Source organism: Mixophyes fleayi, chromosome 7 (genome assembly GCF_038048845.1).
Source record: "Mixophyes fleayi isolate aMixFle1 chromosome 7, aMixFle1.hap1, whole genome shotgun sequence".
Classification (NCBI taxonomy): Eukaryota; Metazoa; Chordata; class Amphibia; order Anura; family Limnodynastidae; genus Mixophyes; species Mixophyes fleayi.
The window spans coordinates 144,350,593-144,422,681 of NC_134408.1; the positions used below are offsets into that span (position 1 = coordinate 144,350,593).

Here is a 72,089-nt window from a genome sequence, read left to right on the forward strand (position 1 = left end):
ATAAAAAAATGTTGGTGAGTATGCAGTACTACCCCCCGCTGCGCTCTGTAGTGCCCCCCTGTAATACTGCCAACCTGGTCAACATGGGGTTGGGGCAAAAATCCCAAAAAAGAGTGGGATTCCTATTTCTTCAAAAGTACCAACCCTGCACTGATAAGAGCTGAGGCTCTTCCCGGCACCTCTTGCCATAGTGGTAATCAGCACCGGCTTCCTTCCCCCCCTTAGTGGTGTGCACTGTGCTCAGTGACATTACTTAGTTACTTCTGCACCATATTCTTATCGTAAACATCAAAGCAAAAAGTAAGAAAAAGACGTTGCAAGACAGGAAGTGAAAGCAGGAAGTGGAGCAGCGATTAAGAAGGTAACAAGGTGACTTATATGGAATGTAGTAGAGGACACATGTTGCCTGGCTAGAAAACACTATATATCAGGAGGAACCAGCTATTCAGCTGACAGTCTGCAGATTAAGGCTGCAGACAGGATTACACACATGTATAGCAGTGCACCTAGGCTCAGAGCAGGGCTGGTCTTATAGTGGTCTACCTTGGGCTGGGTCACTGGGCCCTTCCAATTTTTTTTCCCTTTAAAATGTTCGTAATAGGCTACTGAGTTGAATCTTGCCACCTGGACTAAAATTTGCCAGCCCTCCCCTGGTTCAGAAGCATACAGATGTAAGACATGTGTAACAAAGAGGCCTATATTGACACACCTCCTGCATAGGAACAGGAGAGATCCCAAGGGTTTACAGGTACAGGCTGCAGACAGGGTTAATTCCCACACAGTCTTTCCCATAACACACAAACTCACAGGTGCATCATATGGGTGTTATTGATTTGTTGTCTGTGAATGGTTTGCAGTGTTTGGGTGGAGGATAAAAGACTGTATTGTGCACTTGGGCATTGTGACCTATGCCAGTTAGTGGCCGGTGACCAGAGAGGGAAGCTGGGACAAGCCATGCTTAGGTTGCCTAGTGCCATCCTGACGGAAAGTGTATGCTGTGTTATTGTGATGGAACAGTAAAGAACTGTTTTCAGCAAGAAGTTGCTCGTATGTGCATCACCAAGAGGATGCCCGTATCATAATATATATATCTTTGAAAAGTGTTACTAACTTTTAAGAAACTGGCAATTTTACCTAGTCATGAACACATAAAAAACACATTCATGTAAGCAGCAATGATCAGGGCTCTATATACCATAGAGCATAGGTAGGCAGCCTAAGGATCTCCAGTAGTTGTAAAAGTACTAAGCTTACTATACAGAACTGTAATCATCACAGAGCAGTTCTACTATGGCAAGCTACATAGAGCAGGGTGACCAGTTTGAGTTGTTTGCCCCAGGTGTGGAAATGCCCCCAGAAACCTACTTTAGATTTGGAGGGGCTCCTCCATTTCTGATATACAGCCCCAATGAAAGCTGGGCTTGAGGCCACTTAACATCCATGCTTGTGGCTTCCTATGGTCTGCACATACACACATCTCGTTCCACCATGCTCAGTCCTATCTGTTGTCAAGACTGGGTAAGAGAAATGGGGGGGGCTTCAGGAAAATCTGCACGGAGCAGGTGCCAGGGCTCAAATGAGGGGGGGGGGAGGGCTTGGTTATGCTGCCTTAAAAAATATGGTGAACTCAGTAGATAAAACTAAAGCAATGTGTTTTTCTGAATGAGGGGAAACAACAATATATGTGACGAAATGGGAGGGGAAGATCAATGGGATTCTTCAGTGACCCCTAATAGATAACGATGTTTATGGTAAATGGCGCTCCCTCGGGGTAAGGTTGGAGCATTCCGCCTCCACATAATAGCCTCTGTTGTACACTGACCCACCTCAGCCTGAGGTGGGTCAGTGTACAACAGAGCCCAATCCCAATGTACAACAGAGCCCAATCCCTGGCCACCAGGGATTGGGCTCTGTTGTACATTGGACCAAAAGGAAAAGGAGTTTATTGTACAATGACCACCAAGGAATTAGCTTTTTATATAGTAGTATACATAGAATATATATTACATCAGTATATCAGTAACACCGCAAGTGCTGCAGTATATAATATTATACACAGGATACAGTATCTTTGTATGTGTATATAGATATGTAATTGTGACAGGATGGACCGCCTATGCCACCCTGTCTGTTGTTGCTGGGAACCGGCTGGGCTTACTTTGCCACCGTTCCCTTTTGTTATCCCAAATGCGCCCTCTTGCTGCAGTAGGAGGGGCTTATAATGGTGCCATCACTGAGCTCCTTTATGGCGCTCAGAACCACGTTCCTTCTGGGTAACTGTCACTGCTAGTGTACTCCTGTGCTGGTACACTTGGGCTGGTAACTCTGGACCTCTTACTATGGATCTGGGTTGCTGTGGATGGATCCCCCCTGGCCTATTCATTACACTGACCAGAGCTGCAGGTAGCAGGCAGAGCGGGGGTACTGGAAAAGCTTGGGTCCAAACCTCAGACAGCCAGCGAACGGATTCGATTTTAGGGTCTAATCGGCAGGTCACAAGATTACAGCAATATTGAAGAAGTTGTCAAGCAGGTCTTTAAAGCAGAGTAATGTTTATTGCTCAAGTGTCCTGAGAAGGACAGTCCCACTGATTTAAGGTATCAGTAGTCAGGTCAGATGGAACATCAGAATGATACATTACATGCTCACACAGCTCATCTTTTATACAGTTCCGAAATAATCTATTTTTAGAATCAGGATGTACTCTATTTACACAAACATGGATTTACATTCATTGCAAAGCCACTAATATTTATACTATAGCTATGAAATTCTTAAAAACCTTGCTGTGATATCCTGCATCTTTGTTTGAGACGCAGCACGTTTTAAAGTAAACCTTCCTGTCTCCAAGTTAAACCTCACACATCAAAAGGCCTGATTAGCATTACACCTTTTTGTTCCAACAGTTGCAGAATATACATCCTAAAAACAGGTTTAAACTTCTAACAAGTCATTTTCCCACATCACAATACACAGCAGACTTTCTAAACAAAGGCTCATTGTATCAGCTATATACATCAGAAATAAGGTGTTTGCTTTTGAAAGGTTACAGCAGGAAAACCAAATTTTCTACCCTGGTCTCAGAAATAATGATTTCCTATCTCACAATATACTCAATATCAAAAAGAAGTGCACGTGCAATTACATAAATAAGTGCCCTGCGCTATTTTTTTTTTTTAATGTAATAGTGATCCAGTCACAGTAATATATAAGTAGTGATATATATATAGTTTTATATATATATATACATATATATATATATATATATATATATATATGTGTGTGTGTGTGTGTAAAATATATATATATATATACATATATATATATATATATATATATATATATATATATGTGTGTGTGTGTGTGTAAAATATATATATATACATATATATATATATATATATATATATATACATACATACATATAAATAAATAAATAAATAATGATGGACCTAATAGTAGTTTGGGTAACCTAGTAACGCCGGTCACATGACCTCCTCTGGCTGGAGGCGCCTTTCCATGATGTCATCACGCGGCGCCGCCAGCTGATCGCTCTCGGCCATGATGGTTCCGGGATGAGCCGGGAGCTGCTGTGTTGGCATCACCGGGTCCCGGGTAGGATCGGGGCCAGAGGCTCTCTGTGACCGGCTGGAGCGCTGAGGACGCCGGTAATCCCCCGTTACCCCCCAGTCCCCGGCCACACTGAGCTGTATTATACTATAGGGACAATGACTGGATCACTTGGGAGATCCAACAGATCCACTGACAGCAATAGGCCCAGTATATAGGGGGATGTAGGCAGTGACGTCCCCTTATAGGGGGGAATTAGTGCAGAGTAACATGATGAATGTAGTCTTTTGTATTGATCATATTAATAAATCCATTTATGGTGCTGCATGTTAACAACTCTTCATTATGCTGCAATGATGCCCTGTTCAGTGGGTTGTGCAAATGCATAAATGTCTCATTGCATGTACTGTGCTTTGTCTGTAAAATGCAAAGTGCATATATATATATATATATATATATATATATATATATATATATATATATATATATACTGTATTTCCCCATGTATAAGACCCATCTTTTTCCCAAAATTTTTGTGTCTAAAACCTGTGCGCGTCTTATACAGGGGTAGCGTTACAGTGGCAGTGGGGGGGGGGATCGAGGGCTAGCGGGGCAGCTTTACAGTGGCAGTAGGGGGGGATCGAGGGCTAGCGGGGCGGCGTTACAGTGGCGGGAGGAGGGGGACAGAGGCACACTGGCAGCGGGTATCCAGGAGGAGGGGGACAGAGGCACACTAGCAGCAGGTATCCAGGTGGAGGGGGACAGAGGCACACTGGCAGTGGGTATCCAGGAGGAGGGGGACAGAGGCACACTGGCAGCGGGTATCCAGGAGGAGGGGGACAGGCACAGTGGCAATGGGGATCCAGGAGGAGAGCAGAGGTACAGTGTCAGCGGGCGGGGGGCCGATTGCAGGGAGAGTGTGCTGCCCGGCAACTCTGATCACAATCAGAGCAGCCGGCCATTACACTCTCCCTGCCTTTTTTGTCAGCTACCGTAATTTTTTTTTTTTTTTAAATTCCGGGGCCAAAATTAAGGTGCGACTTATACATGGGGAAATACGGTGTGTGTGTATATATATATATATATATATATATATATATATATATATATATATATGTGTGTGTATATTCCTTCTGTGTGTAAGATATTAGTGTGAATTTGGCATTTTGTATGTATTTAGTATAGATACGGCTTCTCCCCTCTTTTCTGTTTCTGTGTTTCCTTTTCAACGCACAATCCGATCCTGGATAACTGTAGCTGTACTTTTTTGTTTGCACTATTTTCCTTTCTCCTGGCACCCATTCAGTGTTTTGTTATCACTTGCTTTTATGTAACTAATAACCTTTATCTCCAGCTATTGTCTCTTAAAACAGGGAAAGGGACCTCAGCAGCCAATAGGATGATGAATTTTCATTGTCCATATGAGCTGACATCTGAAAAAGAGAGAGGGCCCCCCCCCACCCTATGCCAAAGGACGTGCTAAACAAAGAGTCATACCACGTTTAGAGGCAGCACCAATGTCAAAATGCTGTATTATATGTAGTAATATTAAACTATTCCTTTAGGGATGAAACATTTCCCTTAAAGTATAAAACTAGTCGAGGATTTTTGAAAACGAAACAATAGCTTAAGGAAATGGATCCGCATTGCGCTCTGACTATTGTCATTTTATGGAATGTTACTTTGTATTTCTAAAACAAGTTGTGCTATGTATTCACTGTTCTATGATTTATTGGCCTTTATTTCCCATTCCAGAGTCTGAAGCATGTATGAGGGGCGATGGGTGCTACTCTCTGTATCTGCTCTCGAGGGGTCATAACCATTGAAAACAAGCGTTACCTGTTTGTGCAGAAGCTGGGTGAGGGGTGAGTAAGCGTCATCTGTCATCCAAGGACATGGAATGTTTCAGTGCAGTGTCGGTACCAACAGAATTGGTGAATGTGACTATACCCAGAGATGTTCGCTGACCCCTGTGTTCTGGTTTTGGATGTGGATTAACTTCGTGTTTTGGTTTAGGTTTTGGCAAAACCACCCGTGCGTGTTTTGGTTTTGGATCCTGATCCCCCAAGCCAACCCCCTATAAATCCCGTTTTATTTTTTGTTGTTGTTGCTAAAATCACATATTTTTGCGCGTTTTTTCCACTCTACATTATTATTAACCTCGATAACACTAATCAAGTCATTTGCAGTCAATTTTGACCACCTCACAGGTCACAATATTATTTTCATACACTTTCAAACAAAGACTGCAGATTTAGAAGACCAAGCCTGCCAGTCCGATTATTTGTATTTCAGCAATGGCAATTAGCAATAGAGCTCTCCTGAAAGTCACTGTAGACTATGATGAACACTGCTACCCCTCCTCTTTCTTTTCTACCTATGACGCTGCCCAACTGCACTAGAGACTGCCAAGCACCGTGCTACCCCTTCTGTGTACCGCCTTCCACGGCTGGATCGCTGTGGAAGGCGGTACTTATAGAATCCGAAGCTCGCGAGATCCGATGACGTAACAATGACATTTTGCCTTGTTTTCAATTCCGAGGGTACGCAGCCGGCTCGGTACTCGGATCTGCTAAGTTCAGGTGTGTTCGGTTCTCGGGGAACCGAGCCTGAGCATCTCTAGTTATCCCTCATATTGCCTAGTATCAGGTTAAAGGGAGCTTTAATGTGGTGACAATGATACTGGTTGATGAAGTACTGGTGTCAGGTGGGCTGTGGGTTTTGGCTGTGGCACTTAACAAAGATAGTTCTTGCACATCTAATGTTGCCCACACATACTTTGTTATGGCCAGTTGGCACCACTGCCAAGTAATGGAGTTACTAAGGTTTGGCTATGGCCACGTGTTGGCCACAAATTCGAATTGTGTTGTTATTTAATTGCCACTTGCACTTTTGGTAAAACGAACGCACAACATGAGTGATTTAAGGGTCGTCGTTCATTCTAGTTTGCTGCCAACAGGATCAGATTTTGCCAGTACAAAGCCACACACAGTTCAGTGATTGGCCAACTTTCTCAACCAACTACTATATGTGGGCAGCTTAGGGGTACCATAAATTAGGTGAGAGGAACAAATATCTGCTTTATTAAGCGGTGACCTTATTGGTGGCCAGTTGGGGTTAATGAAAGATTGGCGGTTAAATGCAACCAATCGTAGTGCCCATGGTCATGGGCACCTGCAATGATTCCGCTCTCGCCGTCGGGAACTACAAATACCATAAGTAGGCTAAATAGTTTTTTTTTTTTATTATTTTTTGTATTCAACATTAGTAATACATTGGGGGCGATATAATCCAAATACAATTAAGGTGTTATGTAAATTTTATATGAGAAATGACTGAATAAAATGTTACCTTCTCTATACACAGAAGCATCTTTGCAGGACCTGTTTAAGCTGTGCTTTGTATATATTTATGAAACCGGGAAACATTGTTAAAATAATGGGTACATAATCTTGTTTTTAGCATTGTTATAATAGTACAATGGTGCTTAACGTTTGAATCTTGTGATCCATCAGCCACCTGACACGACACATCAATATTAAAGCATCATAGCAAATAAAAGTGTCAGGGGTTGTATACGTTTACTCCCGATGTGAGGAACTGCTTAGATTGGGGCATTGCTGATTGTGCGCTGGGTTAATCCATGCATCTTTTTTTATTTAATCGGACATCAAATGATTCTTACCATGGGGTGCCTATTGCACCATCTGGACAAATTGATGTTGTTTTATATTTTTCTGGGGGGAAAACAATAGCAATAGTTACTTTCTTAGCACTATTTGTAAATCTAAATTCACATTTCTACTTTAAGAACATGGAATGTGTTGTGTATAAGTTGGTTTGCTCATAACATTGTATTTAGTATATTTATTAAATGTAAAAGTAGTTTATTCAGATAGTAATTACACATTGAACTCATTTTTACTTTAAACTGTTTTTAATATTTGTTCAAATGGCGCTACAAATTGCTCAATAAAACAAAATCAATGTTGTGAAATAGGTTTATTATGTAAATATCTGAAAAGTTTGAGAAATATCTCATGGGATGAAATACTCACCGTATCATGAAACTTTGTCTCGTCAGCCTAGTATTCTGAGCTATCGCTATCAGCTGTTTCTTCATTCTCACCATCATCATGAACTTTAGAAGATTGAATGGTTGAGACGAGCTCAATAGATTTAACTCGTATTTCTTAATTCGGGGCACGTTCTGTATTCTGCAAAGTAGCTTTCCAAACACCAAGATCTTGCGTGTATTGTAGTAAAGGTTAATGCAGGAGCAATGCTATGAATCTTGCAACCGGGAGATTTGCAGCAGCATGAATGGAATGACCTCAAAATCCTTCTTGGTTTTCTTGTGGACGTGGCAGAGCCTCCTGGTGACAGAATTAATCCTACACCTGCCATCACGATTGTTGATTGTCTCCCATATCATCATCATTTATTTATATAGAGCCACTAATTCCGCAGCGCTGTACAGAGAACTCACTCACATCAGTCCCTGCCCCATTGGGGCTTACAGTCTAAATTCCCTCACACACACACACAGACTAGGGTCAATTTGTTAGCAGCCAATTAACCTACCAGTATGTTTTTGGAGTGTGGGAGGAAACCCACGCAAACACGGGGAGAACATACAAACTCCTCACAGATAAGGCCATGGTCGGGAATTGAACTCATGACCCCGGTGCTGTAAGGCAGAAGTGCTAACCACTGAGCCACCGTGCTGTCCATAAAAGTGCTTCTATTATATAGTTATTACTTAGATTGAATTAAATGGAGTTAGGATGTGAGGAGGACGAAGTATGAGGTAAATAGCAGAAAAATGTTCTCCAGCGCTTAGAAAAAAACAATATATAAAAATCACTGTGTCACAATATACTTAAAGGAGAATTTATTGGGGTTAAGCTCACCTGCCATTGTCAAGGCATCTCCTGTAGGTGAGTCCCTAAGCTAGTGATACAAATTTACATTCAGGGTGTCTCATTTAGAACCTTCCCCTGAACCTCCATCTTATAAAGCCTGCAGCATCCGTAGACAGTGGTCAACTCCCGAAAAACAAACTAGAAAATAATAAAAGCGAAAAAGACGCGCTTCTTCAAATTAAGGAAATGTGTACAAGTGAATAAAATAATTTGAGACGGCAGCCAAGGACAAATAAAACCAAATAAAAGTAAAATGTTGTCCGGCGCTCAGAAACAAACAATATCTAAAAAAAAAAATTGGTAAATAGCTTGAAATCTGCAGTTTCTTGACAATACAGAGATTTAATTTTAAAAAGGTTACAAACCCTTTGCTAGCACTGAACTGAAGAGCTTACAATCTACGTAGTACAGACAGGATGGATAAGGTAGGCGTATATAGGGGAGTGTAGGAACTGCTGTTATTCACCTCTTCGTGTCACTTCTATGATTGTTTGTGCAGGTTGTGTGAAGTGATGGTTATACAGGATATATATATAAGTTTAATAACCGTCATTGGTAAGTGTGACCTCAGGTTTATCACTGCTTTCATCTGCCTGTGTAATAATCAGCCCGTTTTCAACAACATAATGAAGGGCGTAATATAGGAAAATAGTACAGACGCATCCTATAATGACAGAAGAGCGGAGAGCCTCGTGTGAATTTGTGTTATTTATCGTTTGTCCTGAGGGCTTTATACTCTTCATAGAGCTGGACACAACGAATTGCAGTTCTATGTTGTTCTTGTAGAGAAGGAAAAGACCAGAGAACCTCACATACATTTATTTAATATGAAATATCTTGTAACGCTCAGAAACATATATGAAAACGTTCTTATAACATTACCTGTTGAAATGTTACACATTGTATGAAGCAACTAATATATAATATATTCTTGTACAACTATATGAGATGGGTTGTGTTTTCCTCCGTTCCAGAGGGTTCAGCTATGTCGATCTGTTTGAAGGGGTCCACGACGGCAGGTTCTACGCCGTGAAACGCATATTATGCCATGACCGGGAGGACCGGAAGGAAGCTCTGCACGAGGTGGAGATGCACCGGTTATTTAATCACCCGAACATCTTACGTCTGGAGGCTCACGCAATGATCGAGAAGGGGCCCAAATGGGAAGCCTGGCTCCTGCTTCCCTTCGTCCAGGTAACGGCAGCCCCCAGAACCCGCAGGTCCGCCCGTGGCCAAAAAATGGAATCCAAAACGTTGTTCAGTGGAGGTTTTCTGACGCTAATATAACAGAGCTGACACAACAACACATGTCTCTTCCCACGCCTGTCCTCCGGGGTGTGGTGCTGTGTCTTTGTTTAGCGGCGTGTACATTGGCATAGTTGTGTGACAACACGAAAATAAACACCTGGCCACGTTTCCTAACTTCTAGGAACGCAGAAGTAAAACCAGATTGCAGACATAACTCTCTATGGTGATCCATCATTACAACAGCGCCACTAGCTGGGTATAACAAGAAACTGCAAAGCACCCCTGAATATGCTCGCTGCTAATCTAACACTGCACGGGCAGTTAAACGTGAGAATGCAGCCTAGACGTTCTCAAGCAACTAGTGAGATCGCCGTGTTTAGGCGAATAGTGCACCTTACTGCGCCCTCGGATTCCTTTCTGCAGCCATGCACTGCATACCCAATGTTCAGTCACAGCCCCAATGTATTTATCAAAAGAAATTTCTTACTGAACAGGAAGACAAAACAAAAATGACATATATGAAGCACTTGCACCTACCTGCATGAATTAGTTCCCCTTTTTGTTTCTCTTTGTGCTGCACTAATATGTAAATTAGTTAGAAGACACTGTGGGGTAGATTTATCAAATCTTCTAACAAAGGAAAAATTGCGGTGTTGCCCATAGCAACCAATCAGATTCTAGCAATCGTGTATCTAGTGCAAACTAGACAGTGATAGCTAGAATGTGGTTGCTATGGGCAACACCTTCACATTTCCTTTTTTGGTAAGTGTATTAAATTTACCCCTCAGTATACAACTAATGTAGTTATTATTGCAGCACAAACTAGGAACTAATTAATGCAGGTAGGTGTGTGTGTGTGTGTGTGTGTATATATATATATATATATATATATATATATATATAATACAGTGTCTGACATATATCCGCATTTCTCTATATTCAGCGGGGGACGTTGTGGAACGAGGTGGAGGCTCTGCGGGATAAGAACACATTCCTGTCTGAAGAGAAGATTCTGTACATTCTACATGGGATCTGTTTGGGTCTGAAAGCCGTCCATGACCAGGGTTACGCTCACAGGTACCACCTATCAGCCGACATGAACTTGAAAAAAATAAAACTTATTTTAAAACTCCATGTATGAAGTATCGAGAGATAAATTGGTGTTTTATTCGCACCAGATCTCCGCTATGGTCGGCCGCCGTGATGATTTCTCCATGTCCGATACACTTTATGGTATACACAGAATAATGGAAATGTGCTGAATACACCACGTTCAATCTATAAACAAAGATGTAAGAAAGTATCTGCTACAGCATACATGCTTGATAACAGGGCTCTTTAATTGTCAATTTAAATGATTGACTAAAGGTGTGCTGACCTTTCCCAGAAATATAGCAACGTGCAGTAAACAACTTCTGTTTAGCTTTCTAACTAACCAGCACTACTTTGGCATTCAAAACAATGCTCTAATATACACAGTACTGCCTCAGTCCACTTAAACCTGAAGAAAGTAAAAGACCAAATTTATATATTGTCTTCTAGCCATACACACAAGGAGATGTTTGTGAAAACTGGTGCACAGGAATATGGTACTATAACCCCGGCAATCAATCAGATTTTCCCTGATCTGTTAGTGTTCAGAAAATAAAAACACAACTTCTTAGCTTTCATATTATTATTTTTTTAAAATAGATATAAATCCTCTATAATCTTTGCGGATTATCCAGATAACCTTTCGTGTTTTTTGTAATTGTAACCGGTGTTTTCTTTAGAGATTTGAAACCCACCAATGTGCTGCTGGAGGAGAATGACCGACCTCTCCTAATGGATCTGGGATCTATGAACCATGCGCGTATTGATGTGACAAGTTCCCGACAGGCGCTGGCGGTGCAGGTATTACAAGCTGCCAGCCCTAGGTGGCTGTGTCAGCGTTATTCTGTATTATTCTTACCCTGTAATATCTGTATTCCTGCTCTGTGAAATGTGATCTTTTATTCCTGGGCAGTGTAGTTACATGTGGTCCTTTTTGTCATAAAATCATCTCTACGTCATTGTTACATAGTCTGTCAGCAAATCAATATTTCTTTTCTGGAGTCTTTACTGGTATAAATATATTTAGAGAGTCTTTCTCTTGCCTCTCCCACATGAGTACGTAAGTGGTTTGTTAAAAGGAATATGCAAGAATTCATCCAGCGTAGCTTGTACGGGCAATCAGACAACAATCTGGTCTGATAAAACCGTTTGTGCATCAAATGGACAGGATAGAATTTGTGGGAAGCTGATGATGAATATTGCAGCTTGTATAACTCCAAAAACATACATACTGGTAGGTTAATTGGCTGCTAACAAGTTGAACCTATTCTGTGTGTCTGTATGTTAGGGAATTTAGACTGTAAGCCCCAATGGGGGCAGGGACTGATGTGAATGAGTTCTCTGTCCAGTGCTGCGGAATTAGTGGCGCTATATAAATTGATAATGATGATGATGGTGTAGCATCATCATGCGAGGTAAACTAAGAAGGTCCAAAAACATACTAGTAGGTTAATTGGGTGCTATCAAAATTGACCCTAGTCTCTCTCTCTCTCTGTCTGTGTGTATGTTAGGGAATTTAGAGTGTAAGCTTCAATGGGGCAGGGACTGATATCAGTGAGTTCTCTGTACAGCGCTGTGGATTCAGTGGCGCTATATAAATAAATGATGATGATGATGATGAAGGTCCATGTAAAATGTGTCACATCTGGTCGTTTCGTCTGATCATGGAAGAACCAGAGTTCTGGCCGATTTAATCTTCAAACATGAGGACAAATCGGCCAAATATCTGATAGTCCGGTGATTCGGACAAACCACGAGATGAGATTGTGTCCAAAGCAGAGGATCTCTCTGTGCTCAGTGTATATAAAGTGTTTGTACCGTTCACAGCATCTCTCCCTCTGTTCTGTGTCCTAGGATTGGGCGGCCCAGAGATGTACTATTTCCTACCGGGCACCGGAGCTGTTCAATGTCAACAGTAACTGTGTGATCGATGAGAGGACAGATATCTGGGTAGGTAATATCCTAAATCCTTGTACTTTCCTATACTACTACTACGTAGGAGAATAGGTGACCTTTATTAATCCCGCTCGTTGTCTCCCCAGTCTCTAGGCTGCGTGCTGTATTCCATGATGTTTGGGGAGGGCCCCTACGACATGATATTCCAGAAAGGTGACAGCGTGGCTCTGGCTGTCCAAAATAATCTCTCCATCCCTGAAAACGACAGGTAATATGACTGCTGGTGTTGGACACGTGAATCCTATAACATACGTCTTATACCTACGTAACCGATTCCGCTGCCTCTTCTAGCAGCGTCTTCTGCTCTGAGCAGTGCATTATGGGATGCTGAACTGTAAAGCGAATGTATCACCTTTTTCCAAGATATCAAATAATATAAAACAAAACAATTGAACATGCAGCATTTTACAAAGCGCAGTCGTAGCTGTTTATTGCTGTTGTTTGTATTTTTCTTTTGTTTTTCCTTTCAATGCTATTCTAAAAACTGACATTGTTTCATTGGCTATCCCAAGTTTTTCCTAATACGTGGCAGTGCTGGCTGTTATGTTGATACTTCCCTTGGTTCTCTGTCTCGCAGGTACTCCCAGGAATTACAGTTACTGCTTTCCTCCATGATGGTGGTTAATCATGTGGATAGGCCACATATCTCCACGATACTCACCCAACTGGAGGCCATGCATTCCATGGTGGATGGACAAGCCACCACCAGGATATGACGTAACAGGAAGTGACCTCACGTATGTGCTGGACAAGCCGAAATTAGGATATGACGTAACAGGAAGTGACCTCACTCAAGTGCTGCTTCGATCTGACTACAAAGCACCACCCCCGTCGGACCACTGTCATACTGTGGAGTAACGCGTATGACACCAGGGGGAGGTGATCTGGTAGTAAGACTTCGGGTCTCCGATTTCTATCAATACCGAACCCTTTTTGTTGCTTTTTAGGAATAATGTTTTTATTTCCGATATTCTTTTAAGAACATTTTATAACGCCGTAGCGCGAGATGATCAGCTCATCTCTATTCGGCATCACCTGGGCTGTTGCGTTTCGCCTTCAGCTGTAGACAAGTGCTGAGACCGTGGTTCTGTCTCTAGAGGCTGCTAATCTCAGGCCAGTGTCCCGTCTCTGTCCTCTGGAGCATGTTACCTGTGTGCTGTGTCCGTCCCTTCATGTTTTATGTGATAACCTATTCCTTTCAAGGGGACTCGTGATTAAAACTGTTTGGATTGTACATTTTATTCCTTGGTGGAAATGTGCTGACCTGTCCTCTTGCCAGCGGCACGCAGCGTACATTACTTGCATACAATATAACATAGCGATAGATTATTGTATAAATTGTGTAATTTATAACCATTCTTACAATTCGTCACGTTGTGAATATTAGAGGGAGTTTACCAAATGCCAAAGTCTTGACGGCTGTCATATGAAACACAGTTGGGAGTCACAGTACAGAAATCGTCAAACCTGGACTATTGTAGCAAAATAATATCTACGAGTTCTGTTTATTGATGATAAAATGGTGTCTGCATACATTAGCAAGGTTGAATTTTTCATGTGTTACCAATGAGCAGAAATTTTAGATTTCTCCTACATTAGGCCAGAGTAAAGATTGAGAGCCTGGTGCATAGATGGACGTAACGTAGTCTCAAAAAAGCTGCCCACAAACGTGGCGTATTTATGCCAATAGGCTGTCAGCGGCATCTTGAGCTGCAGCGGTAGAATATGCCACACGTTTACATAGACCCCCGTACACACAACCAGGGCATGAGTACAAGTAAAATTCGTTAACCTTTGTTTTGCTAGTGAAAAACAAATCCGCTATTAGGCTAGATATAATAGTCCTTGTATACAAGTGGAAGCAACAAAAATATTTTTCAAATACAGCCACACAATCCTATAACAAGACAAGGTCAATGCAAAAAGCACCTATCGGCTGCAGCCGTGAATTTGCAATCGGCCAATCAGAAGCTGCAAGCTAGTGCTGGCCCCTGTCATAAACGGCGTACATTGGCGCTAAAGCCAGCATCCGCATTTAATGCTGCTACGACAAGTGTATCTGCTTGCAGTTACGTGGAGATGCCCTTATTGTACACGGCCTACGACAGGCACTGTTCCGCCTCGCCAGGCGCAAGTGTGGGTGCAACTATGTCTACGCACGTATGGGTGGGGGCGGTTTCTGTTGGCGTGCTCAGTGCGCTGCGCAGACAGGAGTAACCCCAACTCCGCACCAGGACCTGACTGTCTCTCTTCTGTAGGAACGTGCCAGCTTTGAATCAGGGTGTTGAATGACATTGAACACACGTTTACTGGGAAGGTCTTTTCTGCTTTATGACTGTAATTTAAACGATTTACTGCGGCTTAGTTTATTAGTGAGCCAACTCGGGTAATTAACATCATATAATGAGCATTGCCACCCACCAGCAAACAGGACTCATCTAATCATTTACAATCTGACGTTTAATTTCCTGTGATCACATCATGTAACACATTTAGCTCCTTCAAACTGTTAGGATGAAACGTTTTAGTAAATTTATGTACAAGTGCTACACAGTCACAATATTTATTTAATAGTAGCTGCCGTCAGCTCCGCTTTGCAACAGAGCAAGTTCAGTCCTTGCAATCCTAAGAAAGTCATCATATATAGCGATCAACTAACGCCACTATCCGTCTGGAACTGTATTTGCTTTAGTTTTATTAATCTAGATTTTTGTTTTATACTATATAGATAAAATTGGCATAATGTGGGTCCATTTTGCTTTTAATAATATACTTCATTTTATATTGCAAACTACCAATTTAGGGAGAATTAGCAGATGAACCAAGAAAAACCACAGCCCCAAAAGTTATTTTCAGCCAAAAAAAAACAAGTGGTTGTCTATAACAATCGAAACATAATTCACCACTGTTATTACGTCTTCTGATGACTTATTTAGTTACCAGCATAAACCCTCCTGCAGCCTTTACTAGGTCATATATTTTTACCAGCAGGCAGAGCTGGTCTTTTTTTTATTATTTGCTCTGGGATAGAACAGAAATTGGCTCTTTGTATCCAATCTGGGCTGTGTCGTATCTCGGGTCTATGAAAATAAACTTTGCCCGGTGATATATATCCCATACTGAAGAGCCCAGAAGGGGCCTTGAAAGATAAAGGAATATATTTAGTATAAGTCCTATTTTAAATTCTTAGCAGTAAAATGGACAATGCAGCAACGGTTTCAATTGAAACACTGCAAGGGTCCACTGCTGCATAGTGAAAACTGGATTTATTAGATGAAGGCCCCACATTCAAGCTGAGTGTGCTTCCTGGTGCAGAAGTAGGTATCTGAAACGGAATCACGCCATACCCCACCCACTTGTCCTTCAGGGCTGCTATTCACAGTGCGGCCAGAGGTGTCGCTGTTGTCTCCCCCTGCAATGCACAGCGAAAAGCAAAAATAGTTTTCGCAGCTTGTGTCTGCAAATAGAAACTATCCCCTGCCACAGAAAACCTACTTCCCAGAGAGAAAGGTGCAGCTGTTCTATGCTAAGTATAAACCCTAAAATATGTCTCCCCTCTCACAGAAGCGGGCTTGTTGCAGAAGAAGAGTCAAACACAGAAACAGCAGCCTTTTACCAGAACCACTTAGTTTAACCTGCTCTACATCCTGCCACACAAGGCTGTCTGTGGATAGCTCTAGAAGGTGCATTTATATAAAGACAGTGAAAGCATTCTAGACATATAACCATCAAATACTCCATATAATTCCACTTTTACTCCATTATCATGAATGCATTTTGATCTGCAGCTTCAGTAAGATCTAGTTCACCAGGTTGAAATATGAGTAGGCGACCATTGTAGACCCTCCAGAAAAGATTGATGCTTTTTCAGCAGACCTGGGATATTTATTATGTTGGCATTTGATTCAATTAAAAATGTCAGTAATTTTTAAGATGCATTTGACCAGGGTCTGAGCCCCTTAGTTATTTACTCTTGATCTCTTGCTCATTAATGGGGCCCCAGTTTTGAAGTGGGCAGGAAGAGAACAACCTTTAGCCAATCAGATGATCTGAGGGTTCCATGCAGCAGGAGATGAGCTCACTGATCCACTTGTGATGACAGGGGCAGTGACATGATGTGAGGAGGGGAATGGAGGCAGCAGGAAGCCACAGACTGAGAGTTATATAGTGGAAGGAGCAGGGTCCCCAGCAGCACAGAGTATATCAGGAGATGAGTGATGTGTCAGTGAGGACAGGGCTGCATGTGACAGGGGCAGTGACATGATGTGAGAAGGGGAATGGAGGCAGCAGGAAGCCACAGACTAAGAGTTATATAGTGGAAGGAGTAGAGTCCCCCATAGCATTATAGTGATGTGAAGCTACGATCATACTTATGCACATGAAGATTATAATGTCAAACACTGCATTACATCATCATCATTTATAAAACGAGTTACAAATTCATAGTTCTACCTTGAGGAACAGCAATGTAGTGTTTTCAATCAAAAAGTTGAACCCCTTATTTCCTTGCCAATTTCTTTAAGGGAAATAATTTAAGATACACACTTTTTTTTTTCCTCTAGTCACTGAGGAGTATGTTTAGGTAGAAGCTGTAATTATTGTGGCATCAAAGCAGAGAATCTGAAAATTGTATTTTCAGATTGCAACAGGCCGGTGCCTTCAGCAAGATCACGCCCAATAATCTGCCCTCATGAAAACAATGATCTGCTTATATTCCTTTTTAAAGATACAGTAACAATATTTTTTTTCCTCAGTTAGTACAATGGCCAACAGCAGGCAGGGGGACAGGCAATGGACAGACATATATATATATATATATATATTATATAAATAAACTCTGACAGCGGCGCACGGAGGATTGCCAGCGCTGTCCTATACAGCAGCCGCGGCGCTGCGTAAGAAGCGTCTGCAGCGGTGCTGTATACAATACAGCACCGCCGCAGACGCTTCTTTGACAGCGCCGCGGCTGCTGTATAGGACAGTGGCCACTTAGTTAGCGCAGGGGGGGTTTCTAGAGACTCAGAAACCCCCCCCCTGTGTGCACCACTGTCTGATGTACAGTCTGTGGATATTGGAAATCACTGAGGAGTTCTGTGACCACATGGTGACTAATACCTGTTATTTTTTTTTATAGTATACATGTTCTCCTAATAACCACTGAAATTATATCAACACACATTATAAAATATATTCAGCATTACAAGTGTGTTCTACTGGGAGGAGACAGAAGAGAGCCCCGCTGGACTGTTTGCAAAGACGGTCGGTCGTACTCCACAATTCCTGCAGTGATTTCTTTGGGATCAGAACTGTATAAAAAGCACCAGTCAAACCACAATTACATGGCTTTGAAAAGTAGCTTCAAATATGATTTAAAAACAAACAAAACACACACCTATCATAAAATCTGTATTAATATATTTTTTAGTTTAGAACAGAAAATGGTTTTGACGGGTGTCCCCTTGCGCCAGATCCCCCTCCAAACTAGCAGTAATGGTCGAGGGAATAATATAAATATATAAATATATATAGATATATATATATATATATATATATATATATATATATATATATATATAAATATTTTTTTTATTTTTTAAAATCAAGTCGGCTCTAATATCTTGTGGTCCATTCTGAGTAAACATTGTCATCAGTGTCTGTATTTATAGAAATATTCCCAAACATTTACAAGGTTCTATTCGTCCACACCAGCCTCAAAACCCCTTTTATTGTTTTCAGGAGAAGAACCATTTCGGACGGTGACTCCGCAAAATCTCAACATGTATATCAAAGCCCATATGGGGATTTAAAAACTGCACTACCACCAAGTCTTTACCAAGGCCCCCCTAGGAGACCAGTGCAGCCCTCAGTGGCTCCGGCTAGGTGGTAGAGCAGCTTTAAACAGTTTCCCTTATTGTATCCTCACACCTATGGAAGCCCCTTGTGTGTTCACACAGGAGGGGAAGAGGAATGGCACATGGGAAGAAATAAAAGCCGACACCAGACTGAATTTGCCTTGTCCGATTGGGAGCTGGCTGACATTTCTACCCGTTCATCCGAACCCTCCCCCATCCTCTGGGGGTTCATGCATCATAGCACAGTGGCCTAGTGGTTAGCACTTCTGCCTCACAGCACTGGGGTCATGAGTTGGATTCCCAAACATGGCCTTATCTGTGTGGAGTTTGTATGTTCTCCCCGTGTTTGCGTGGGTTTCCTCCCACACTCCAAAAACATACTGGTAGGTTAATTGGTGTCTATTAAATTGCCCTAAGTCTCTCTCAGTCTGTTGTGGAACGGAGACTGTAAGGTCCAATGGGAGCAGGGACTGATGCAAGTTCTCTGTACAGCGCTGCGGAATTAGTGGCGCTATATAAATAGATGTTAAGTGAATTCCTCCAACAGAGGTCACCACTAATAAGTATGGAACCTGGTTGTGTTGAAACCATTCCTAATCTCTCAATCTTGTACATTCTGCGGTCTGAACCTGTTCCCATGCCCCTTAGTGCACTCCCAGCATATAGTGTGTCCGAGTCTGTCCCAATGCAGTTATGACTCTACATTACTGGAATTTGTCATTGTGTATCTTCCTCTATTGTTACAGTATATTTATATTGCTCTGAGATATGTGATCACTACCCCCCCCCATATCTGAACCTCCTCTGTATCCGTATCTCCTTCTCCATCTTTCAAACGCTCCAATCATAAGCTTCAATTGCTGCGCTTATCTGTACTTGGTTTCCATCGGTCACCTGAAGTCAATCTTTACTCTGCGCCCCCCCCCCGTCTTTTCGAAAAAGAAGTGAACTCGAAATGCTGGGTGAGGTCAAGAAGGTTGAGAAAAAGATTATTGGCCAAGTGGGAGATTGTTACAGTTAAAGTTCTTCAAATGCCGGCAGCACACTGTAGTGTTCTCACCATATTATGCATTTCGTTAGACTGCACACAATGACCTTGGCCACAAATACCTTTGTAGACATCACAAGGGATGTTAAAAAGTCAACTGAGAATCACAATATAAAATTTTCAAATTTTTTACTTTATTGTTTAAAAGGCCATGACATTTGCATCCTCAAACTTTTGCAACATAAAATTATGGAACAGGACAGTTTTTACTCCTCTCCTTCATCTTCCTCTTCATAAGAGTCCAAACCAACCTCTTCATAATCCTTCTCCAGGGCGGCCATATCCTCCCGGGCCTCAGAGAACTCTCCCTCCTCCATACCCTCCCCCACGTACCAGTGCACAAAGGCACGCTTGGCGTACATCAGGTCAAACTTGTGGTCCAGGCGAGCCCAGGCCTCGGCAATGGCGGTGGTGTTACTCAACATGCACACGGCACGCTGCACCTTGGCCAGGTCACCACCGGGAACCGCAGTTGGTGGTTGGTAATTGATACCAACCTTAAACCCTGTTGGGCACCAGTCCACAAACTGGATGGTACGCTTGGTCTTGATGGCGCCAATAGCAGCATTGACGTCCTTGGGCACCACATCACCACGGTACAGAAGACAGCAAGCCATGTATTTACCGTGCCTGGGGTCACATTTCACCATCTGATTGGCTGGCTCAAAGCAGGCATTGGTGATCTCAGACACAGAGAGCTGCTCATGGTAAGCTTTCTCTGCAGAGATAACTGGGGCATAGGTGGCCAGGGGGAAGTGGATACGGGGGTAGGGCACCAGGTTGGTCTGGAACTCCGTCAAGTCCACATTCAGAGCTCCATCAAACCTGAGGGAGGCGGTGATTGAGGATACAATCTGACTAATAAGTCGGTTAAGATTGGTGTACGATGGGCGCTCAATGTCCAGGTTCCTGCGGCAGATGTCATAAATGGCTTCGTTGTCCACCATGAAGGCGCAGTCTGAGTGCTCCAGTGTGGTGTGGGTGGTGAGGATGGCGTTGTATGGTTCAACCACAGCTGTGGAGATCTGAGGAGCTGGGTAGATGGAGAACTCCAGCTTGGACTTCTTGCCATAGTCAACGGAGAGACGTTCCATCAAGAGGGAGGTGAAACCTGACCCAGTGCCACCACCGAAACTGTGGAAGACTAAAAATCCCTGCAAACCTGAGCATTGATCAGACTGGAAGAGAAAAGAGAAAAGAAAACACGGAATTAACCACAAATAAATAGCTTGTGAAGCCAACTCATTACCTCGTAACTACCAAGACTACTCATCTGATCTTCACGTAAGTAGACGTTTACAGAGCTATTATTAAACCTTCATCTTTGAGTCCAACAATTCCCATTTTATTGGTGGAGGTGAATAATATCTTGATGAAATAAGCATTGAATGGTAAGTTCAGGTTGGGCGACTTTTAAATGGCTGATCCTGAAGGACAATCATTGTGAATGGTTCAGGTTACAATGGTCAGGAAATGTACAATGAAAAATACGATCACCTACCAGCTTGCGGATTCTGTCCAGGACAGAGTCGATGATCTCCTTGCCAATGGTATAATGGCCTCGGGCATAGTTATTGGCGGCGTCTTCCTTGCCACTGATGAGCTGTTCCGGGTGGAAGAGCTGCCGGTAAATACCGGTCCGCACCTCGTCTAGAACACAGAGCAGCACAGGGGGGTGTCAGCCGTTAGTACACCGTGAAATACAACAGAAATCAAAACTTAAAAACCCGCCTGTCAATCTGATCATTATTTGTACACAGTCCGTATAGCGGGACAAGATTATTTTTTTTTAATGAAGAAAACATTCAGATTAAAAGTAGAGAAGTGGGTTTGTTATTGATAATTTAAAACCACAATCCCCCATCAGTTAGCAGCTTTGGAGAGAATGTTTATGAATGGAACTGGTGCGATAAGGATTTTACTCTCTGCTGTCTTATTCCCACGATACTCACCGATCACAGTAGGTTCCAGGTCCACGAACACAGCCCGGGGAACGTGTTTGCCAGCCCCAGTTATGCTAAAAAACGTAGTGAAGGAATCGTCTCCTCCACCGATGGTTTTTTCACTGGGCATCTGTCCGTCCGGCTGTATCCCATGTTCCAGACAGTACAGCTCCCAGCAGGAGTTCCCCATCTGGACTCCAGCTTGGCCCACGTGTATGGAGATGCATTCCCTCTGTGGAAGAAGGAGCGCCACAAATGTAACAGCTTTACAAAGGCGTCTAACCTCGTCCCGTTCCAAGAAACGGACTAGATCTAAGTATTACACCCGGCCATTTCAGCAGCGTTCGTGTACAATGCAGTCGTAGTGTTTATACAGAAAAGACAACAAGATATTTGCATGCAAAGCCCCTTACTGCCACTATGCCCAACACAGTGCTGCACACTGTCCGAGAGATCAAAATAAAGATAAGCAAACACCAACAGCTTGTGTCATTAGAAAAGCATGAACTCATGACTCTAAAATAATGGTGCTCAACTTATTTTTAAGTTGGGGCCCCATGCACAAGAGATCCACCACCCTGGGGCCCAAACAGATTCAGTTTCCATTAGAATGTACAGAATATTGTAAAAACAGGGATCCGAACAAGTCTAAAATAATATAAATATTATATATAATTTTTTGGGGTATTTATGAATCACTAAGGCTTATAGCAACCCATAGGAATATGCAATGAGGTAGGGGACAGACAGCGTCATACAATGTCATCATTTATTCATATAGCACCACTAATTCCGCAGTGCTGTACAGAGAACTCGCTCATATCAGTCCCTGCCCCATTGGAGCTTACAGTCCGAATTCCATATAACATACAGACACCGACTAAGGTCATTTTAATAGCAACCAATTAACCTACCAGTATGTTTTTGGAGTGTGGGGGGAACCCACGCAAACACGGGGAGAACATACAAACTCCACTCAGATAAGGCCATGGTCGGGAATCGAACTCATGACCCCAGTGCTGAGAGGCAGAAGTGATAACCACTGAGCCACTGTGCTGCCCCTATGCCCAACACGGAGAGTACCCATTAACGTTTGCTGAACTAAGATTCATGAAATTGCAGCTGGTCGACTATGAACTTGAAACATCACTGAGGCGCGAGGCTTGGATGCAACTTAGCGAATTAATAATATGCGTTACATTTTACATTGGTTCAATCAACGCTTACGCCTGTCATGATATGGGAATTTAAACATAAATTAGCTAAAGGAATAGGCATTTTAAATGGGAACACCAATCACTGCACAAAACATTTAAAAAACTGCGATGCTACATAGCAAAACATGGGAATTAAATCACTAACAGTCACAGCGCTACTGATGCACCGCAAGGCTGGATGGAGAATAGCAATGGAAAGAAACAGAAGGCCAGCAAATGTGTGACAGTAATGTACAGATGACTTAGCTAGTTATACACATTGTTATCTGCACTGTCTGGTGATCTCAAGCACTGGTATTGACAAATGAACGCCCCCAGCTCAAACCTGCATAACAGGACTCTACACCCTCTCCTAAGGCCAAGTGCAATAATTGTACGCGCCATCCAACGCCTCGCCCTAGAGTTCTAAAAGAGGCACCACTGTCAGACAAAACAAACTGGTGTTTCTTACACAAGTTACAATGTATCAACGATACCGAAAGCAGGTCAATGTCAGCGTAAAAACAAACTAAACCCAGTCTATCAATATTTTTTTTTTTTTTTGAAAACTATTTTGCTACTTGTAAAAATAAAATATTTTTCCAAGTTATTTTCTTAATGGTCAATTTAAAAATAAAGTATATAACGTACAGTAACTTTTCTTGCTTACAACAAGGAAGCAGACTTTTCGGATTTAACAAAACAGAAATAGATCTTTGCATTTTGGCGCCAGTAAACCTGCGGCCGTGTAGACGGATGACACTGCAGATCAGTCAGGGATTATGTAACTGGCTGAATTGGGTTAGTCACAGCAGAGAACACAGCCGTGGACTTGGAACTTTTAATAACCTCCCTTTCGAATGCAGGATTAGAAGGTGTAATCTCTAGGTGTGGAATGCAGGGCAGTACAGGCAATTAGACCCTTAGTTCATCCCACTTGTATAATAGCACAGAGCAGACTAAGTGGATGAAGTGGTCCGACAATGATCTGCGTCTGGACCAAAAATTTCTCATTCATTATTAAATCCGATATGAAACGGAAGCATATCTTCATAATTACCTACAAAACCTAACTTTCAAAGGTCATTTGAAAACGGCTTTCCATGAAATACAAGTGTGCGTTGAGAAAATGTTCATTTTTCTCTGCAAAAGGATAAAAATGTTCAGTAAAACACGAACAAGTCACTCAAAGACATGTAATTCTCTGCATACTGGAATTTATTAAAGGTAAAAAACTAAATATCCGTAAAAGATCAGAACAGTTCCACTTTGTGGTCAGCAAGATAAATAGAACGTTTGGCAGGATTTGCAAAGTGTTCATTCAGACAGAGTAATCATTTAAACAAAAAGAATTCAATCCTAGAGTACATCCTGCCCCAAATTTGATCCCCATTCTGTCTCCACATGGTTAAAAAAAGGAATATTGTTCCTAGCGTACTTCGGGCCCCTCCTGGGCTTAGCCATATTTGCAGAGGTTAAAAACAGATATTGCATTTCCGATACTGGAGCGTTTCGATACTTCCAGCTGCGGCAGCGCTATAACAAGAATTCAAGGGACATGCTCTCCCCCCCCCCCCCCCCCCCCCAACGTCCCCCGCTGGAATCTCTATGTCGGCAGCAAGACGCTGCTAAAGGTTTACCATACACTATATATAGACGCCTACTCTCTCCCTACCACACACACACAAGGGTTCATTGTCAGAAGCCAACGGACATACCAGTTTGTTTTTGGAAACCCGACTACAGAGAGGTGACCCATGCAAACTCGGGGAGAACATACAAACTCCACGCAGATAGGGCCTTCTTTGGTTAGCATTGCTAACCAATGTGGTTTGATTCCAATGTGCCACCGCGCTTCCCGGAGAAACATATATTGGACTCATGGAACTCATCACATATCCAATGGACCGAACAATCGGCATTTACTAAAAGTACCATGAGCACTGACCAAGTGTTATTCCATAGGGAACCTGAAACACGATTGTCACCCCATGGGATCAGACATGTGACACTGGAGAGGACAGTGATCCTACGTACTATTAATAAACAGTGACACCAGCAAGCCGTCACCCTATAATAATCTCATACACCGGTGTACGAGAATGGGTGCGTTTATCCGTCTGCTTCTGCCATCATTGAGCTGGTCCATCACGATTAACTTGCACCAGCTCACACCAACAGGAACACTACTGCAATCAGTGAAAGCAATAAACAGAAGTGTACATAGAGGGATTGTGTGTGTGTAGATTACACACTGAAATGATTCACATAAGAACTCAGTGGGCAAGGAGCCAATTTACTGAAGGATATAATAAATTAACCCCATATAGTGCATTCTGACGCTACAAACTGACAAGCTGACAACAGTCTGCATTGACTACATAGTGGGGCATTTGGCTTTCAGATGCAATATCAGACCGGCCAACTGGAACCAGGACAAAAGTAATTCTTAAATGAAGTATAGCACACCGGCTACATTTTATATTAGCATGCTATTACAGCATTAATGAATATTATCGAAACAGAATTAAATATGGAACCAACATGCTTGGCTCTGAAGCGCGCACCTTATATAATATGTAATTTTACATAATAACGATGTACGCCGAAAGTATAAATACCCAATGTGCATAGTATGTCAAAATAAATACTATCATGTACAACTGTCTCTATAAAGCCACACACACCACCGCAGAGCCAGTATCCCTCCATATAACCACACACACCACCGCAGAGCCAGTATCCCTCCATATAGCCACACACCACCGCAGAGCCAGTATCCCTCCATATAGCCACACACACCACCGCAAAGCCAGTATCCCTCCATATAGCCACACACACCTCCGCAGAGCCAGTATCCCTCCATATAGCCACACACACCTCCGCAGAGCCAGTATCCCTCCATATAGCCACACACACCACCGCAGAGCCAGTATCCCTCCATATAGCCACACACACCTCCGCAGAGCCAGTATCCCTCCATATAACCACACACACCACCGCAGAGCCAGTATCCCTTCATATAGCCACACACACCACCGCAGAGCCAGTATCCCTCCATATAGCCACACACACCTCCGCAGAGCCAGTATCCCTCCATATAGCCACACACACCTCCGCAGAGCCAGTATCCCTCCATATAGCCACACACACCTCCGCAGAGCCAGTATCCCTCCATATAGCCACACACACCTCCGCAGAGCCAGTATCCCTCCATATAGCCACACACACCACCGCAGTGCCAGTATCCCTCCATATAGCCACACACCACCTCAGAGCCAGTATCCCCCCATATAGCCACACACACACCACCGCAGAGCCAGTATCCCTCCATATAGCCACACACACCACCGCAGAGCCAGTATCCCCCCATATAGCCACACACACCACCGCAGTGCCAGTATCCCTCCATATAGCCACACACCACCGCAGAGCCAGTATCCCCCCCATATAGCCACACACACACACCACCGCAGAGCCAGTATCCCCCCATATAGCCACACACACCACCGCAGAGCCAGTATACCTCCATATAGCCACACACACCACCGCAGAGCCAGTATACCTCCATATTGCCACACACACACACACCACCGCAGAGCCAGTATCCCTCCATATAGCCACACACACACCACCGCAATGCCAGTATCCCTCCATATAGCCACACATACCACCGCAGAGCCAGTATCCCTCCATATAGCCACACACACCACCGCAGAGCCAGTATACCTCCATATAGCCACACACCACCGCAGAGCCAGTATCCCCCCATATAGCCACACACACCACCGCAGAGCCAGTATCCCTCCATATAGCCACACACACCTCCGCAGAGCCAGTATCCCTCCATATTGCCACACACACACACACCACCGCAGAGCCAGTATCCCTCCATATAGCCACACACACCACCGCAGAGCCAGTATCCCTCCATATAGCCACACACACCACCGCAGAGCCAGTATACCTCCATATAGCCACACACACGCAGCAAGGGCCTGTACACTCTATAGCCCGTCCCCTATCTGGTCCTTGGGATCAGAGACTGTGGTAATCATCGTTCTGTACAGCTTTGGGATGTAGCCAACTATGTCACTGGAGAATCTGCTTGGCCAACTGCGGTGTGAAACGCACTGATCCCCATCGAGGTTTGGTCCTAACCCACCAGAGCTGACAGGTATGTAATACCACAAAGTGCAACTATAAGTCAAAACGAGGCTCTTGGGGCTTATTTCATAAAGTGGTCAAAGTTAAACTGCAACTCACAGCAACCAACGTAACTGCTGCGTAGGCCGCAGAGTAGGACGCGTTATACCCGCCCCACCACCGTTTCATTGGAACGTTTCGGTGTACCAACGTTATGGCACAATACCACCGTGGTCACTATTCGAGCTCAAATTTTCTCATCGCTACGTTTGGCGAGCAGAGATGCTTCAATGAGTCCCAGCATGTCTAGATCCAGTACATGCTGGAGAATCACAGACACCTACCTCTGGCCTATATAAAGACAGATCTTTACTTTTGTAAGTCAATATATAGAGACACAAATGAGTGATCAGAGATAACAGAGCAATTAAAGCACAGTCGAGATATCTCAAGATCTTATCAACAAGCATAAAAAGTAAAAAGTCTACAGTACATGAGACGCAGGTGGGTTAAGACTGTAGTTCAACAATAGCAGCCTGACCCAGAAAGGGGCGCAGTCTGTCTGAAAGTGGGTGTGTCACATGGTTTCATTGGGCGGGGCTTAATTTTGGTCACAGACAATTAATGGACAGGATAAAACAGCTTTTACATCAATAAATCCCTCCAGCAGTTTTGACATTAGCACAAGGTGAAACCACATGGAGATATAATAAAGCTCTGCGGTGTTCTTCATTCTCATTACAAGAGCAGGCGGGATAGTCTGGCATAGCCCATCTACCATTATTGCCTGGGTGAATACAAGAACACTATGGTTCAGCGATTCTAATCTCATTTTCATTCAAATGAGAACCAAGGGCTGCTGGCCTACAGCAATTACAAATCTAGACAAGAATGACCTTATATTGCAAGGGATATATAATCTAGCTGGGGGAAATTAAAGGGCTATGTATCTGCAAATCAATGTCCTGGCATTAAAACACCATTAATCAATGCAACGGTCCCCCCACACGTCCCCGGCCCCCCCTCCACATTTGTGTTACTTGTTCTGTAATATGTCTGATTTGTAACCGACTGTCCAGCACTGCAGAATTTTTGCATAACAGCAAAAATGTTCATAATTGTCCTCTCTCCCGAAATGTTCGTAAAACTCCCAGATTATAGAGACACCTCCCGGACTCCACAGAGGGCAGTCAATACTCCTTGCAGGGTGCATACCTGCTTTCAGGGACTTACTGCATTGACACAAGTCAAGCCCCGCCCACCTCAGTGCACTCACCTAGAGTAGGCCTGGTTGCATCGTGATGATGCAACCAGCGTCATCACTCACTTTGGCCCTCCCATGATGTCATAAGGCCACACCCACCACTTTTCAGAGTGTAGGCAAGTATGTGGAAAATACACGTTACAATCACATGTATGAATAGATTCCTCCTACATGTAGACCCACAACAATACTGTCATTCCTCTGACCCTAGAGCGTGTTGCAATGCTGAATACTGCCTGCAGCAGAGGCATGACGTCTCCCCAGGACTCCACGTTGCAGCCTGACGCCTTTACTCTACCCTGCAGTTTCTCCATGTGCTCACACACTGAGATCTCTGCGTAAATATAGGATGTGTGTCAGGCAGGTGCTGGCAATTCTCCATGTGACAAGCCAAAGATAAACAGGCCCCCATGAAGAATCATCCTGCACCAACCATAGGCAGGGTGCAATTACCTAGTTAGGAAAGGACCCTGCGCAGGCAGCTGTACTCCTAAGGGGAGGGGGGGGGGGGGGGCTGCGTCAGAGAAAGCTCTAAAGTGACAGGTGATTTCACATGTCACTCAGTACCCTCACTGCGAGAATCCTGCGTGTCCTGGGGGACTTCTCCTATAGAATGTGGACTGAGGGGGGTTTTAACTGATTGAGAGCCAGTAGGATGTGGGGAACCAGGTTTGTACAGCTTTGACACTGTGTAAATAATAATTATGTAGCGCACAAACACCTACCGCTGCGTAAAACGTCAGATGGCACATCTAGGACCTGCTGTTTAACAATTGATCAGCGAGACTGCATACAAATTACATTTACACTCCTACACTGCTGAAATCACAGTGGGCAAATACAGCAGTACATCTATAGAAGGCGGACCTGCCAGAAGTCTTTATTAAGAGACTTATGGTTCCTTCTTATACTACATATCCAACATCACAATGAATCTGGCTTTGTGAATATTTATGTCTTAAGATGTGTTCAAAACTCAAAAGTACAAACTTAAGCAATATTCTGCAGATCTCTAGCGTTAATAATCTGCAATAATAAATCTTTATAAAGGACTAATTACAGGTTTCAAGTGTACTATGTTGTATTTTGCAATATAAATAAGATAATCCATAATCTGCATGATGAGGTCATCATATATACAGAACTTGTCAGTTCCTCATGACGCATCTAAATGCAAGTGGGACTCTGTCCTATAACTGCTTTTATTTTTCAGAACACTGTGCCAAAAATAAACTCATTAATGAAAATAGACTAGAATACAACGTAATACATATTGCATGTTCTATGCTGCTTATTACAGAGGATTCCTGGAGGGGAGCAACAGAAAGTGTATCCATACTGCAGCCTTGTGACATATTATTATGAAATACTGCAATGAATGAGCGCTGCATAAACTTGCACAACCAGAACCCCAGGCAGCTGCTACATTCCCAATCTGCTATGTCACTGGGTGCAATACCCAAGGCAACCAGAGACCCCAAAAACGTACCAACTTGTCACTGATACTAACAACGCCCCATACATCCCACTGTCATAGGGCTGAATGAATACGCAGCTCCAAATACTACCATCACCTCTAACAATGCAGAATACAAACTGGGTGCAATGCACCCCCTATTCTAAAGGGGGTGGGCACATAGGAGATTTACCAGTCTGGTGTCACAAGCAAATAGGCTAATTGCAAAAAAATAAAAATAAAATCATAATATAAGGCCCTCAGGCTGCAGACAAGGGTGCTAAGGATTATAAGTGGGGCACATGTTCCCCCAATCATCCCCCTTTAGCTATTAAAGGGCAGCAGAGAACGCCAGCGCCCCTCCCCCCAGCCCGGGACCACTCTCTGCATAAAGCCGCATCGCTCCTTGAGCTCAGCTCACCATGTTGTCTGCTGTGTCGGTTGTCGGCGGAGAGGTTGCGAGCGGGGTAGATGGATCTCACCGGAGCCTGCGTGACGGATCTCTGTGAGAAGTGACTGGGGCGCAGCAGCGGTCAACAACCTTATTAATGGGGGAGGGGTCCGGCTGCCTGGGCCACACCCCCAGGCCACGCCTCCGTCATAACCCGTGTTCTGCTGGTACGTGCGGCCACATGGTGGGTGCGGGAGGGGGAGGGGTCCGGTTGCCTGGGCCACGCCCCTAGGCCACGCCTCCGTCATAACCAGTGTTCTGCTGGTACGTGCGGCCACATGGTGGATGCGGGTGGGGGAGGGGCCGTAGTATTGGGAGGGGGAGGGGCCGTAGTACTGCGGCCCCGCCCACCGGGTATATCAGAGCTCTGAGTCCTTTCTCTCCAGCAGTATATACCAGGATTACTACAGGCAGGGTAATAATACAGCTCCAGCCTCCAGCCTCCAGCCTCCAGCCTCCAGCCTCCAGCCTCCAGCCTCCAGCCTCCAGCCTCCAGCCTCCAGCCTCCAGCCTCCAGCCTATGGTGTAGCCGGAGTGCAAGAGATAATGAACTCCCTATTAACATTAAATAAACACTAAATGTGGCCAGTCACGTGTGTGATGCTGGAAGGACATATGAATGCAGATTATATATAATTTGGGCAGCACGGTGGCTCAGTGGTTAGCACTTCTGATTTACAGCACTGGGGTCATGAGTTTAATTCCCAACCATGGCTTTATCTGTGAGGAGTTTGTATGTTCTCCCCGTGTTTGCGTGGGTTTCCTCCCACACTCCAAAAACATACTGGTAAGTTAATTGGCTGCTATCAAAATTGACTCTAGTCTCTCTCTCTGTGTATGTGTGTGTGTGTATATTAGAGAATTTAGACTGTAAGCTCCAATGGGGCAGGGACTGATGTGAGTGCGTTCTCTGTACAGCGCTGCGGAATTAGTGGCGCTATATAAATAAATGATGATGGTGATGAATTACAATCAGGGGCTGGCTGGGAGCATCATCCAATATCGGCTGCTTTGGTCCTGGTCACTGAGCCACCTGCATTTTTTTTCCATTAAAATAGGCTGCCGAGTCCAGTCTTGCCCCACGGGCTAAAATTTGCCAGCCCTCCCCTGACTGCAGGGCTGAGTCTCTGTCCCCTCCCAATGCTCAACTTTACCATCCAAAACATAATAAAATAAGTTCATCTAGATCCACCTTTTAAAAAAAATCAAGATGTGCTGGTCTGAAGGAATGAACTATCCCCCCAGCGAGGTGGTACCTGTCCATTACCTCATACATGGGAATCAGATTATATATATATATGGAAATATCACCCAAATGGTGATGATACCAATCCTGGTGAGAAAGGCATGCAACCCATTTATAGATCCAAACAGTGACTCTACCTCCTGTACAGTGTGACTGCCCCTGTGAGTGTTACTGAGTATAACACATGCTCCCCTCCTCTTCCCTCCTCCCTCCCCTTCACATCTCTCTCCCCGCCCCCTCGCTCCTCTCTCCTCCCCCTCCTCCTCCTGTACAGTATGACTGCCCCTATTAGTGCCAGTGATACTGAGTATAAAGCATACTCCGTTCCCCCTCCCTCCTCTCTCTCTAACCCCTCCCTACTCTCTTCTTTCCCCTTCCTCTCTCCCCTCCCCCTCATGCACAGTGTGACTGCCCCTATAAATGCCAATGTTACTTAGTACCAAGGGGAATAAAGCATACTCCATTCCCCCTCTCTCCCTCCCATTCCACTTCCCTCCTTTCTCCCTTCCCCCTCATGCACAGTATAACTGCCATATTAATACCAGTGTTACTGAGCACTATGGGGGATGAAACATACTCTGTTCTGCACAGTATAACTGTCTGTATGAGTAGTAGTGTTACTGAGTACCATGGGGTATAATCCATACTCCCTGCTGCACAGTATAACTGTCTGTATGAGTACTAGTGTTACTAAATACCATGGGGGTAATCCATACTCCCTGCTGCACAGTATAACTGTCTGTATGAGTACTAGTGTTACTGAGTACCATGGGGGGGGGGGGGGGGGTAATCCATACTCCCTGCTGCACAGTATAACTGTCTGTATGAGTACTAGTGTTACTGAGTACTATGGGGTATAATCCATACTCCCTGCTGTACAGTATAACTGCCTGTATGAGTACTAGTGTTATTGAGTACCATGGGGGGTAATCCATACTCCCTGCTGCACAGTATAACTGTCTGTATGAGTACTAGTGATACTGAGTACCATGGGGGGTAATCCATACTCCCTGCTGCACAGTATAACTGTCTGTATGAGTACTAGTGTTACTGAGTACCATGGGTATAATCCATACTCCCTGCTGCACAGTATAACTGTCTGTATGAGTACTAGTGTTACCGAGTACCATGGGGGGTAATCCATACTCCCTGCTGCACAGTATAACTACCTGTATGAGTACTAGTGTTACTGAGTACCATGGGGGTAATCTATACTCCCTGCTGCACAGTATACCTGCCTGTATGAGTACTAGTGTTACTGAGTACCATGGGGGGTAATCCATACTGCCTGCTGCACAGTATAACTGTATGAGTACTAGTGTTACTGAGTACCATGGGGGTAATCCATACTCCGTGCTGCACAGTATAACTGTCTGTATGAGTACTACTGTCACTGAGTACTAGGGGGGGGGATCCATACTCCCTGCTGCACAGTATAACTCTCTGTATGAGTACTAGTGATACTGAGTACCATGGGGGGTAATCCATACTCCCTGCTGCACAGTATAACTGTCTGTATGAGTACTAGTGTTACTGAGTACCATGGGGGTAATCCATACTCAGTGCTGCACAGTATAACTGTCTGTATGAGTACTACTGTCACTGAGTACCAGGGGGGGGGGGGATCCATACTCCCTGCTGCACAGTATAACTCTCTGTATGAGTACTAGTGATACTGAGTATCATGGGGGGTAATCCATACTCCCTGCTGCACAGTATAACTGCCTGTATGAGTACTAGTGTTACTGAGTACCATGGGGGTAATCCATACTCCCTGCTGCACAGTATAACTGCCTGTATGAGTACTAGTGTTACTGAGTACCATGGGGGGTAATCCATACTCCTTGCTGCACAGTATGACTATTTGTATGAGTACTAGTGTTACTGAGTACTATGGGGTATAATCCATACTCCCTGCTGTACAGTATAACTGTCTGTATGAGTACTAGTGATACTGAGTACCATGGGGGGTAATCCATACTCCCTGCTGCACAGTATAACTGCCTGTATGAGTACTAGTGTTACTGAGTACCATGGGGGTAATCCATACTCCCTGCTGCACAGTATGACTGCCTGTATGAGTACTAGTGTTACTGAGTACCATGGGGGGGGGGGTAATCCATACTCCTTGCTGCACAGTATGACTATTTGTATGAGTACTAGTGTTACTGAGTACTATGGGGTATAATCCATACTCTCTGCTGTACAGTATAACTGCCTGTATGAGTACTAGTGTTATTGAGTACCATGGGGAGTAATCCATACTCCCTGCTGCACAGTATGACTGCCTGTATGAGTATTAGTGTTACTGAGTACCATGGGAGGTAATCCATACTCCCTGCTGTACAGTATGACTGTCTGTATGAGTACTAGTGTTATTGAGTACCATGGGGGGTAATCCATACTCCCTGCTGCACAGTATGACTGCCTGTATGAGTACTAGTGTTATTGAGTACCATGGGGGGGTAATCCATACTCCCTGCTGCACAGTATGACTGTCCCTGTGAATTCTGCTGACTGTAGTAACATCTGGTGCTGAACGTTTCCGATTGGATGAGCACAACTAACACTACAGTGACTCTATATGGATGAACATGAGTCTGCACATTCCACAATTTGCAGATGGTCGAAGTGACACATTGAGAGATTCATCATCATCATCATCATCATCACCATTTATTTATATAACGCCACTAATTCCGCAGAGGTTGGTTTATGGTATATTAAGAGAGAGCACCCAGAAACGACCGTAACAAGGCTGAGTAATCCCCCTAATGCAGTCTGGAGGGACGATGAGTGTAACTAACATGGACACAACATGTTTTAGGACAAAGTGACCTTTGTTACCATCTGTGGTCTCACAGCCCAGTGTGAGGACTATACAGAGGGAATGCAACAAAACTGGACATATTCAGAGAGTCTGTCGCTCTATTAAAGGTGAACAGAAAAAAACAGCTAAACAACACCTAGAGGCAGACAAGGCAGCTCCTATGTCCTATGAAGAATATAAGGGGCATATTCAATTCCGATCCGATCCGCGGTAACGCGCGTTACCGCGGAAAATGCGCACTTCTGCCGGTAATACGGTATCGCAATAACGCGGATTTTCGTACGCAGCCCTATGGGCTGCGAACGAAAATCCACGTTATTGCGGTACCACGGATTAGGTTCGCGGCCGTTCCGGCGCGATCCCGCGAATCGGGATTGGAATTGAATATGCCCCTAAGAGTGTAGCAGAACTACAGGTCTAGAGATTTCGAATGTAAAGGAGAAGATGAAAATTGTTCTCTCCTAAAATAAATGGTAATATGCACGGAACTGTATATATCTATATATTCACACTTCAATCCATCCTAAATGGTGCTACAAGACTGATCTTCCTCTCTCATCGCTCCACATCTGCTGCACCACTTTGCAAATCCCTACACTGGCTCCCTGTGTCCTCCAGAATCCAATTCAAATTACTCACCATTACCTACAAAGCCCTCAACACCACCCCTGCATACATCTCAAATCTTATATCAAAATACTCTCCCTCCCGCCCTCTTAGATCTACCTCTGACCTGTGCATTGTCTCTGGTAACCACCTCTCACTCCCGCCTACAAGACTTCTCCCGTGCTGCTCCCCACTTATGGAATTCCCTACCACGCTCAATCAGACTTTCCCACAGCCTTCAAATCTTTAGATACTCTTTGAATACCCATCTCTTATTTAGAGGTGACCTTATCCCCGATAACACTACTCACACTAATGCACCCTCACAACTGTCCCAGTCTCCACTCTGAGCCACAGTCGTCCTCTTGTTTCAGCTGTGTCCTCTTCCACTTAGAATGTAAGCTCTCTAATGAGCAGGGTCCTCCGTACCCTTTGTTTTCATGTCCGTATTTATTTCATCTAACTTGTGTGTCCTGTTTTATATATGTTCTGTATTCCCCACTGTACGGCGCTGCGGAGCACTGTGGCGCCTTACAAATCTGCGATAATAATAATAAAAACTGGACACTGCTGTGTCAGTAAAATCACAATATTGTGACATTAGGAAGCATTTTACAAATCTGCAGCTGAAACCTGCACACATCTAGGTAAAAAGATTGTTGCAAAACGCGCCAGTTTGCAGTCAGATAGTTCTGTTCCGACCATGAGTTACAGTGGAGAGCAAAAAGTGGCGACGCGGCAAGATCACAACACGAATAGGTTCTGCTCTCTTATAGTGCTGACCTGGCACCTGGTCAGCCGGAAGCACCATATTGATCCGGTGCAGAACTGCGACGTCTATTGTGTAATGCATCGCCAAGTGTCCCTCACCCAATGCCACAGTCACTGGCTGCCACCGTCCACAGATTAAACCACCTCGGCCTGAGAGATGCTACCTCATGAGAATAAGAAATACACCTGAATTGTTTTATAAGTGTCCCAATGTATAATTACTGCATTAAGTTTAATAACGTTTAAAAAGAAATCCATCTCGACTGTTCTTTATTTCTGAATGTATGTTCCATTGCATTCGTACTGAATTATGTTCCCATAGTTCCAACGGTAACTCTAGTAGTGGAGAGAGGTGTAGTGTATTAGTCAGTGTAGTTATCTAAACCTTGCTCTTCTATTTTGATTATTTAAACCAAGTTTCAACATTCTAATCCATTTATCATCTCGGTGCCATTGATTGCTTATGCCTGATTAGGATCTATTTCCTCTTTTACATCAACATGTGTTTGATCAGCATTCTCTTGAGTACAATAAATGTTGTTCTGACCACAAACAGAAGAATTTATAACAACACTTTGCTTCCTATCCCTCAGTCAGTTATCAACTCTGCAGATTGTCTAGTCCCAGTGCTTGAAGCTTATGTACAAATCTGTTATGTGGAATACTATTGTCAAGTGCTTTAAAAAAAATTGCAAATATAACCACTGCATGCAATTGCTGTGTGCTCTTAGTAACACAGGAGCCATAGAGACACATCATATATAAGACAAATCTACATCATATATATTTAGAGAATTCTCTTAAGATCTTCAAACACTGTATTAACCCTGGTTCAGCTCCATCAGAGCAGAACCTTAACTTGTGTGCTTGCATGCAGCTGAGGCTGCGGTTCCAGTAGTTACTTTAAGGGGATTTACTAAAGCGATGTTGCCCATAGCAACCATTCAGATCTTGTAGCATGTACTAGATAATCTCTGTATCTGGACACGTGTGTGCACCATCATAACATGTGTCCAAAGAATTTAAGTGTTTGAGAAAAGTCCTAAAAGAAGTTGAAATTATGCAATAAAACCTGTTTCATTTGTACCCACGACAGGGCAGTGTAAGTGCCGACTGATAGTGATGACTGACACGATATAGACTTTGCATTAAAAATTACACGTATGCGTGCCAGTAGCTGTCACAGAACTGTATGCAATGAAGATATTTGCTATACTATTAAAACACATTGTATATACAGTATGCATTGAAATCATCTTTATTTATGTAATTCATGTAAAAAAAGAAACATTTGAAAATAAATATTTATATAAATGATTATACTGTTAGGAGTTGTTATTTTATGATTACATACAAATTTTATGCTTTCTGACCTTTTATTGTACATATGCATGTATAGTGCACATATGTAGTACATATGCATGAATAGTGTACTCTGTGATGTGTGTCTTTGGCAGTGTTTCCCAAACTCAGTCCTCAGGAACCCATAACAGTGCATGTTTTCCATATCTCCTTACTGGAGCACAGGTGTAATCATTACTAACTGAGACATTTAAACAGATCCACAGGTGGTATAGTTACAATGTGTCAGTCAGTAATGATTACACCTGTGCTCCAGCAAAGAGATATGGAAAACATGCACTGTTATGGGTCCCAGAGGACTGTGTTTGGGAAACACTGGTGTACGGCAAGTACTCTTTAGGCAGAATGTTCTTAAACCCAGATTCAATCTTGATATCCGCTTGGATTTTAATACAGCCGGAACTATGCACAAATTCTGTGCTGTTTTTAAACACGCATCTTACATGCAAGGTGCGTTGGGACATGAATCAGGCCCTTTATATGCTGATGTTTATCTGAACATTGGGTCACAGGTGGGTGTTCCTGCCTTTTCTGACACTCCACAATGTACAGTGACTAGGACAATGGTGGATCCAGGGGGGGCCGATCGGGGCAATCAGAGCAGCCGGGCAGCACACTGTCCCTGCCGAGCGGACCTGCACATAATGTGCAGCCGCCAGCAGCCTTAGATTTCAGACAGGGGACGGGGCCTAAATCGCCCCCCCCCTCCCTAAATCGCCCCGGGTAGAGCAATTTTCTGGATCCGCCCCTGGACTAGGAGGAAGTGCAGGTGATAGATATTACACCTTACTGCCTTCTCAATGTTTCAGGAGCGGGTGACAATCTGGCATACAGGAGGAGGCTGGGAGGCCATAGGCAAACCGAGGGGGGGGGGGGGTTCCTAATGCATGGAAACCCCCCTCCAAGCCTGGGGAACTGTATAATCGAGGTGGCTGGACCCTGCCCCCGCTTCACACAGCTCTGCTCGAAAAGAGAGAGCTGCATTCACCTAACAGTAGTGCACGCAGCATTGCCCATGTATATTATGGGGATAGGGAGAGTTGGAGAGCAGCCAGCATTGTCTAATATTATAGCCACGCCCCCATGCATGCTGGTCACGCCCACTGGTGGCGTGGTGTGGAAACCCCCCTCTACAAATCCTGTGTTTGCCCCTGGAGGCATAATACCGCCTCTAGAATAGTACCAACTTACCAACTTTACTAAGACCTCATGCAAGGAACGTCTCTGGTTACAAAGCCTAGACAATAATTCTGACCACACATAACCAGCGTGGGTAGTATTGGTGGGAGTGGGGTAGGTGTGAAGGTGCATTATTGATTTAGTGTAGATAGTATTGGTGGGAGTAGGGTGAGCTCTAATAAAGAGATGGGTTTTCATTGAGCATTTAGAGATTTGACGGTTGTGGAAGAGTCTGGTCGGGCACAGTGGAGAATTCTATAACTGGGGAGCAGCACGGGAGAAGTTGTGTAGGTGGGAGTGTGAATTAGTTACCAGATATGAGGTGCAGGTCTAAGAGAGTGCGAGGCAGAGTATTTTGAGGTGAAGTTGGGGATGTATAAAGGAGTAGTGTTGTTTAGAGCTTTGCAGAGGGTGAGTAATTTGAATTAGACTCTGCAGGACACAGGGGGACGGGGTACTGGAGAGATTTGCAGAGTGGTGCAGCAGACGTGGAGCGGGGAGAGAGGGAGATCAGTCTCATTGCGGCATTTAGGATGGATTGAAGCAGGGATAGATGGGGTAGGGGGATGCTGATAGAAGTTTGCAGTTACAAGGTGGGGGATGATGATAGGATGGATAAGATTTTTGGCTGCCACTTGGGTCTAGCAGATTGATACGTTCTGGTATATCTGTTGGAAAATGAACGCACATACAGGCCGAAAGTGCTCATCTTCCAAACGTATTAACCAACAGAGCTGGTAACGATCCAGCTGATTTCAAACTCATTAGTTTCAGGCATTGCGGTTACATTCACATCCTAGGCACCGTTTGCCCAATAACCTGTGTGGTCACCGATAGAACAGAAAGGGAGAATTAGCTACAACATACAGAATAACTATACAGCCAGTGAATACTGAATAGCAGGATCACTAGTATAAATGTGGGACTGTCCCTGGACATTAGGGTAGAGGTCTCAGCTTATATCACATCCGCCCTGCAGTCAGCACAGCACAGGACTGTACAGGTAATACTCATAGGCATTCGCAGCAGACTGCTCCCCTCCCCCAATATGTGTAATGTTTACTCTGCCCTCTTGTGAAATATAACTTGCGGAAAAGCAGAACAACTTCACCACAGACTGTAATTATGAAACAATGATCTCTCTGAAACCCAGTTTAATTATGGAGAGGAGCCCCAGTATTAAAATGTTGTTATAGTGCATGAAATGGAACAATATAGCTGCAGAAATATTGTTTTATTTTATCATACTTGCCAACTTTTCCTCATTGGCTTCAGGGAGATCCTGGGGGCGGGGCTTGACGAATCGCATCATTTTGGCACCGCCCCCTAAATTATTGTCATAATTTTGGGCAATTACAGCAGGTGGCGGGACTAAGATGACACAATATTTGCATCACTAAGACCCCCTCGCCACTTATCTATTGCGGGGGCGAGAATCAGGCGGTTGCCCTGCTCTCCCGGGAGCCTGGGAGGTCTCCCAGAAATGCGGGAGTCTCCCGGACATTCCGGGAGAGTAGGCAACTATGCATTAAAGAAAAGCAACTAATGAATCTCTAGAGACTGAAGTGTCTTTTACATTTCTGTCTCCATTACTGAAGTCATGTTGTCTTACCTGTCAGTCTTTGATTAAATCTTGGTCTCCATGAAAATGGCCACCTCCATAGGCATCAATACATGGACATAGGACACAATTTCTAAACTGTGTCATCATGCCACAGATGTTGAAGCCAACCACGTCTTGTACTGGCTCAGCATCAGGGAGAATGCCAGACTCTTCAGGGAGTGAGGGAGATCACCCCTATTTCAGGGAGTCTCCCTGACATTCAGGGAGAGTTGGCAAGTATGATTTTATGGAGCTGATGGGCCTCCAATGAACGTTTTGACTCAGATTGATTTTGTTACCCATAATTCATGTTCCTAATGCACCTAAAGAACTATAATAACTAGTGATAAGTTTCTGTTTTACTTTGTTTGATTTATAATTTTTAATGTTGTCCATTTCAGGACTATATTTAGTTATTCTAAGTAAAATTAAGCATGTCCTTTTGGGTTGCGCCCCTACCAGCACATAAAAACCCCAGATCCGCCAAAAGTGTTTAACACGTGCAGCTCAAAATATCGGTGCAAGTTGTGCAGTGCATCTAACTTTACATAAGGCACAAAATTACAAGGACAAATGCTATTACATGCAATTATTATATGGATTTTGCTTTGGTGCATTCCAGTGGATACTGGGGCTGTGTTATATACTAACATAGATTTATTATATATTTGAACTGTCATGGTGGACAGTGGAAATTGTATGCTGGTACTAGTAGACGTTACTGTTTTTCCCACTTATTTTCCTATTTCGGGCCTTAAAGTTATTCTTTTAAAATCAGTTCATTATTTCAACACAGGAAATAAATATAGGAGACATTTGAAGACCATTCCAAGTAAGGTTCACGCTTGAAAATGTGGATTACTTTTCAATGCTGATACAAGTTGCTCGTGGCAGATAGACTTGTTGGAACAGGCGATGGGCTTAGAATGAGTGTCGAGCTGGCAGTTACCAGGGGCTCATTCACCTTGAGGGCCAAAGAGAGAGAGAGAATATAAACAATTATTCTGTGTGCTCCTTTAGTCCTGTAAGTGACAGTCACGCTCTGGCTGAAATTACGACACATATTTCAACAGAGACTTTGTTGACCCTGTGTGAAAACTGAACTATTCTCCCTGAAGTGACTGCACCTTTAGTTCATAGTTGTCTACTCTACTGGACCCCCAGATTGGGATGAGTCCTGCTGGGAGAGCAGAAAATTAATCTTGGAAGTGCACTGACCAGCTCGCAAGGTGGGTAATGATCAGGGGCAAACGCAGGATTTGTAGAGGGGGGTTTCCACACCACGCCACCAGTGGGCGTGACCAGCATGCATGGGGGCGTCGCTATAATATTAGACAGTGCTTGGCTGCTCTCCAACTCTTCCTATCCCCATAATATACATGGGCAATGCTGCGTGCACTACTGTTAGGGGCACGCAGCTCTCCCTTTTCGAGCAGCAGAGCCGTGTGAAGCGGGGACAGGGTCCAGCCACCTCAATTATACAGTGCCCCAGGCTTGGAGGGGGGTTTCCAGGCATTAGGAAACCCCCCTTGGTTTGCCTATGATGATGATGCGTATTGCCCCATCAAACCTTGACCATCTCGGAGCACACAAGTGGGCAGGCGTGATGACTCAGTTACTTTCATTGCTCACTTTGCCCCGTCCTCTTATTACTGTGATGGGTGTCATCAAATCACGTCCACCTCTTCTTTTTAGTTCACTTTAAAGCAGTGGTTCCCAAACTGTGTGCCGCGGCTCCCTGGGGTGCTGCGGTGATCTCACAAGGGTGCCGTGGCCAGGGCCGGTGGTAAGCAAAGCAGGTGACTACTTGGTAACAATTTTGGCTTAGGGGTGCCTTGAAAAAAGTATGGAGACCCTAAGGGTGCCTTGAACTGAAAAAGTTTGGAATCCACTGCTTTAAAGGATAAAAATAATCTAGAAATAATAATGTTCATGCAGACTATGTATGATGCCACAAGGCAGGATTTCAATAGTTACCAAACTTACCACTTTTACTGTTATTAATATTAGAATATGATTGCCAGAAACACTTGTTATGTGCAGTGTATTCCTCTCCCAATATTACCTGATCACTGAACAGTCTGTTGCACTTTAAATACTCCTCAGACTCTCCTCTTTAATGTATTGTTACTTAAGCAAGATACAGAAGTAGAACGTTTGTACAGAGACCTTACTGCACCAGTAAAACAATAATAGAAGTGGCGATTTGCAGCTAGTTGTTGATGATATCCAGGGACATTAAGAGGCCTATTCAATAAGTCTTACGCCATGGCTAAGGCTAAGTATCGCATTAAACCACAGTCCCCATAATCAGGGGCAGGCTGGGCTGGGGGGTAGTGGGGGGCGGTTAAAGTCTTGCCTTCCCCACCCAGGCTCAAATTTACCAGTCCTCCCCTGCCTATATTTCTCAATGGGGACAGCTGTCTCGGTCAATTTATAAAGCTCTGAAAAGCTGTGACGCATTTGGGAAACGGTCCTGCAGCCCTGACATAAAGTTGATCTTCCCGTGCATGTGCATGTATCTATGGATCCAGCGGCTGATCTTACTACGAGCGTAAGATTTATTTTCTCATACCTTTCGCCGTTTCATTCAATCATCGAACAGTCTTTACTTTCCACGAACTTATAAATCTCATGCAAACAAACTGGTCAGTTCATTCTGCATGGCTGCCTACGCAAACATGGGATATTTGTGCTTTAAGACAAAAACCCCCCATTGTTTGTTTTTTTTTTTTTAAACAAAAAACAAGGAGCCTATAAGGGGCACAGACTGGAATCTATGTTGCTGACAGATGACTTTCAGATGCTGCTGTCGTTACAATGACACTTTATATACAGATAGCTCCCGCTTGTCTGTATAGCTGCAGGGTTCTCTGTAATTCCTGAGGCTGCAGTGGAGAAGTTTACTTAAAATAATCTGGAAAACCAACATGGGTCAATCACTTGAGCTCTCATGAAAAAAAGAATTGTGCAGAGTTCACAAGAATAATGAGGATATAGCGCCACCTTCTGAAAATACTAGGAATAGCAAGAAGCTACGTTTATGAGCAATGATGACAGAATGTGGAATTGACCCAACTGTCGCGCTCCCGCAAAATGGGTGGGGCTTAAGAAAAGGGGTGTAAGGTTAACAAAATTTGCCCATTTGTGGGTAAAATGGGGTGGGGCTTAAATGTTGGGAAGTATGAAAATGTGCCTATTAATTCACCTTACATAGGTGCACAGGGCAATTCTGCTTTCTAATCTATAATAGATGATGAGGTGAACATTTCAATAATAAAAATTCAATTAGTGTCTATTGACCTGGAATTAAAACAGGACTCCCCTTCACCGGCAGCCAATCACAAGCAGCCAGTGAGAATTTATTTTAAAACCTCTGCTATTTTGGTATAAAGGGCATATCGTAGGCCCTAAGAAGACTTGGGGGTAAATGTATCAAGCTGAGAGTTTTCTGGCGGGTTTGAAAAGTGGAGATGTTGCCTATAGAAACCAATCAGATTTTAGCTATCATTTTGTAGAATGCACTAAATAAATGATAACTAGAATATGATTGGTTTTTCAATCCCGCCTGAAAACTCTCAGCTTGATACATTTACTCCCTGGTCTTCCATTGTCACGCATGCTCTGATCTAAGAGTAGACAATCTAAGGAGGCGACTAAATTCTACGTGAGTTGCCTCTATTTTAAATATATTAATATATATGACAGTTGGTGTATTTCACATGCGCTGAAAATTTAAAAATATATAAAAATATTGTCATTTGCATAAACAAATTAGCTGTCGTCAAAATAATAATCCAGTTTGTTGGGTGAACGTCTCGTTAAACATAACCACACATTACGTAATTTCCTTAATAAATATGGTGCCTTAAATAATAATCTGTTATGTGTTTTATTGCAGGCAATTGTGGACTGTCACTTAATTGCCAACAATGCTTTGTTTAATAACAGAAACTATGTGCGATTCATGCAGAGCGACACAGTTAATGGAGATGTGTGATGAATTCGCTGTTGAAAGTTGTAAAAATTGGGGGCAATGACGGCAGGACATAGCCAGCACCTGGAAAATATTGCTATCCATGGCTAATTGATTGGTTAATTGAATCTCCCCCCAAAAATAATTTATTACAATCTGTGATCCTTCTTCTATAGATGCTTCTACCAGTCCCGCTTAGCTGCAAAGGGATTTTTTACAGCAGCGATAAGCAGAGATAAAAAAAATGATATCGCCACGTTTTCACTCACAATGATAAACATGATTGTTAACCTTTAAATAAAAAAAAAAGTCCACATTGGTCTTTTAACAAGTATTCTTGGTGCATTGTACTGCCTCTTTTGCCCACTAGAGGTCAGTATGTCCAAAGTGTCGCTGCACATGTAGGGAACACAGATTCTAGCTATTTTTTTATGTACTAGATAAATGATAGCTGGTATCTGATTGGCTGCTGTGGGCAACAACTTGTGTGATTCATAATGTATTATTCCATATAAAATGTGCCTGTTCTCGATTTGTGTTCTAGTGCACAGTGCAACTTCTCTAATTCTGTAAGAGTAATTGCATAGACTGATGTGAATGAGTTCTCTGTACAGCGCTGCGGAATTAGTGGCGCTATATAAATAAATGATGATGATGATGATGCATAGTACCACATCTTTTAGTTCTACATGTATATGGCTAACTGTACACAACCACTTGTCTAGTTCAGAATGAGCCCATAGGCAGGATATTAGTTCTGGGGCCAACCTCAGTGCTGCACCAATAACCACATTGCACTGGACCCCATCAGCAAAATGACATACATATTTTTTTATGTTTATGTATGTATGTATGACATTTCTTGATGTTTTTACCTTGGTATGTATTAAATACTTTTTCTGGTGATTCGTGAGAGCTATTTATTTTATATCATTTTTACAGAGTCCTATGTTTTGTAATTTTATTTATATTGATACTTAATGGACCTTTGAGGTCTTAAGCGCTGCACTTTCTATTAGTTTTTTGGGTGTTTCTATTTGGGTGGTTTGCAGACGCCCCCTTTTTTTTTGCAGCTGCTGGACCTTGACCTTTATTTCCCGCAGTGAGTGGTTAGGTTTATTTTTGGTCGTCATTATCAAAGTTTTTTTTTTCCCTTTTGGAAAATGACATACAGACCCCCAGGAGCTGAGGCTGCTTTGGTATGATACACTGACTCCCCCCCCCCCCCCCCCCCCCCCCCCCAGACGCTCTGGACACAGGCTGCTCAGTGTTGGGACTCAGTGAGAGGACTAGGGACAGTCCCTACTCCTGTCCCTACTCTTCTCATGCTGTCAGTCAGTCAGTACACACCAGCCAACATTACTGCAGCTGGAACATAAAACCTAATACCTAGCTGGCGGGACAGTCTCGCCTAAATTAGGAGACGTATGGTCAAAGTTGATTTGCTGGTCTCCCCCAATCACTCAAATAACCAATTAATTCCTGTTTTACTAATGCAGGTGCTGGGGAATAGAAGCAGTTGGATGGTTAGGCAATGCTTCTCCTTATCGAACCCTGGCCAGCTCCTGGGTGTGGATGTGGATGACCATGCAGTTTTTCAGCAACCTTGGGTGCAGGGCAAACAGATGTCTCAATGTTTTGGGGGCAGACTATCTCTATATTGTAAAATATAATATCTTTATTTGCACTCCTCCTTCACTCCAGCACATTCTTGAACAGTTGCAATAATAAATCAAATATATACAGGTCCCTTTCTCCTCCTGCACCGATCTTACGGTTGCAATAAGCACTTTGGTGGTGAGGTGATCATTACCACAACACTAACTCCTTACTCTTCCTGCACATTACTTCCACTCACTCTTCAGCCTCCCTCGGCTCTCCTGTCCGCAGGCACATTACTTCCACTCACTCTTCAGCCTCCCTCGGCTCCCCTGTCCGCAGGCACATTACTTCCACTCACTCTTCAGCCTCCCTCGGCTCCCCTGTCCACAGGCACATTACTACCTCTCACTCTTCAGCCTCCCTCGGCTCCCCTGTCCGCAGGCACATTACTACCACTCACTCTTCAGCCTCCCTCGGCTCCCCTGTCCGCAGGCACATTACTTCCACTCACTCTTCAGCCTCCCTCGGCTCCCCTGTCCACAGGCACATTACTACCACTCACTCTTCAGCCTCCCTCGGCTCCCCTGTCCGCAGGGACATTACTACCACTCACTCTTCAGCCTCCCTCGGCTCCCCTGTCCACAGGCACATTACTACCACTCACTCTTCAGCCTCCCTCGGCTCCCCTGTCTGCAGGCACATTACTACCACTCACTCTTCAGCCTCCCTCTGCTCTCCTGTCCGCAGGCACATTACTACCACTCACTCTTCAGCCTCCCTCGGCTCCCCTGTCCACAGGCACATTACTACCACTCCCTCTTCAGCCTCCCTCGGCTCCCCTGTCCGCAGGCACAATACTTCCACTCACTCTTCAGCCTCCCTCGGCTCCCCTGTCCGCAGGCACAATACTTCCACTCACTCTTCAGCCTCCCTCGGCTCCCCTGTCCACAGGCACATTACTTCCACTCACTCTTCAGCCTCCCTCGGCTCCCCTGTCCGCAGGCACATTGTGGGCTGTTTCTCTACTTCTCTTCTGCAAACACATTATTCAGGCTGCAACACACCATATCTCACCTTGTCTCACCCACTTACTCCGTAGGGTACTCACAGGGATGCTGACACTCACAGGGATGCTGACAGGCAAGACATCTCCCTCGTTCTGACAGCTATTCCATAAGCACATGCAGCTCTACCATCTTCTCTGGCAGTGCAGCTTTCAGCTGCAGCTCTGGCTTCCTCTGCTGGGGTGATAACTCCTGGTTGGGCTCTGACATTCTCCAATGTACTCTCAGCCCCCTGCTTCCCTTCTACAGGCTCAGGTACCATTACTGCTAACTCTGTTACTATGCTCCCTAGGGCAGACCTGAAATTTGCAGCCATGTTGTTTCTAGCAGTCATCATCATCATCATCATCAACATTTATTTATATAGCGCCAGCAAATTCCGTAGCGCTTTACAATTGGGAAGCAGTGACGCCCTTTCTATGGTTTGGGGGTTTCCTCTTCTGTATTGGAGCCTTCTACACCCCCAGGGGTCTCTACTGGGGTTCCTCTACAGTTCTGATGCCTTGTAGCATATATATTGTGTTTTCCCCGCTGAGGATTCAGGACCTCCCTCCTCCTCCCAGGTCCTAGTGCCGTCTACTTCCACCAACTGCAAACTGTCTCCTCTCCCCTCTCTGCCTCACAAAGGCAATCCGTGTATTTTCCCTGGGTCCTAGTGCCTACCTATATTCAGTCACTGTGAGGTTTGAACTTTCCTCTGCATGTTAAATAGACATAAGCAGTGGCGCACGCAGGGAAGGGGGGGGGGTTCCTGGGTCTCCAGAAACCCCCCCTCCGCTAACTAAGTGCCCACCATAGTGGCATTGCCCTATACAGCAGCCGCGGCTGCTGTATAGGACAGTGCTGCCGAAACGGGCGCATGCGCAGCAGCTCTCTCGCGTGTGTTTTTTTGTTTTTTTGGGGGGGGTCAGGGGGCCCTGACAATCCTGCGTGCGCCCCTAATAAGAGAGAGTGAATGATGAGGAAATAAAGGAGAAAATTAAATAAAAAGTGGAAAATTACAATGGAAGATAGAGATGTATTAGTACTAGATTTATTTTATCTTCTTCCCTGACCCTTGCACATAAGTTGTGTGTTTAAAAAGAGCACGAAACTTGTCCCGGCCATATTCAAATCCACATATATCTTAAGATATGTTTAGATACAATAAAAGCCTTGGTACGACCTTACTGCAGATGGTGTACATTACTCCGCCCCGTTCCTCCCCCCTGTTCCGCCTCTCAAGTCTTGGCAGACGTGAGAGTCATTTGCATTCACAAATGAATTGCATACAATCGCGATAATTGGCGTAGTGTCCGTTTCTGGGCTTTGTACAGAGCTATTTCACGCAATAAACGCATACTTGGCTACTTTCAGTAGGCGACGTCCGGGAGAAGGCCGTGACTAGAGGGCGGAGGGGGCTTTGAATCGCGTCCTTTTGGCCCCGCCCCCACGAGTTAAATGATGTTTTGTCACGGGGGGCGGGGCCAAAATGATGCGATTCTCGGTAATTCACGTCATTTTAGCAAGGGAATTATGGGATGCGGGGGAAATGCCAGGTCTCCCGGGAGTCCGGTCGACCGACCCGAATTTCATGAGTCTCCCGGAAAGTCCGGGAGAGTTGGCAAGTATGAATAAACGCTACACAAATGTAAGTATGTCTAACCATGAATCATGCCCCATGTCATTGCCCAGTCATGAACAATTAGGAAGTAATGCAGTGCTATCAATACACATTATCTGCATGCATACTGATCCCAGAGGCCCTGTTCTGCGGAGACCCCAGTCTGCGACCACAGATAGCAGTAACGAACCCTTGTAGTAGCTGATTCCCTGTCTTGGATGGAGCTAGGATATTTAGTTCAACAATGACATCTAATAAGTTATAATTGCTGCTCCTGAGCTCCCCTGTAATGTCTCCGCAGAGTCATCCTATGTGAATAGGAAGATATATTCCTGACCTGGTTTCTGTGTGAGGTCCCCCCTCCCCTTCAGTTTATATTGTCACGGTAACCGATTGTTCTCAAACACAAAGTGTCAACGTAACCAGGAACCAGCAATACACCTTGTACCCACTGGTGTCATTGTCCTGCATTGTACTAGAAATGTAACTCTAGTACAACACAGGATCACAAATCAGAACATGGAAATCATTGCTGCCAATGGCCCCATATCCAATCGTGATTTGCCTCTTGTTTGGGAGCATTGCGGCACTTTTGCTTCCTACCAAACGCTGCCTGTGCCATTCATTTGTCTTTACCGCAAGGAAGCACATTGTTAACACCTAGGTGTGTGCCAAGGACCTCCCGAATGAGAGTGAAACCACAATTAACATCCACATGTCAAACGTGTTTGTATATTACATGTTTTTTTTTAATGCAAAAGAAAAGTCAGAAGATATAAGAAAGGATCAGTTACATCCAGTGATAGAACATGTATTGCTATAATGCATTCCAGTCTTACCTAATTGAATATTTTGTGAATGATATTATTACATTTTGAAAACATACCATACTAAGTGAGAGACATGGGGTATATTTACCAAACTGTGGGTTTGAAAAAGTGTAGATGTTGCCTATAGCAACCAATCAGATTCTAGCTGTCATGTTGTAGAATGTACTAAATAAATCATAACTAGAATCTGATTGGTTGCTATAGGCAACATCCTCACTTTTTCAGCCCGCAGTTTAGTAAATATACCCCATGGAGTGATATCATCATCACCATCATCACCATTTATTTATATAGCGCCACTAATTCCGCAGCGCTGTACAGAGAACTCACTCACATCAGTCCCTGCCCCCATTGGAGCTTACAGTCTAATTTCCCTAACACACACACACAAACACAGACACACACAGATTAGGGTCAATTTTGTTAGCAGCCAATTAACCTACCAGTATGTTTTTGGAGTGTGGGAGGAAACCGAAGCACCCGGAGGAAACCCACGCAAACACGGGGAGAACATACAAACTCCACACAGATAAGGCCGTGGTCGGGATTCAACTCAAGACCCTAGCTAACCACTTAGCCATTTTGCTGCCCCTTGATATATAGTATAGCTTAATTTCATCAAGTGATCGTTACACTTCTAAATAAAATGTTACAAATAGTGAGAACAACAAATATTTTCCACATATAATACAAATATAAAATATATACATAAAATATATCTAAATACCTACAAGATATAGTACAGTGACAAAAATAGCCCCCTATTTGTGGTAAGGAAATTAGATTGTAAGCTTCACGGCGTGTATAAAATTCCCTTTATGGTGCTGTGTAATATGTTGGTGCTAAAACAAATTAAGGTATGGACATGATATAATATGCTTTATTAATATTTTGTTTAAATGAATTACAAGAGATCGGATAAATGAGTTTATTTACTATTATGCGGTTCAGTTATCGCCGCAATCTACGAATAAAATATCGCTGTCTGAGCGTGAGTGAACTTACCGCTGCGCCGGCCAGTCCTGGATCTGCGTAAACCGGCTTGTCTGGGTTAAGGCATGCGCGGTGGAACCCGGAAAGCTGGGACTTTGGTTTCCAGTTCCGCTAGTTAATAAAATAAAAATATAAAAAAAATATATAACATGGAACAGATATGTAAACAAATTAAAATCTGCTTGGAAAAAAATGCTTTATTTAAATAAATAAAGATGTTTTTCTTTCCATATCCCCTGTTATAGCCATCCTGAAATGGCCATAGCGATAGAAGCATTGCTGCCCACCAATCCTGGCTGGTGAAAGGAGGATTGTGGGGTACATGTAGCACCGAGGTACTTGTTGAATACGCTTACCAATGCTTTGCATGGGGAAGATTTTACCTTTTGCCAATGAGGGCTACTCTCAGCAATAACACTGCCCTAGATAGATAGGGGGACCCCATAGTACAGTATAACTCAGCTCTCTACATTACCTGATATGTAATTCCTGTGTGTACTGGAATAATAAGTAATATACTTATTACTGTTAGTGAACTGTATATATATATATATATATATATATATATATATATATATATATGATGCTATTATATTCTTAATAATGTGTTGTATTTTGTTTAAGCTAGGAGCCTATTGTGTTCATTCTGCCATATTCATTGTGAGCTATATATATTTTTGGGTATTTATTGTTACTATTCAAATTGGCGCTTGTAATCGCTTGTTTCTGTTTGATACTTACATCCACTCTGTTTTATATTATCAACCAAGGTACAGAACCTGGTGCCCTGAAGTAGGTGCTCTGAGAGAACATAATTAAAGTGCAAGCAGCGACACCCTGGCCAAACACGGTCATTGTTTAGTGATTGTATGAGATGTAAATAAAACACAAAATGAAGACAGAACAATGTCCACGTATCACATACATTTATAGTTTTATTCTGCTATTTTATGTGATAATTGTTCTCTCCACGCCGCTTAGAGTGTAAGCTCAGTTGGTCAGGGTCATCTTTACACTCTGCTTCAGGTTTCTTCACAGAATTTGTTATTATTGTGATCACATCAATGTACAGAGATGAGTAATGCAGTAGTGCTTTATAAATAACAGGTAATAATAATAATAATAATAATAATAATAATAATGTCACTTTATTCGTTCTTCATCTGTCATCAAATTTAAAATCAATGATTAGGCTCCGACAGAAAGAAATGTGCACATTGTGGACGGGTGATTCTTACATTCTGTTGTCACTCACCCTGATTGTATTAAAATGTTGCAAAGTGTAATATTTGTGTCCTTTTGTTTCTCTATTTGTTACATTTTTTTTTTTTAACATTTACCTCTCTTGATTTTCCCTCCTGATTTCCCCTTTTCCCTCTGTCAGTATTTCCCTCTCGGTCTCCCTCTATTCCCTGTTGGTGTTTTGACTCTCATCCCCCAGCCCTGGGGGTCACATTGCAGTCATTATCCCAGCTATACCTAGTAACAGTTGTGTTGTGCTTTGTGCAGCCGCTCCCAGGCTGGATTGTGTGTACACATGTGTGTGTCCTGGAGACACCCCCCCGGACCCCCTCCCACCCCCCCTGTTACTAAGGACGCTGCTGTCACTGGCTCCTATATATAGAGGACAGAGAGGGAGGGGGGCAATAACTACTCCAATATCCGAGCACCTAACTCATCGGAATCAGGAGATCTACATCCAGCAACATGGTGAGTGTCCTGTACTGTGTAATCTCCTCTGTGTGACTGTACTGTCTTATATACTGTGTGTGACTGTAATATATTATATTATATATACTGTGTGTGACTGTACTGTGTTATATACTGTGTGTGACTGTAATATATTATATTATATACACTGTGTGTGACTGTACTGTCTTATATACTGTGTGTGACTGTAATATATTATATTATATACACTGTGTGTGACTGTACTGTCTTATATACTGTGTGTGACTGTAATATATTATATAATTATATACACTGTGTGTGACTGTACTGTGTTATATACTGTGTGTGACTGTAATATATTATATTATATATACTGTGTGTGACTGTACTGTCTTATATACTGTGTGTGACTGTAATATATTATATTATATACACTGCGTGTGACTGTAATATATTATATTATATACACTGTGTGTGACCGTAATATATTATATTATATTATATTATATACTCTGTGTGTGATTGTAATATATTATATTATATACTCTATGTGTGACCGTAATATATTATATTATATTTTATTATATTATATTATATTATATTATATCATATATATCATATATTCTGTGTGTGACTGTAATATATTATATTATATACACTGTGTGTGACTGTAATACATTATATTATATACTCTGTGTGTGACTGTACTGTCTTATGTACTGTGTGTGTGACTGTAATATATTATATTATATACACTGTGTGTGACTTAACTATCTTATATACTGTGTGTGTGACACTGTCCTATCTTATGTACTGTGTGTGTGACTGTACTATCTTATATACTGTGTGTGACTATACTATCTTATATACTATCTGTGTGACTGTACTATCTTATATACTGTGTGTGTGATTGTCCTGTCGTATATACCGTGTGTGTGACTGTACTATCTTATATACTGTCTGTGTGACTGTACTGTCTTATATACTGTGTGTGACTATACTATCTTATATACTATCTGTGTGACTGTACTATCTTATATACTGTGTGTGTGACTGTACTATCTTATATACTGTCTGTGTGACTGTACTGTCTTATATACTGTGTGTGTGACTGTACTATCTTATATACTGTCTGTGTGACTGTACTGTCTTATATACTGTGTGTGTGACTGTACTATCTTATATACTGTCTGTGTGACTGTACTGTCTTATATACTGTGTGTGTGACTGTACTATCTTATATACTGTCTGTGTGACTGTACTGTCTTATATACTGTCTGTGTGACTGTAATATATTATATACACTGTGTGTGTGACTGTAATACATTACATTACATACACTGTGTGTAACTGTACTGTCCTGTCTTATATTCTGTGTGTATAACTGTTCATACTATCTATTGTGTTGATTGCAATTCTGTATTTTCCAATGGAATCTATTCTGTATGAACAATAATGTGCCAGTCTAAGATGATGTAATCAATGTAGTCAGTCTATATTATCCCATCTGTTCTGTGTGTGACTGTCAGTCTGTAATAAATTCTCTGTGTGTGACTGTCAGTCTGTAATAAATTGTCTGTGTATGACAGTCAGACTGTAAGGATATCGCTGTGACTGTAGCAGGTTATCTGTGTGTCATTGTGTTCTGCCCCTGTCTGCCCTGTGTGTGTGTATGACAGCTTGTCATTCTGCCTGACCTATTCTAACCTTTATTGTATTTCCCCCACACAGAGGGAATGCATCTCAGTCCACGTTGGCCAGGCCGGAGTGCAGATTGGCAATGCATGCTGGGAACTGTACTGTCTGGAACATGGGATTCAGCCGGACGGACAGATGCCCAGTGATAAAACCATCGGTGGAGGAGACGATTCCTTCAACACCTTCTTCAGTGAGACTGGGGCTGGCAAACATGTTCCCCGGGCTGTGTTTGTGGACCTGGAACCCACTGTGATTGGTGAGTAGATCAGCTGTTATTGCCTCTGATTGGTGGGTGGAAGAGATGTCAGTCAAGTTCTAGATGTGTCAAAGAGGGTTCTGGATCTCAGATAATAATCAGTATTATGTCACTCCTACAGATGAGGTGAGGACAGGAACCTACAGACAACTCTTCCATCCTGAGCAACTCATCACTGGCAAGGAAGACGCCGCCAATAACTATGCCCGTGGCCACTACACCATCGGCAAGGAGATCATTGACCTGGTGCTGGACAGGACCCGTAAGCTGGTGAGTTCAGAGCACTAGTATATCTATGTAAGAGGGTCTACAGGTGCCTGGAAGCCCCCAGACCAGAAATATTGTCCAAATGATGGTTAGAAAGATAAGATCTACCATGCCAGCTATTTTTAGGTCTGCTACAAATATGGAACAGAAGTCACATTTTCCATCGCTCATTTTTGAACATTCAGATGTTGTGTTGTAATACAGTTAATTGATTTATTTTGTCCAATACAAAAATCTTTTGCAACCTTCATCTGATTTATTTAGGCACAATTCACAAAAGCCTCAATGTGTTTTACTTTTATAAAAGTGCTGAACATATTCTGTACACCATTATATTAATAAAAGTAGAAATTATCATTTCTGAAAAAGTAATTAACATATAAATAAATATTTTTGTTTTATTTTGCTGTTTTGTCAATATGTGTTTTTTTTTCTGTCGCTAATTTTTCTTTAATAATATTAATGTGAACATGAAAAATACAATAAGTTTACAAATAGCTAAATATAAGGAATAAGCACATGACAGAAAAGCACAAAAATATTAAACATAATAAAAGAAGGCATGAGATTAAAATAAAATAAAAAATAATTATACTTTATAATTAATTAAACTATTTTTATTCTGGAGATTCCTTGATATATACTACATGCAATTAACACATTGCAAAATTAACATAACTACAATAATCATATTTTTGTTCAATGTTTACAATTTTCTTGAAAAGCCTTCTTAATATTCGTGTAATTCGCAAAAAAATGTTTGTTAAAATTACCATGGCAATTTTTTAACTCTAGATTTTAAAATGTATATATCTGGTGATCAAAGTGGTTATTATTAGTGAAATATATATATATAAAAACATTTCTTTAAAAACACGATTGACAGCTGTAAAAACACCCCTATCGTGAATTCTGTGCTTTGTAATTTTTTTCAAAAACAATTGTTTTGTAAATGTTCCCCATTGTCTTGAATACATCCAACTGATCTCTTTGTGTCTCTTCTCCCTCAGGCTGATCAGTGCACAGGTCTCCAGGGCTTCCTCATCTTCCACAGTTTCGGTGGTGGCACTGGGTCAGGTTTCACCTCCCTCTTGATGGAACGTCTCTCTGTTGACTATGGCAAGAAGTCCAAGCTGGAGTTCTCCATCTACCCAGCTCCTCAGATCTCCACAGCTGTGGTTGAACCATACAACGCCATCCTCACTACCCACACCACACTGGAGCACTCAGACTGCGCCTTCATGGTGGACAACGAAGCCATTTATGACATCTGCCGCAGGAACCTGGACATTGAGCGCCCAACCTACACTAACCTGAACCGTCTGATCGGTCAGATCGTGTCTTCAATCACCGCCTCCCTCAGGTTTGATGGAGCTCTAAATGTGGACTTGACGGAGTTCCAGACCAACCTGGTGCCCTACCCCCGTATCCACTTCCCCCTGGCCACCTACGCCCCGGTTATCTCTGCAGAGAAAGCTTACCATGAGCAGCTCTCTGTGTCTGAGATCACCAATGCTTGCTTCGAGCCAGCCAATCAGATGGTGAAATGTGACCCCAGGCACGGTAAATACATGGCTTGCTGTCTTCTGTACCGTGGTGATGTGGTGCCCAAGGACGTCAATGCCGCCATTGCCACCATCAAGACCAAGCGTACCATCCAGTTTGTGGACTGGTGCCCAACAGGGTTTAAGGTTGGTATCAATTACCAACCACCAACTGTGGTTCCCAGTGGAGACCTGGCCAAGGTGCAGCGTGCCGTGTGCATGTTGAGTAACACCACCGCCATTGCCGAGGCCTGGGCTCGCCTGGACCACAAGTTTGACCTGATGTACGCCAAGCGCGCCTTTGTGCACTGGTATGTGGGGGAGGGTATGGAGGAGGGAGAGTTCTCTGAGGCCCGGGAGGATATGGCCGCCCTGGAGAAGGATTATGAAGAGGTCGGCACTGACAGCGTGGAAGGGGAGGGAGAAGAAGAGGGAGAGGAGTATTAAACGATTGTGTCATGAGAATGAGCTGAAATACAAATACATAATTTAAATAAATATAGTTACTACAATCTCTGAACTTGATTGTTTTTTATCAATAAAACAAATTTAATTTATTTAAGACAAATGAAAACTGGAATTATTTATTGTTTTACTACCAAATGATCTAACATTTCTGGGTTATACAAAGAGTTAAATTGAACATAATGGAATTCCTGTATAATAAGTATAATATATTTTAATATACCCCACTGTACAAGTATAAAAAAAATCATCAACATTAATACTTGTATTAATTCCTGTAAATAGGATTTTTAGTAGTTAATAATACACGTCGTCTCTTATTATCGCTGTTTAGTCATCACGCACGAGGAACACCTGTGTATTATAAGTGTAGTCGCTGGAGATTTATAAGCTGCTGCTCCAGGGCTGTGGATTCCTGTGTATATATATCAGCTTCACCGCAGTTCTTAGTTTGCTTGGAAGTATAATTTCCCCTGTTGGGTCCTTTGTGATTCTATCCCTGGTTAATATAACAGGACAGCTGGGCAGGTGTTATAGAGGAGGTGGTATAGAATATCACAGGCGGAGGTCAGAAGATGAATTATATAAACATGTTATTAATTAAATCAGTGAGGGGGTCCTCGCTGTCTTCTGGGGAGTGCTTCCGAGTTTATAGACTATCCTACAAGATCATCATCATTTATTTATATAGCGCCACTGATTCCGCAGCGCTGTACAGAGAACTCACTCACATCAGTCCCTGCCTCATTGGGGCTTACATTCTAAATTCTCTAACAGACACACACAGAGACCCAGAGAGACTAAGGTCAATTTTGATAGTAGCCAATTAACCTACCAGTATGTTTTTGGAGTGTGGGAGGAAACCAGAGCACCCGGAGGAAATCCAAGCAAACACGGGGAGAACATACAAACTCCACACAGATAAGGCCATGGTCGGGAATTGAACTCATGACCCCAGCGCTGTGAGGCAGAAGTGCTAACCACTGAGTCTCCGTGCTGCCCAATAATAAAGCAAGTCTTCCCGGATGCCATGAATGCTACCTTCTTGTCACCTTTCTAAAATAGTCCTTTGTTACTAAGCACATTATCATTCCTTTATAACGGTCCCCTAAGAGCCCCCAAAAATGCACTGGACATTCTACATCCCATATCTGAGAACACACATTATACTGAATCATTAGTAACGTGTCAGAGTCGGGGGCGTAATGAACATTAGATTTGTGGCCAAGCATCTCAGCATGAAGTATAGAAAGTGTCTTAAAATTTACCATTCAAAGTTATTCATAGGGATTATTTTCTAAGCTTTAACTCCTAAAATACACAATTTCTTGCTTGTAAAAAAGTAAAAGTAGAACTAAATACTGACGAATCACCAGTACCTGGTTGTAGGAGGCTTTACGAATTGCACCGTGTCCTTGCCCGCTCCCCTAGCCCCATGGCACACTCTGGCTCTGTAATGATACCTTACAGCTATGAAAAAGTGCTATTCTGCAGTGAAAATGTTTTTTTACGTTTTGGGACTGATTCATGTTCAGGCGAAAGTTCGTTTGCGTGCCGTATCTTGTGTGCTACACAGCCCAGAAACGGACCTAACGCCAATGAACGCAATTCATATCTGAACGCAAATGACACTAATGACTGCTTACGCTTTGAGGGGCGGAACTGGGGAGGGAAGGGGCGGATGAACGCAATGTACGGTAAGGCCGTGCTGACACAGAGGCGGACAATTCATGTCCTGGGTTTCTCTTAAGTAAGCCTGATTTCAACGGTATAATTTGCCCCAGATACAGAGGTGTAAGTGCCGACTGATAGTGATGACTGACACGCCATAGTCTTTGTATTATACACTATACATATGCATGTCACTAGATAGCACAGAACGTGTGTATCCATGGAAGATTGACTATGATATATACATTGGGCCTGATTCATTAAGGAAAGTAAAGCAAAAAAAATGAGTAACTTTGCACCTTGGCAAAACCATGTTGCATTGGACGGGAAGGTAAATGTACTTGATAGCTTTATTTGTACACTGAAATTTAAAGTTGATCTAGAACATGCCCTACCCCAACTATAAATCTGTCCTCACATTTTAAGTTTACCCCCCCCCCTCCAATGCAACATGGCTTTGCCCAGGTGCAAAGTTACTCAGTTTTTTTTTACTTTGCTTTCCTTAATGAACCAGGCCCAATGTGTCTTTATACATGAAATTTAAATTATAAGACAATACCCGTGTGCAGTGCTGGATTAAGGGAATGGAGGCCCCTGGGCTAAGGGGGCCTCCATTCCCCCGTGAGGGCCCCCCCCGTGATCCGAGCTGCCTGTCCCCCCCCCCCCCCCCGGCACATACCTCCTTTCCCGTGTGCAGTGCTGGATTAAGGGAATGGAGGCCCCTGGGCTAAGGGGGCCTCCATTCCCCCGTGAGGGCCCCCCCCGTGATCCGAGCTGCCTGTCCCCCCCCCCCCCCCCCCCGGCACATACCTCCTTTCCCGGCGTGCTGTACGCTCTTTACTGAGGAGGTCTCGTGATAGTGAGACTCACGAGATCTCAGTAAGGAGACTACAGCTTGCCGGGGAAGGACCGCAGTGAAAGTGCTCAGCAGCACTGATTGCGCCAGGGGGCGCCCCCGCCAACGACCGATCAATACTGCTGCTGAGCACTTTCAAGGGCCCCCTGGATGCCATAGGCCCCTGGGCTGTAGCCCAGTTAGCCCTATGGTTAATCCGACCCTGCCCGTGTGTGGTAATACATGTAACATACTTGCCTACTTTTTAAATCTGTACTACGGGAGATCGGAGTACAGATTATGTGACAGAGGGTAGGAGGGGGGTGTGACGATGTTGTTACGTCACTATAGCCCCGCCCCTACTATAAAATACAGACAAATTCTCAGCATTAAATAGCAGGGCGGGCTTAATTGCATCATTAAGCCCCCCTCCCCCCCCCCCCCCCGCTATTTAATCCAGAGAAACTGGAGACTCCCCGAAATTTGGGAGCCTCCTGGAAATTCCGGGAGAGTGGGAGAGTATGACATCTATACCATGCAAATTTTTATACTAGAAATTATACGTCAGTCGTTGATAAAGCAAAGTTCCATTCAGTTACAGTTAACAATTTAAAAATATACAGTTGCACGTTCTATAATCCACACCTCAGTGTCCATGCAATTCAATACAAAAGTAGGAGACCCTAGTCTGTGCGTCTGTCTGTCTGTGTGTGTGTCTTAGGGAATTTAGACTGTAAGCCCCAATGGGGCAGGGACTGATGTGAGTGAGTTCTCTGTACAGCGCTGCGGAATTAGTGGCGCTATATAAATAAATGGTGATGATGATGATAGGAGCTGCCCACAAGAGATCATTGGGTACACCCGCCACTGGTGGAACTAACGTCCATGAGACTGCGGCCTATTATTTTGCTGCGATCTTTCGACATCCCTGAGGCACGAGGCACGTTGTGACATGTCTACCCCTGGCCGTATAAATATGCAAACAACGCAGCTTTTCAATTCACCGGGAACTAGGGACAACGCCGAGGAGTAAGGTGCATTGTTTTATTTGTTGTTGATACGTTTGTCCTCTATTATAGCTGAGGTTTGTTACATTGGCTGCAACTACTCAAACATTGATCCAATATTAAACCTTATTGTTTGCGTTCTCTGAGTACAAGTTAGAGAGTATTAATCAGACGGCGCAGGGGGTATTGTATCCATACAGTTACTATGGACACTCCTGTCTCCTCCAACAACTCAAAAATATTAAATATTAAACTTATAACCTACCAGAACCAAGGATATTAACATCCAACGTCATGGTGAGACTGAGGCTTATTGAGAGAGCTGCACAATATTTTAAATGTTCCCATAATCTACGTCTTTTTTATTTGATGGGAGACGACTATTAAATTATTGTACAATAAATGTAAAGCACTTATTCAGATATCATTTGAAAATAAATATGTTTGTTTACATTATTGCCACTCTTAATCTATATTTTTGCTCCCTATCTAGATTGTAAGCTCTAGGGGACAGGGCTGTCTCTACCCTCTGTCTCATATCTATACCTTCTCCATAATCCTCCTTTGACTACTGCGCCGGCTCGAAAAGCTCAACCTATGTTTGCGTCCATATGGGGGGTAAATGGCGTCTTCCACTTACACTTTCTTGCGGCTCTTTACGTTCAAAGAGGCGGACAGGGGGTCTGATTGGCCGAATGCGTCTTTACCCCTCCCACTGACTTATGTCATTACATTACTGTGTCTGCTATATTATATGAACATCTATGAGATTTATTCGCATTACTTAATTGTTATTTGCATTCTGACCTCTATGGCATTTAGTAAGCAAATGTTTGTATTTAATGGTATCTTAAATACGGCTTTCGCTTTTATTAGTAATCACTGTCCATACAGTTGTATTGTAGTTAATTTGGGTAGTGCATCCAAATATGGTAATGCATTTTATACTAAGAGGCAAAATTATCAAATCTTCAAAAAAAAAGGCAAATCCCATTACAACCAATCAGATTCTAGCTATCATTATCTATAATACTGTTGCTATGGGCAACACCTCCTCTTTTCCTTTTTAGAATGTTGGATAAATCTGCCTCTGATACCGACCTATCATATCACAGATGTATATGCTTCTGCCTACACCAGGTGGTGACGAAGCGTGACGCATCTTGAGATGCGTTCATCTCGGCATACTACGTAAGCGGACTACGTCGGGCGCAAGTTATACCTCCGTTTTAGACAGAAATTGCGTCCAATAGTATATAAAAGATACAAATTTTTCAGTGTATTTAAATGAACAAATACAATACCCACATACATAGCCATCCCTTAATAGGACATAACAAGTAGTTTCCTTGCTCCAGGATGAAACAATTTCCCTTGGTCCTTGGTATGGATAATTGCGCTGAAACTGAATATTAGTGTATTTAGCCAGCTATTAATAGTAGGCAGCTAATTATGTTATATAAACACTCTCTAAAAGTAAGTTTAGTAAGTTCCCGGCCTGCAAAGTCCAGACGTTCAAAGCCAAAATAAAAATTCAATTTAGCAAATTAAAATTACATTCAATCCCATTTAATTAGGATGTAGCATCAAATTATGATTTTAAACCTGTTGGGTCTGATTCATTAAGGCACGGACATAAATCGGGTATGTGCACGTCCGTATTCAACTGAAGCGGATCTGAAGAAGCGTCTCTTGTTGACCACGGGTCCAGCTACGCTCTGCTCTGACAGACACAACACCCTGCAGAATACGTCCAATACATATGTGCAATATAAGGTCCTAGGAGAGCGTACAACTGTTAATAATATAGGACCTTATTTAGAGTCGGACACAAAGTCCATTTCAGGCGCATGCTGTACATTTCCACTGATGGGACATGCGCAGTAAGCAACAGTTCCCTGTAGTTCCGTCTGCTTTTCAGACTCAGTGTACACTTGTGACAGCGTCTCAGTACGAGGGAAAGGGTGGAACACGGAGTTATGTAGGCGTGACCGTGAATAATTCAGATACTATGGGTGTCTACCCGCAAAAACTACCCAAGACGCCGGTGGAACACATGTCAAAATGACTGAAAAAATGCGGCAGGAATTAGGTGGCGCAAGTAGTTATCTAGCTGCGGGAACTGGGTGCAGCTTGGTAAGGTATTACGTGATACAACAGAAATCACGTACCTTAGAGATGCCCAAAGCTTGAATCGGACAAGCGTGCGCTCCAGCTTGGCGCCCCCTTACTGTATACTGACTACGTGCCGACGCCCAGTCCCCTCCCCGTTCCGAACCATGAAATCGTAAACGGTCTAAATTGTCATTTGTGCTTGAAGAGGAATTGCCTACACTTGCATTCTCTAGTGTATAGTTTGCTTCTGGGCAAGTGCAGTGCAATTTAACGCAAAATACGGCAAGTATCGGCAGAGGTTACATAACATGATAGTTAAGGGTTAATTAATAACAGTGTTCAGATGTGCAAATCTTCACTAAAACCAGAGCAACCAATCAGAAATTGGCTTCCATCTGTCTGTCACAAATTATACAATGAAAGTAAATGTCTGATTGATGGGGATCTACTTGGTGGTCTCATTAATGAACAGGCCAGTGCTCCTTACTGGTGTAGAACATGGGGATCCACAGCCGTAGCGGGGTTCCACTCAGCGGACAAGGAGACAAGAACAGAAGGAAGAACCTCAATGGTTACCCCAGAATGTTATAATCCTCACGATTATAACACAGCTTAGAGCGCTAGTGATACAGAACATGTCAGGACATAATCTCACACTTCTCCAGGGAAGATCATGTAATGTTAGATCAGATTCCGAAGCTGCTGGACGCATGTTTATAGACAGTAAAGAGATTGTATAACAGCAAAGCTGGAATCCCAGGAATTATTATCTGCTGCTACGAGGACAAATTAAAGATGCAATTGGTGAAATTGGTGTAAATACACAAAATACACAGTCATATATTAATCATGGTCCAATATTTTACTAAAAACATATGAACACTTGTATAACAATGTTCTAAAATGTATTAAAGGACATGCCCTGCCGAAAATCAAGATTCACATTTGGGTGGAATATCCTAAGAAAATATCTGTCACATTAAGATTATATATATATATATATATATATATATATATATATATATATATATATATATATATATATATGTGACTGGAATGTGATAGTGTTACAATGAAGGCAGTAGGAGAAGTGGCGGTATGACATACATCGTATACTACTGTATATCTATACCCCCGCCCTGTTTCTAAGGCTTTTTTTTTTTTTACCAACAATGCATTTAAATGCAAAATTTGCAAAAATCCACAACACCCAGTCAGTCATTTGGTTTCACTGAACAACTACTGTTTGAGTATTTTGGTTCAATACAAATTTTGCACCTAGATGTAATCTTAGTAGATGAGACTTTCTGCTTACAAACACAACTAGAGGCAGATCTACTCTCACTCCCCAACAGTTTCGGTGGCTTCCCATGGAAACCATTAGTTATGTAAAACAAGTGTATTATACACAGAGTAAGTCATTGTCATCAGATCGTATTGCCCATACAGACGTATATGCGTGTTGCTGTAGCTCTAAAATGTAATTGACAGTAATTATTTAGATAACACCACCTACTAATAGATGCTGTCTAAATACACTAGTGAAGTCTATTGAACATCTGCTCTTACTTCTCATGTTACTAATGGTTTCCATGGAAACCAGGTGAACTGTCTGGAGTGAGAATTCTAGAACTGCCCCTAGTTACATTTACAAAGTCTCATCTACTAACATTGCATTTAAGTGCAAAGTTTGCACTGAACCACAATACTCAAACAGCGGTTAGATATCTAGTGCCAATTAGTCAGTGAAATCAAGTGGTTTCTTGCAAATTGTGCAAACAAATGTATTGTATGTAAACAAGCCCTAGGGGGAAATTTATCAAGCTCAGGAAAGGAGAATATTGGATCTAATACTAGACAGTGTGTCTGATTCATCAATGGACACATACTGAGTGCAATGTGCATTTGTTTTAAAATGCAGGTAAATCGGGTGTACATACGCCCGGATTCAACAGGGAACGGACGTGAATATACGTGTGGTGATGAATACGGGTCTACGTCCGCTCTGCTCTAATAGACAATACACTGCAGGATACATTCAATACGTATGTGGAATATAAGATCACAAAAAAACTATAGAATTAGTGTCATCTGTTAATGACATAGGCATTAATGATAAAACTTTAAAAAATTAAAAAGTTTCCCCCCCCCCCCATAAAATACATTTATTACATATATTAGTATGTTATGAATGTCTACTGTACATAAAATAAATTTTTACAGTTGCTTCTGATTGCCGTAATCCCTAGTACCCAGGACTTAGACTAGACCTGTAGCTGGAGCAAGAGATATGGAAGAAAAAAAGGTATCTGAGAGATACCCAGAGCTTGGATCGGGCTCTGCTGCTAGCGCTCCAGTTGGCCACGCACTGACTGTACATTGACTACGGGCGAACGCCACTTCCCCTCTCTATCCCTTCCCAGAAATCACAGCTGTAGTAAGTGTCCTTTGCGCTCCAAGATGAATTGAACGTGGCAGCGTTCTGTGGCGTATGGTCCGGTTCTGATGTGATTTTGCAGCTTGTACTCACAAAATTGCTGTTTACGTTCCATGATGAATCAGGCCCAGTATATGTAATCAGTGCTTTACGGCAAGAAGAGAATCCTTAATGACTCTGAGGATCTATTATCTATGTAAGGAAATGTAATTAGCCTTTGAATGACACCTGCTTCCAAAATATTAGTTACCTGGAATCAGGCACTGAGGATATCTGGAGGGCATTATATTTGCCCTCACAGGGCATGGTGATGTAATCATATGTGTTTTTTAGTGTGCTACAATCTTACCACTCAATTACTTCCCCCAGCACCTGCAAAGCACAAAGTCACACTCATTATGAATAGAATATATTGGTTTTGCAATGTGATGCATTGTACTAACATGTCACAAATATCCCCCTTAGAATTAAGAATTTAGAACAATTCCCATGAACCTCAGATATACAGGAGTTATAATCCAAGGACAAATAACCTGTAATCCAGAATTGGAATAGAAAGATTGCTCAGGCTGCACTTGTACTGTAAAGCTGGGTACACACTACAGAAATTTCAACCAAATTTTTATGCCGAGCGATTTTACATGCGATCGATGGTCCGATCGCTCGGTCCATGGACTGCATACACACTAGCCTTGTTTAGGACGATAAAGGGAAGAGCGGACGTCCTTTTAGCGACTTTTTACAGCCATGTTGTCGTGAGCAATCACTGTAATTTCGTACTCACTGTTGTGGATCGGTCGGAAGTTTATACACACTACACAGCGGAAACAAGATTGGAACGAAAATATTAAACGGTACGACCAACCAAATGAGGCGACAATCGTCCATTTGGGCAGACTTTCGACCATCGTGTCATTGCACACACTGACCCTACTTTTGAACGAGCGGTCGTATGTCGGCTGATTTAGCCGATTATTGGATTAAAACTGTGTAGTGTGTACCCAGCTTTAGAATTAAGAATTTAGAACAATTCCCATGAACCTCAGATATACAGGAGTTATAATCCAATGACAAATAACCGGTAATCCAGAATTTGAATAGAAAGATTGTTCAGGCTGCACTTGTACTGTAACAATGATGATACAATGTATCAGCAATAACCTTACACTATATGCAAATGACTTTAAACTCTCCGTGATTACCCATGAGGACAACTGATGAAATACAACAGGAGATACCTCAGTATAGTGACAAACAGTGAGAGTTCTCTCTGCAGCATCAGAACATTTTCTACGTCTCCTTCAATCTGCCTCTAATGAAAGGTTTTATTGAGTAAACTACAAAGGTTTTGGCAGTTAGCACTTAGCAGTTTAAGACCCTATTAACTTATTAATGTTATATGAGTCACTAAACAGCTTTGTAAAACAATCCCATAGAGAGCAATAAGTAATAAACTGTTAGGTTAGTGATGACTTAACACGGAGTGTGCTGGAGAATGTGGTTAAGACTCAGATAAGTATAAAATGTCTAATGGTACCTTAGAATCAGGGTCAATATTTCCTGTAAGGAGCACACACACACTATATCAAAATGTTCATTTGTACCCTGCTTTGACCATATACACAGAGGGGCTGTTTGTGCTCTCAGCTCCCCTTATATTGACTACCGTTTGTCTGCCCCTCTCCCTTTAGATTGTAAGCTCTGGTGATCAGGGCCCTCCTCCCTCCTGTTTTCATTACCTATAACCTTTGCTCACCAGCTACACTGCGCACCTCCTCCTCGGGCTCTCTGCCCATTGACTCCTCTCCTCCATTGTCTTCGCACCTCTTTCAGTGGTTCTAACCCTGTTAGTTGTGCCCACGGTGATGGGCACAGGTTTCAGCCTGCGCTGAATGTACCCCTTGCACCCCTTTGCCCATCCAGGCTAACAGTAGCTGTGCTGAGAGCTGTAGAGTTATTTGTTTACTATATTGTACTGTTATACCAGGTACTGTCTTGTTGTATGACCTCTGTACAGCGCTGCGGACCTCGTATGGCGCCCTATAAATAAAGGTCAATAATAACAATAATTATAATAATAATTAGAGGTGAAGGCATACGTGTGCAGAACATACCTAGGGAAAAGGTCACGTAAAGAAAAACATATTTATATGTATATATACAAAAACATATTTATATGTATATATACAGCCTGATGCATCTCAAAATGCGCTTAGCGCAAGCACAGTAATATCTGTGCCACACGTATGTTAGACGTAACAAGGGTGTATACTTACAGTAGTGTAGAGATGTGGCATGAGAGTAGTAATAATTTAGCAGTAAATGCTAAAGCTGAAGTATCCTATTTGTACACAATATCATAATGTCAGTGATTAATAAATGTAAAAGTTGAATTTTCACTCTAAAATGTCATGAAATACAGACACTGATTACATTAGATACAAACATCTGCTGTTTACCTCTCTGAAAGTCAAAATTGGAATTGCCTTTTGTGCAGTAGTCCAAATGGAAATGTCTGATAAGTAATAGACGGCCGTGGTTTCATTTACTAAAAACCGCAACACTAATATTTTAAGTACTACCAGCTGGAAGGGTCAATACACAATCAGCCAATATCTATAATATAAATGTCTAGTGGCGTGTGTTAGTCTGTCTGTCTATGTGTCTGTGTGTGGAAAAAATAAAACCAAGCTGCAGCGCCACCTGCTGGGTGGAGTTATACACTGACCTACTAAATTCTTAGTGTGTGGAAAAAAAAATTCAGAAAGGGCTGAAATTTGGTATACTAAGATGTTTTTAATTTGTTAATTTAATTTGTTAATTGTTAAAAGTGTTTATAAAGATTTAAAACATATATATATATATATTTCTTGAAGGAGAAGTGACAGTTGGGAGTGGTTGGTGGTTGCCGGGGGTGACAGTGGGGAGTGGTTGGTGGTTGCCGGGGGTGACAGAGTGAGAGGAGTGTGATACTCAGGACCGCTGAGAGAGATCCCTGTGTCTGGATAGACATCTGGATAGATGTGGCGATGAAAATGAAGAATGAGGTGATGGAGAAGAATGATGAGGTGGTGACATGTGGACAAAACCACGTTAAAAAAGGGCGCTTACGTCGGGAAGTAACGCTCTTCCCCTGAGGAGGCCTGGACTATGGCCCAAATGCATGACAAGAACCTTTTTAACACCTTAAGTAGCTTGATTTGACTAGAATGCATGAGTATCATGCACGGGTTAACTTGTACCTACATATGCACACAAATTTTTGCTGGGCATGCGCAGTGTGCAAGTATGTATATTGCACAAAAAAGTTGACATATGTTCAAATGAGCCCCACAATGTACTTTTTCTTGCATTCACCGTCCACCCGGTGTTCACTATGGATGCTCGTGTGTACTGTGGGCGCATTTTCCATAGAGATCAATTATCCTTATGCTGTAGCGCATTCTAGAAACACTTGTGCTAAAACGGACCAGAGAGCAACAGACTATGAATCAACTAAGCTTGCAGGCATATACATAGCCTGGTAGACTTGTTCATACTCGATTATTTCCCTGCAAAGCGTCCACCGCAGGCAAACAGCTTGTGAACTGCCAGATAAAGCGTTTATATCTGAGCAATTATTCATCCCTAGGACAAGTGAACTTTCACATCTCAATGCAGTGAAATGTCAAATACCCTTAAATTGCTGCAAACAAATACCCCACCCAGGTGCAAAGGCCAGGAGACATTAGGGGTTATTGTACCAATCTGCAGCCTTGTCAAATCACAGATTTTTGGCAATTTTGCCGGCTGAATTACAAATGGCAATTTAATTCAAGGTAAAATCTGACATGTGGGGTTGGTATATATATATTTTCCAGCTATACAATGCATGCTTGGAAAGCATTTTTGTAACATGAAAAGGAAAACTTTTTGTTAATCACACAGGACACATACAAAACATCATCTATTTTGAATATAAATATTTTTTCAGAATCAAATGCTTTTATTTGACATGACTTATTGTATTCTGTCCTCCCTGGCATATTAGCCCTTTAAAACTGGTTGTCTACCCATCTATCACCATCACTGCTCTCCATCATAATATCATGGACTGAATATGCAGCAATAATTAGAAGATGTCACCATTCCGTGTTAAAGCTGTTCCCCTAGAACTGTGGATGTCACAGAATTCTAAACACTTCATTGACCTTTAGAAACATTATCGACCTCTTTTAGAGTCGGACGCAAAGCCCGTTTTAGGCGCCTCTAACCAAAAAACACTACCACGCATGTACAGAAAGCACCAAATCCACCTGCATCTTGGACGCAATTAACACTTGCGACTCACTACTAGAGAATGGGAGGCACGCAGAATTGTGAAGGTGTAACCATGTAAATACATCCTAGTCGCAGTGAGGCGCAGACACAACACACGTCAAAACAGGGCTAAAGCTGTGCGGCAGGAATTAGGTGGCGCAAGCTGTTAGCTAGCTGCAGGAACTGCTCACAGCTCCATAGGGTATTAAGAGTGGGACGCTAATGGGGTTGCATGCCACTCGTAATACCCTACTAAGCTGCGGAACACTCCCACTCCTACATTTCTTAAACGGACTTTGCGTCCAACTCTAAATGAGGTCCTATGTGTGCTCATTGGTATCTCATTGGACCGTTACAGAACACATTGGTTTATTTGAAAAAAGATAAATATAAAAAAAAAAAACCAAAAACAAAAAGAGGAAGAAAAACCCCCAATATATATTTATAATAGATTTGTACTTTTAAAGGTTCCCTCCATTTCTCAACTGTCCCTCTCTGTTTCCCTCCTTTCCCTGTTTGTTACAGTATTTCAGTTGTGACTCTTTTTGCTCAGTTTTCCCTCCTGATTTCCCCTTTTCCCTCTGTCAGTATTTCCCTCTCTGTCTCCCTCCACTCTCTGTGTTTTGACTCTCCTCCCCCAGCCCTGGGGGTCACATTGCAGCCATTGTCCCAGCTATACCTAGTAACAGTTGTGTTGTGCTTTGTGCAGCCGCTCCCAGGCTGGATTGTGTGTACACATGTGTGTGTCCTGGAGACACCCCCCGGGCCCCCTCCCACCCCCCCTGTTACTAAGGACGCTGCTGTCACTGGCTCCTATATATAGAGGAGAGAGAGGGAGGGGGGCAATAACTACTCCAATATCCGAGCACCTAACTCATCGGAATCAGGAGATCTACATCCAACAACATGGTGAGTGTCCTGTACTGTGTAATCTCCTCTGTGTGACTGTACTGTCTTATATACTGTGTGTGACTGTAATATATTATATTATATACACTGTGTGTGACTGTACTGTCTTATATACTGTGTGTGACTGTAATATATTATATTATATATACTGTGTGTGACTGTACTGTCTTATATACTGTGTGTGACTGTAATATATTATATTATATACACTGTGTGTGACTGTACTGTCTTATATACTGTGTGTGACTGTAATATATTATATTATATACACTGTGTGTGACTGTACTGTCTTATATACTGTGTGTGACTGTAATATATTATATCATATTATATTATATGCTCTATGTGTAACTGTAATATATTATATTATATTATATACACCGTGTGACTATATTATATTATATTATATTATATTATATACACTGTGTGTCACTGTACTGTACTGTATTATATACTGTGTGTGACTGTAATATATTATATTATATACTCTGTGTGTGACTGTAATATATTATATTATATTATATTATATACACTGTGTGTGACTGTAATATATTATATTATATTATATTATATACTCTGTGTGTGACTGTAATATATTATATTATATTATATACACTGTGTGTGACTGTCATATATTATATTATATTATATTATATTATATACTCTTTGTCTGACTGTACTCTCCTGTCTTATATGCTCTATGTGTGACAGTAATATATTATATTATATTATATTATATACATGATGGTCATTCTGTACTGTCCTATCTATTCTATGTGTGATGGTCATTCTGTACTCTCCTATCTATTCTGTATGTGATGGTCATTCTGTACTCTCCTATCTATTCTGTGTGTGATGGTCATTCTGTACTGTCCTATCTATTCTGTGTGTGATGGTCATTCTGTACTGTCCTATCTATTCTGTGTGTGATGGTCATTCTGTACTCTCCTATCTATTCTGTATGTGATGGTCATTCTGTACTCTCCTATCTATTCTGTGTGTGATGGTCATTCTGTACTCTCCTATCTATTCTATGTGTGATGGTCATTCTGTACTGTCCTATCTATTCTGTGTGTGATGGTCATTCTGTACTGTGCTATCTATTCTGTGTGTGATGGTCATTCTGTACTGTGCTATCTATTCTGTATGTGTGATGGTCATTCTGTACTGTGCTATCTATTCTGTATGTGTGATGGTCATTCTGTACTGTCCTATCTATTCTGTGTGTGATGGTCATTCTGTACTCTCCTATCTATTCTGTGTGTGATGGTCATTCTGTACTCTCCTATCTATTCTGTGTGTGATGGTCATTCTGTACTCTCCTATCTATTCTATGTGTGATGGTCATTCTGTACTCTCCTATCTATTCTATGTGTGATGGTCATTCTGTACTCTCCTATCTATTCTGTGTGTGATGGTCATTCTGTACTGTCCTATCTATTCTGTGTGTGATGGTCATTCTGTACTGTCCTATCTATTCTGTGTGTGATGGTCATTCTGTACTCTCCTATCTATTCTGTATGTGATGGTCATTCTGTACTCTCCTATCTATTCTGTGTGTGATGGTCATTCTGTACTCTCCTATCTATTCTATGTGTGATGGTCATTCTGTACTGTGCTATCTATTCTGTGTGTGATGGTCATTCTGTACTGTGCTATCTATTCTGTATGTGTGATGGTCATTCTGTACTGTGCTATCTATTCTGTATGTGTGATGGTCATTCTGTACTGTCCTATCTATTCTGTGTGTGATGGTCATTCTGTACTCTCCTATCTATTCTGTGTGTGATGGTCATTCTGTACTCTCCTATCTATTCTGTGTGTGATGGTCATTCTGTACTCTCCTATCTATTCTATGTGTGATGGTCATTCTGTACTCTCCTATCTATTCTATGTGTGATGGTCATTCTGTACTCTCCTATCTATTCTATGTGTGATGGTCATTCTGTACTGTGCTATCTATTCTGTGTGTGATGGTCATTCTGTACTGTGCTATCTATTCTATGTGTGATGGTCATTCTGTACTGTCCTATCTATTCTATGTGTGATGGTCATTCTGTACTCTCCTATCTATTCTGTGTGTGATGGTCATTCTGTACTGTGCTATCTATTCTGTGTGTGATGGTCATTCTGTACTCTCCTATCTATTCTGTATGTGTGATGGTCATTCTGTACTCTCCTATCTATTCTGTGTGTGATGGTCATTCTGTACTCTCCTATCTATTCTGTATGTGTAATGGTCATTCTGTACTCTCCTATCTATTCTGTGTGTGATGGTCATTCTGTACTCTCCTATCTATTCTGTGTGTGATGGTCATTCTGTACTCTCCTATCTATTCTGTGTGTGATGGTCATTCTGTACTCTCCTATCTATTCTATGTGTGATGGTCATTCTGTACTCTCCTATCTATTCTATGTGTGATGGTCATTCTGTACTCTCCTATCTATTCTATGTGTGATGGTCATTCTGTACTGTGCTATCTATTCTGTGTGTGATGGTCATTCTGTACTGTGCTATCTATTCTGTATGTGTGATGGTCATTCTGTACTGTGCTATCTATTCTGTATGTGTGATGGTCATTCTGTACTGTCCTATCTATTCTGTGTGTGATGGTCATTCTGTACTCTCCTATCTATTCTGTGTGTGATGGTCATTCTGTACTCTCCTATCTATTCTGTGTGTGATGGTCATTCTGTACTCTCCTATCTATTCTATGTGTGATGGTCATTCTGTACTCTCCTATCTATTCTATGTGTGATGGTCATTCTGTACTCTCCTATCTATTCTATGTGTGATGGTCATTCTGTACTGTGCTATCTATTCTGTGTGTGATGGTCATTCTGTACTGTGCTATCTATTCTATGTGTGATGGTCATTCTGTACTGTCCTATCTATTCTATGTGTGATGGTCATTCTGTACTCTCCTATCTATTCTGTGTGTGATGGTCATTCTGTACTGTGCTATCTATTCTGTGTGTGATGGTCATTCTGTACTGTGCTATCTATTCTGTATGTGTGATGGTCATTCTGTACTCTCCTATCTATTCTGTGTGTGATGGTCATTCTGTACTCTCCTATCTATTCTGTATGTGTGATGGTCAT

The 72,089-nt window shown here is 42.7% G+C and overlaps 4 protein-coding genes across 4 annotated transcripts in view; 3 read left to right on the forward strand and 1 right to left on the reverse strand.

Annotated features, from left to right (window-relative positions):
- Window positions 1-3,520: 3,520 nt before the first annotated feature.
- STK16 (serine/threonine kinase 16) lies at window positions 3,521-14,032 on the forward strand. The gene is made up of 8 exons (XM_075180997.1): window positions 3,521-3,668; window positions 5,326-5,435; window positions 9,470-9,689; window positions 10,687-10,820; window positions 11,516-11,636; window positions 12,690-12,785; window positions 12,878-12,999; window positions 13,369-14,032. The coding sequence occupies exons 2-8, from the start codon at window positions 5,350-5,352 to the stop codon at window positions 13,505-13,507; spliced, it is 918 nt and encodes a 305-aa protein (XP_075037098.1). The 5' UTR covers window positions 3,521-3,668; window positions 5,326-5,349; the 3' UTR covers window positions 13,508-14,032.
- Window positions 14,033-19,803: 5,771 nt separating this feature from the next.
- Window positions 19,804-30,246, reverse strand: LOC142098282 (tubulin alpha chain). The gene is made up of 4 exons (XM_075180998.1): window positions 30,118-30,246; window positions 21,644-21,866; window positions 21,193-21,341; window positions 19,804-20,869 (listed from the first exon to the last, which is right to left on the reverse strand). The coding sequence occupies exons 1-4, from the start codon at window positions 30,118-30,120 to the stop codon at window positions 19,898-19,900; spliced, it is 1,347 nt and encodes a 448-aa protein (XP_075037099.1). The 5' UTR covers window positions 30,121-30,246; the 3' UTR covers window positions 19,804-19,897.
- Window positions 30,247-51,476: 21,230 nt separating this feature from the next.
- Window positions 51,477-55,713, forward strand: LOC142098283 (tubulin alpha-1A chain-like). Its single transcript, XM_075180999.1, has 4 exons — window positions 51,477-51,522; window positions 53,215-53,437; window positions 53,559-53,707; window positions 54,715-55,713. Exons 1-4 carry the CDS (start codon window positions 51,520-51,522, stop codon window positions 55,693-55,695), a joined length of 1,356 nt encoding a protein of 451 aa, XP_075037100.1. The 5' UTR covers window positions 51,477-51,519; the 3' UTR covers window positions 55,696-55,713.
- A 13,195-nt stretch (window positions 55,714-68,908) lies between these two features.
- Window positions 68,909-72,089, forward strand: part of LOC142098284 (tubulin alpha-1A chain-like) — a 6,152-nt gene continuing 2,971 nt past the window's right edge. The window contains exon 1 of the mRNA XM_075181000.1: window positions 68,909-68,986. Within this exon, the coding sequence (XP_075037101.1) occupies window positions 68,984-68,986 (3 nt within the window). The 5' untranslated portion in view covers window positions 68,909-68,983. The remainder of the gene's footprint in view (window positions 68,987-72,089) is intronic.

Coding starts and splice junctions, on each gene's coding strand:
- STK16 (XM_075180997.1), top strand. CDS start 5,350: ATGGGTGCTACTCTCTGTATCTGCTCTCGAGGGGTCATAACCATTGAA. Junction 10,821..11,515: donor GACCAGGGTTACGCTCACAG/GTACCACCTATC, acceptor TGTTTTCTTTAG/AGATTTGAAACCCACCAATG. Junction 12,786..12,877: donor ATGAGAGGACAGATATCTGG/GTAGGTAATATC, acceptor TTGTCTCCCCAG/TCTCTAGGCTGCGTGCTGTA.
- LOC142098282 (XM_075180998.1), bottom strand. Junction 21,342..21,643: donor CCTGGAACCTACTGTGATCG/GTGAGTATCGTG, acceptor TCTGTGTTCTAG/ACGAGGTGCGGACCGGTATT. Junction 20,870..21,192: donor TGGACAGAATCCGCAAGCTG/GTAGGTGATCGT, acceptor TTTCTCTTCCAG/TCTGATCAATGCTCAGGTTT.
- LOC142098283 (XM_075180999.1), top strand. Junction 53,438..53,558: donor CCTGGAACCCACTGTGATTG/GTGAGTAGATCA, acceptor TCACTCCTACAG/ATGAGGTGAGGACAGGAACC. Junction 53,708..54,714: donor TGGACAGGACCCGTAAGCTG/GTGAGTTCAGAG, acceptor CTTCTCCCTCAG/GCTGATCAGTGCACAGGTCT.